This window comes from Meriones unguiculatus, chromosome 17, assembly GCF_030254825.1.
Source record: "Meriones unguiculatus strain TT.TT164.6M chromosome 17, Bangor_MerUng_6.1, whole genome shotgun sequence".
Lineage (NCBI taxonomy): Eukaryota > Metazoa > Chordata > Mammalia > Rodentia > Muridae > Meriones > Meriones unguiculatus.
In genome coordinates, this window is record NC_083364.1 from 4463951 (window position 1) to 4533544 (window position 69594).

The 69594-nt window shown below is 45.0% G+C and overlaps 4 protein-coding genes across 8 annotated transcripts; 3 read left to right on the forward strand and 1 right to left on the reverse strand.

Moving 5' to 3' along the window:
* The first annotated feature begins 17917 nt into the window (after positions 1–17917).
* On the forward strand, positions 17918–29884 carry Kank3 (KN motif and ankyrin repeat domains 3). Its single transcript, XM_021652879.2, has 11 exons — positions 17918–17976; positions 23509–23582; positions 24369–25619; positions 25707–25806; positions 25994–26188; positions 26280–26364; positions 26821–27037; positions 28728–28870; positions 28957–29157; positions 29237–29335; positions 29631–29884. The coding sequence occupies exons 2-11, from the start codon at positions 23549–23551 to the stop codon at positions 29682–29684; spliced, it is 2379 nt and encodes a 792-aa protein (XP_021508554.1). The 5' UTR covers positions 17918–17976; positions 23509–23548; the 3' UTR covers positions 29685–29884.
* Positions 29885–30247: 363 nt separating this feature from the next.
* Positions 30248–31848, reverse strand: Rps28 (ribosomal protein S28). Of its 2 annotated transcripts, none has more exons than XM_060370938.1 (4): positions 31703–31848; positions 31572–31619; positions 30398–30528; positions 30248–30326 (listed from the first exon to the last, which is right to left on the reverse strand). In XM_060370938.1, the coding sequence occupies exons 1-3, from the start codon at positions 31739–31741 to the stop codon at positions 30406–30408; spliced, it is 210 nt and encodes a 69-aa protein (XP_060226921.1). In that variant the 5' UTR covers positions 31742–31848; the 3' UTR covers positions 30248–30326; positions 30398–30405. The 2 variants fall into 2 exon arrangements, with proteins under 2 accessions (XP_060226921.1, XP_021508560.1); XM_021652885.2 differs by having other exon boundaries at positions 30248–30315; positions 31703–31845.
* Ndufa7 (NADH:ubiquinone oxidoreductase subunit A7) lies at positions 31837–42815 on the forward strand. 2 transcript variants are annotated; one of them, XM_021652886.2, is made up of 5 exons: positions 31837–31949; positions 32741–32790; positions 35707–35856; positions 36546–36729; positions 42603–42815. In XM_021652886.2, exons 1-5 carry the CDS (start codon positions 31899–31901, stop codon positions 42621–42623), a joined length of 456 nt encoding a protein of 151 aa, XP_021508561.1. In that variant the 5' UTR covers positions 31837–31898; the 3' UTR covers positions 42624–42815. The 2 variants fall into 2 exon arrangements, with proteins under 2 accessions (XP_021508561.1, XP_021508562.1); XM_021652887.2 differs by lacking the exon at positions 36546–36729 and having other exon boundaries at positions 31841–31949.
* Positions 42816–46036: 3221 nt separating this feature from the next.
* On the forward strand, positions 46037–51905 carry Cd320 (CD320 molecule). Of its 3 annotated transcripts, none has more exons than XM_060370939.1 (5): positions 46037–46249; positions 49238–49363; positions 50565–50798; positions 51122–51304; positions 51438–51905. In XM_060370939.1, exons 1-5 carry the CDS (start codon positions 46117–46119, stop codon positions 51578–51580), a joined length of 819 nt encoding a protein of 272 aa, XP_060226922.1. In that variant the 5' UTR covers positions 46037–46116; the 3' UTR covers positions 51581–51905. The 3 variants fall into 3 exon arrangements, with proteins under 3 accessions (XP_060226922.1, XP_021508555.1, XP_060226923.1); XM_021652880.2 differs by having other exon boundaries at positions 46041–46249; positions 51143–51304; XM_060370940.1 differs by lacking the exon at positions 46037–46249 and adding an exon at positions 46317–46602.
* The last annotated feature ends 17689 nt before the right edge of the window (positions 51906–69594 follow it).

Consider the following 69594-nt stretch of genomic DNA (forward strand, 5'->3'; position numbering starts at 1 on the left):
AATTTTTATTTTTTTATATTAATTACAGTTTATTCACTTTGTATCCCAGCTGTAGCCCCCTCCCTCATTCCCTCCCAATCCCACCCTCTTTCCCTCATCTCCTCCCATTCCCCTCTCCAAGGAGAGGTCCTCCTCCCCTTCTATCTGACCCTAGCTTCTCAGGTCTCATCAGGACTGGCTGCATTGTCCTCCTCGGTGGCCTGGCAAGGCTGCTCCTCCCTTGGGGGTGGTGTCAAAGAAGGGCCATACCTTTTAAATTTACTACAACATCTGGGTCAGCAATTCAGAGTACTAGCTTCTCTTCCAGAGGACCCAGGTTTGGTTGGCAGCTCCCGTATGGCAGCTCACACTCATCTGTAACTCCAGTTCCGGGAGATCCAATGCAGTCTTCTGGCATCTGTGGATACCAGGCATGCATATGGTATACAGACAGACATGCAGACAAAACAGTCACACACACAAAATAGATTAAAATGTAAAAGATTTATTCATGATCACTTTAAAGATACTGTTTTATTTATTTCATGTGTATGGACAGTTTGGTTTTTAATTTTTGAGATAAGGGTCTCACTGTGCAGGTCTAGCTGACCTGCAACTTGCTATGTAGCCCAGGCTGGCCTTGAATACACGGAAATCTCCCTGACTAGTGCTGGGAATAAAGGCATGCGTCACCATGCCGGACTTGTATGAGTGTTCCGCCTGGATGTATGTTTAGGCCTCATGTGTGCCCAATGACCTCATGTGTGTGCCCAATGACCTCATGTGTGTGCCCAATGACCTCATGTGTGCCCAATGACCTCATGTGTGCGCAATGACCACTAACTCCAAGGGAAGGTGTTACACTGGAAATATCGATGTCTATGGGCTGTCATACGTAGGCGATGGGATTTGAACCTAGATCCTCTGAAAGAGTAGCCAATTCTTAACCACCAAGCCATCTCTCTTGACCCTGCTTTAAAGGATTTTTATGTATAAGCATTTTCATTTTACAGATAGGGAGAAAACTTTCTGGACAGCTTTATTGAAGCATAATGTACATGTCATAACTCATTGGTATTTCTAGCTTAGAGCTTAATAACTGTTGACACATGAATTCCTTGTGAAATTGTTATCATAATTAAGATAACAGATATATCAACCACACCCAAAAGTTTCCTCTTGTTGCTTGGGAATCTCTGCCACTAGCTCCTCCCTCTCTGTACTTCAGATGATTGTATGTTTTCTATCTCTGTACATTAGTTTGCATTTTCTAGAATGTTCTAAAAATGAAATCACATATATTTAAGATACATTCTGGTTTTGACTGGTTTCTTTCACTCATCATGATTATTCTGTATTTTTTGTTTTTGATTTTTGGAGAAAGGGTGTCTTTGTGTAGCTCTGGCTGTCCTGGAACTCACTCTGTAGACCAGGCTGACCTCAAACTCAAGAGATTTGCTTGCTTCTGCCTCTTGAGTGTTGGGATTAAAGGCATGTGCCACCACTGGCCAGAAAAAAACAATTTCTTAATCTATTTCGATGTTGAAGAACATATAGGTTACCAGTTGTCTTTGACTTTTACAAATAAAATGGAATTGGATATATATTAATATACATATATAATATATAACATAACATGTAATATTAATATATATTACATTATTCTTTGACAAATTCTTTATATATCCTCTCTTATTTCCTCTCTGTCCCTTTGTTTCTTCTCTCCAAACCTGTCTCCTGTTTTTCTGTCTTTTTTTGGTGGTCTACCCTGTTTGATTAGGGTTGCTTACATGAGCATCATCGAGGTGAGTGAAGGGGTTATTTACAGGAGTGTGAGCAACTGACCACTGGGGAAAATGACTCCCTTTCCTCCAGCATCTATTAACTGACAGTAGCTTCTTAGCTAGTGGTAGAGCCCCATGAACCCTTCCCTCTCCCCTGCTTAACCTGTGCAAGTCTTTGGATAACTTCTTATACTAGGTTAGCCTCAGACTCACCGTGAATCTTCTGCCTTATTCTCCTGAGTGAGAGCTGGGATTGCAGTGTGTGCACAGCTTCTTTAATGCAGGGGCAGTATTTAAAATTAAACTAAGTTAAAAGTGACTTAAATGCTGGGCGGTAGTAGTGCATGCCTCTACTCCTAGCGCTCAGGAGGCAGAGGCAGGTGAATGAAGCTCTGTGAGTCTGAGGCCAGGGTGTTCTATAGAGTGAGTTCCAGGACAGCCAGGGCTACACAGAGAAACCCTGTCTCAACAAGCCAAATAAATAAATAAATGTAAACACACCTATGTATTTATTTGTTTGTTTATATGTACACAGGGCTTGTCTGGCAGTCAGAGGACAGCTTGAAGGAGTCAGTTCTCCTTCTCCACCATGTGGGCTCCGGGGATGGAGCGCAGGTTGTCAGGCTTGACACAGGCTCCTTCACCTGCTGTGCCACCTTACTGCTAGTTTTTCACTGGGTGTTTTTGTTGTTGTGTTTTATTTTTTAATGATTTATTTTTATTTTATGTGCATTGGTGTTTTGCCTGCATGTATGTGTGAGTGTCAAATTCCCTAGAGCTAGAGTTACAGGGAGTCTTGAGCTGTCACACTGGTGCTGGGAATTGAACCTGAGTCCTCTAGAACAGCAGTGTTCTTATTGCTGATGCATCTCTCCCGACCCTGTTGTTTTATTTCAATAATTATAATTATTATTGTCTGTCATTGTGTTTTTGGAAACAAAGTCTATGTTGCCTTTTTCAAGACAGGGTTTCTCTGTGTAGCCTTGGCTGTCCTGGGCTTGCTTTGCAAATCAGACTGAGATCCATCTGTTTCTGCCTCCCCAAGTGCTGGGATTACAGGTGTATGCTACCTCTCCAGGCTCTTTGAAAGCTTTATTTATTTATTTATTTATTTATTTTGAGACAGGGTCTCACTGTATAGTTCAGGCTGGCCTGGAACTCCCTGTGTAGGCCACACTGTCCTCTACAGCACAGAAATAATTCTGGCCCTGCCTACCAAATTTGGGAATAAATGCTTGGCATTCCACACCCTGATCTAATTAATATTTAAGGTGTCCTTTTTTATTTTAAATTTTATTAAAATGAAAAATATGCTGAGTGCTTCTAGAGGCCAGAGGCACTCTGTCCCCATGGAACTGGAGTTAGAGGTGGTTGTGAGCCCCCTGCTGTGGATGCAGGGAATTGCAGTCATAGACTCTGGACGCGCAATAAGCACTCTTAATCACTGGGCTATCTTCCCAGCCGGTTTCTAAAGCACTGTGAGACAAGATCTCATCAAGTGCAGTGGCCTTGCAGCCCTGATCTTAGGCTCCAGTCTGGCAGTGCTAGAACTTAGAGCTGCAGATGCGGCAACCCATCCGCAGTCGCTTGCCCCTTCTCCCTCTCTCCACTCCTCCGTCTCTGAGATACAATCTGCTATACAGCATTGTTGGCCTGGTACTCAGTATGCAGGCCAGAAATGGTTTTGACTCTGGCATTTTCACACATGTGTCTGACCATACTCACCCTGGTGCTCTATCCTGCCTCCTCCCAGCCTCACTGATCCTCTTCCTCTTTCCAGGTAGTCTCTTCTACTTTTAGGCCTTTTTCTTTCTTTCTTTTTTTTTTTTTTTTTGACCAAGTATAATGGTGCACATCTTTAATCTCAGGATTTGAGCACAGAGGAAAGAGTATTTCTATGAGTTCCAGGCCATCTTGGTCTATATAGTGAGTTCAAGGACAGCCAAGGCTACATATAGAGACCCTGTCTCAATTTTTATTAATTATTTAGGGGTGGGGACATACCACAGCAATTATGTCAAGGTCAGAGACAACTTTTGGGAGTCAGTTCTCTCTCCTTTTACCATGTGAGTCCTGGGGAATAAAATTAAGTCATAGCTGTCGTGGTGGCACGTGTCTTTAGTCTCAACACTGGGGAGGCAGAGGCAAGCAGATCTCTGTGAGTTCGAGGCCAGCCTGGTCTACAAAGAGAGTTCCAAAACAGCCCGTGCTATTACACAGAGAAACCCTTTCTCGAAAAACTATAAAATAGACAAACAAATAAATAAAATCAGGTCATCAGGCTGGGTGGCAAGCCGTATCCTCCCACTGATTCATATCACTGGCCCAAATGTTTGTGGTTTTGTTTTGCAGTACTGGAGTTTAGATCAACGGCCTCCAGAAGGCAAACACTCTTCTCTAATCTAATATCCTTTACTCATGTCTTTCCCCTCCCTCACTGAGTTTAACTAGGTGTGCTTACAGGATCATGGGTGAAGAGCTATTTATTGGAGCATGGGCAATTTGCAGTATCTGAACCAATGAAGAAAATGCCTCTCCTTCCTGCAGCAACCATTAATATCCTTAGAGAGGTGGAGCCTCTTGAGCCCTTTTTTATTTGTTTCTTTGTTTTGAGACAGGGTCTCATGTGGCCCAGACTAACCTGGAACTTAGTAAGTAGTTAGCTAAGGATGACCTCAAACTTCTGGTATTTCTGTTTTTGTCTCTTGAGTGTTGGGATTACAAGAATGTATCCTTGCCTATCTTGATCCTTTCTTCCTTTATTTTTCTTCTGAGACAGGCTCCCAAGATTTGGCCCAGAATGCTTTGGACCTCACTATGTAGTCCAGGAGGCCTCAGACTCCCAAATGTTGTTAGCTGGCCCGCTTAAAAAAAAATTTTTTTTTTATACAGACTCTACATATTCTAGGTTAACCTCAAATTCCAGATCTTCCTGCCTCTGACTTCTGAAGGCTGGAATTTCAAGCAAAGAATGAATAGTCTTTCAGGTCATTAACTTGTGGACATATAATTATATCTGTTCTACCTGTACGGTAAATTCTTCAAACTAGAAGAATATTGGGTCAAAGGGGGCATATATTTATGACTCAGGAAGAAGTTACCAAGTCACTCTCCGTGGGAACTAGGCTATCACATGCCAACATTCTATAGCTGTTCACTTATTTCCCTCTGTTATTGTCCACAAATTATTTCATTAACTTTTTGGTCATTTGTCAATCTGATAGGTAGGAAATGACATCTCATACAATTTTCATTTTCATCTGAATGCAAATTATCTTTCAAAATATTTAATAGCCACTTGTATTTCCTTCATACAGTTTTTTCCCTCCTGACTGACAAGATGGTTCAGTGGATGAAGGCTTTTGCTACCGAGCTGAATTTGAGACTGTGAACCACATGGTAGAAGAAGAGGACTCACTCCTACAGGATCTCCTCTGGCCTCCACAAGTACACCCCAGTGCATGCGCTCTCTCTCTCAAGATCACATATATTTGCATACACACATGTACATACAAAATAAATATAATTTTTAAAAAATATTACTGGCTGTATGAAATGATGGATAGCACATTGGGCTTTTAAACAACAAAAATGAGTTAATAGGACTAAGTTGGAAAATATAAATAATACAAGAACTCAAATAATTGTCTATTCTTTCTTTAAAAAGTGTTTATTTTATGTGTATGTTTGTACATATGTATGTATGTATATATCTCTGAGTGAACATACACGTATACGGGAGCCCACAGATATTAGAAGAAGGCGTCAGATCACTGGGTACTGGGAACTAAAGTCAGGTCTTCTGCACAGTGGCAAATGCTCTGAATTGCTGAGCTGGTTCCCTACCCTCAAATAATATAATAATTAAAAATCTTTATTACATCTTATCTATTTATCGCATGTACATGTGTGTATGTGTGTGTGGGCATGCATTTGCAATGGCTTGTGTGTGGAGGTCAGAAGACAGCTTGCAGACATTCTTCTCTCCTTCTACTATGTGGGTCCCTGGGCTTGAAGTCAAAGTGTTCTAGCTTGGTAGAAATCGTGTTTACCTGTTTAGCCATCTCATGGTCCTCTATTTTAAAACCAACCAACCAACCAACCAACCAACCAACCAACCAACCAACCAACAATGGGGTCTCATGTAGTCCAGACTGGTCATCAGCCAAGGATGGGGATACAGGTCTGAATCACTTCACCCAGGTGCTCTAATCCACTTGATCATAATTAAGTTTCTGAATCCCCTGGGTTCATTATTTCAGAAGCCCAGAAATAGTTTTTATAGGAGTAAGATAAAGCTGCTGTGAGACATTTTTGTTGTTTTCCTTAGATGAAAACTTCCTGAAGGTGTTTGGTGTGTTGAATTTTTCAAGGTTGTAACCCAGGTTCTAGTGCCCTCTTTTGGCTTACTTGTGAGCAACCCTTGCTAATACCAGGAAGAAGGCTGCTAAACTCTCCTAGCATAGATGTCCAAGGTAGCCTTGGGCAAATGCAGGATTATTAATGTGTCCAGAAGATCTGTCAAATAATCAGGGGGTTATGTAACTTTCCCCTCTCTTTTCTTGTTTTCCTTTCAGACTATTTCATTGACAAATTAACAGACTGTATGTGCACATATGTGGGTGTGTGTGCTGCTTACTGCATGTGTAGTTAGAGGACAACTTGTGGGAGTCAGTTCTCACTTTCTATCATGGGTCCTTTGGACTGAACTCTGGTCCTCAGTCTTGATGGTAAGTGCCTTTACTCACTGAGCCATCTCACCAGCTCCCATCTCACTTAACTATTAATTATCAAATATTTGTGGGACATATGCTCTGTAATATAGCAACCATCATAATTAGTGTTCAGGAACGACATGATCAGTGAGACATGTTAGAAAGGGAGAAAGTATATAGATCTGCGGAGGAAAAATAAGCAAAGATAATAAAAAAAAACAGACTAGGAGAGGGATGTTAACAACTTTAAATAGGGTGGTCAGAAATGGACTCAGTGTGAAGTGCAGGGAAGTTAGGAAGTGAAAGAGCAAGCCAAATGGATAATCCGGTGTAATGACTTTCTAGAAAGAGGAAATTGCCAATGCGAAGGCCCTGAGGCAGACATGTATGCATATGATTACTGAGTAGACAGGAAGGAGGCCCCTGTGCGTAGAGCAGAGGAGTGAGCAGAGAAGGATGGCTCAGTGAGAAGGCACTCACCAGCAATCCTGTGGACCTGGGTTCAGTTGTCGGGACCTGCATGATGGAGGGAGAGAACAGACTTTTGTTGATTCTCTGTCCTCCATTTATGTGTCATAGCACTTGAATCCACACATATGCACATACACACACACACACACACACACACATCTTTAAATAAATAACACATATAAATAAGTAAAATGTATTTTTTGAAAGAGGGGGGAAAAGTCAAAACAGGAAGACAAGGGCAGATCCTTAAAGGTCACTGGGAAAGGACTTGATTTTTTGTTTGTTTGTTTTTTCAAATCAGGGCTTCTTGTGTAGTGTTGGCTCTTCTGGAACTTTGTAGAACAGGCTGTCTGGAACTCCCTGCCTCTGACTCCCTAGTGCTGGGATTAAAGGTGTTTACCACCACACCCAGGTCTGGGACTTGATCTTTTGTTAATATGTAAGTCATGTATGGGATTCTAAGCAAAGAGCAGGCAAGACTTAGATGCTCCCTCCAGCACTCTTTGTGGGCTCACACATAGAGAAATGAAATGATGAGAGGAGAGGATGACTTAGCCCAGGCTGGAAGAGGATAGAAACCGACATGGCTGGATACTGGATAGATCTTGTAAAATGAAGTCTATGTGATTTGCTGAGCATTGGAATATGTGGTTCAGAGATGGTTAGTGTAGAGGAATTTTAATTCAGAACATGGCTGCTCTGGCAAGAGATCACATCTAAAGACCTTCTAGGCCTGTGTAATCTGGCTGGCATAGAAACATAGCTTTAATCCAGGAGACAGAAGCAAGCAGATCTGACTTTAAGGCAAGCCTGGTATAGAGCAAGTGACAGGTAAAGGGAAGCTTAGGGCCAAGTGTGGTGGGTATATGCCTTTAATCCCAAAGTATGAAGGTAAACTCAGTTTTAGAAAGAAGCACCCATATTTGAGAGTGATGTTTAATTGAATGGCAGAAAAAGTGACGAATCAGAGAAGGATTTGACCGAGGAGGATATGCCCAACACCCAGGAGAACAGGGAAGAAAGGGAAGCTACATAAAAGAGCATCACAGTGAGAGAGGAGGCAGTTTTACTGGGAGAGTTTTTCAGATGGAGGTTGCATGAGAGAACAAACTAGACCTAGGGAAGACAAAATGAACCAGAGAATATGAAGGAGCCAGAAGATTAGAGCAGATTACAGGAGTTAGTTTGAGGTCAAGCAGAACAATTCAGGGACTGAAAGAAAAGCCAGACTGACTAAGTAAGCTGGAAGAGGAGTTTGAATCAGAACATCTGAGTTGAACCAGCCAGCCCAGAGCTCAGTAAGAACAAGAAAAGATGAGCTTATTAAGCAGTAAGTCTCAGAGGCTGAAAGCATTCTAGGCCTATGGTAGATTGTACGGAGGCTAGAAGCTTCCAGGACTAGGCCTAGGTTAGCAGACAGAGGCAGTGAGCCTCTGACACAACAACTGAAACAGGCAAATGAAAGTTACTTTCACAAGTTAGGGCTCAACTCAGTTGATAGAGTGCTTGCTTAGCATGCATTGAGCCCAGGTTCCATCTCCAGCACCAGATATATAAACACAAACACACACACATCAAGATGCAGGCATGCTGGCTTGGGATACATAAAACCTCCAAAAACCAAACACCATTCAAACAGTGAGAAGAAAGAAAGAGAGGACTCTAAATGATCTTGATGTTGATGGCATGAATATCAAAGAGGACAGGGTAGCCATTAGTTGAGAATTGCCCATTTTAATCATTTTGAGACAGGATCTCTATATATAGCCCTGGCAATCCTGAACTCTGCTGTCATTGAATACAGAGAGCTCTGCCTGCCACTTCCTCCTAAGTGCTGGGACTAAAGGCAAGCACCAGTACACCTGGCTGCCATTTTAACATTTTAAATTAAATTGCAAAGCAACAGAACCCCTGTCACTTTGAGCATTAAAAAAAAAATTAGCTGTGTGTAGTGGCACACCCTTTTAACCATTAACCATTTGCCTCCCACTTGGGAGGCAAAGCAGGCAAATCTTTCTGAGTCTACATAGTATGTTCTAAGACTGCTAGAGCTACATTTTGAGACTCTGGTCCATTCTAAAGACATTTATGACATTTGTATGTCATATTTCTCAGCCTACCTTTATTTCAGAACATTCCTTCTTCCTTTATTTTCTCTCCCTCCTCTTCTATCAAGGATGGAACCTGGAATCTGACACACACTCAGTGAGCACTGAACCACTGACCTGCACCTCCTGCCTTCTTTCTTTATCTTTTATCACACAGACCTGTTTTTTTAATTATATTGATTGATTTTTTGTGTGTGCATGTACTTGAGTGTGGGCACTTGCACACAGTGACAAGCATGTGGAAGTCAGATGACACCCTTCCACCATGTGAGTCCTGGTCTTTAGCCTTGTGCAGCAAGCCTTTACACACTTACTTTTCCTTTGAGAAAGGGTCTCCTATAGCCCAGGCTGACCTCAAAGTTTACTATGTAACTGAGGCTAGTATTGAAATGATCCTTTTTAAAAAAATTACATTTTACTATTGCTGGAGAAATGGCTCAGCAGTTAGGAGCACTGGCTATTATTTCAGAAGGTATGTGTTTGATTCCCAACACTCTCATGGTGGGTCACAACTATCTGTAACTCTCCAGTTCCAAGGGATCCAGCATCTCTTTCTGGTCAGCGTAGGCACTGTAAACATGTATGATATATGTATATGTACAGGAAAAATCCTTTTTTTTTTTTTGTTTTTGAGAAAGGGTTTCTCTGTGTAGCCTTGGCTATCCTGGGCTCACTTTGTAGACTAGGCTGGCCTCCAGCTTACAGAGATCTACCTGCCTCTGCCTTCCCAAGTACTGGGATTGCAGGTATGTGCCACCATGCCCATTTTTGTTGTTGTTGTTGTTTTGTTTTTAATGTTAACAATGGGGCTGCTCAGTGGTTAAGAGCACTGTCTGCTCTTCCAGAGGTCCTGAGTTCAATTCCCAGCAACCATATGGCAGCTCACACCATCTATACTGGGGTCTGATGCCCTCTTCTGGCATGTAGGTGTACATGCAGTCAGAGCACTCATAAATAAATAAATCTAAAAGGGGGGTGGTGCTAATAATGGATGCAAAGAGGTAATAAGGCCAATAAGAGAAAGATCAGCTGTCAAAGTCCAGCTTTGAGAACAGGGTTTGACTAAGATTGGACACAGTGTAGGTTGGTCAGGGCCAGCCACTGTTTATGGCTGGTGCCTCTCTCTGTCTTAAGCTGCAACTCTTAAGCTCTGGCTATTTGGGGCCACCAATTGTGGTAGGACACTCAAAGGGAAAGGAAGCAGAATTCCAGAGACTTGAACCTTGAATCTTCAGACTGAAAGTCTGATGCCTTAACAATTGAGCTATCCAGGCTCTTTTCCTCAAAAAACTATTTTAAAATTACATGTTTATTGATTTTGAGTCCATGTGCACGTGTGCACATGTGTTTGAATATGGGCCCGTGCATGCCACAGTACACGTGTGGAGGTCAGAGAAAAGTTACTCCAAAACCCCTCAATGGTGTGGAGCTCACCATGTAGCCCAGCTTGCTTCAAACTCCCAGTGATCGTCCTGCCTCAGCCTGCTGAGTACTGGAATTACAGACATAAACCATCCTGTTTGGCTGTTTGATTGCCTTTAATAGTCTGCTCATTTCTTGATTTTGCGTGTATGCATGTGTTTGCACAGGTGTGTTGTGCATGTGTATGTGTGAACATTGGAGGAAAACCTTGGACATTGTTCCTCAGGTGTCATTCCTTTCGTGTTTTTTGACTCAAAGTCTCCCACTAGCCTGAAACTAGCCAAGTTGACCAGGCTGACTAGCCAGAGAGCCCCAGAGATCTCCCTGTGTCTGCTGTCACAGTGGTGGGATTACAACTATTTGACACTATATCTATTAAAAACAAAACAAAATGAGTTCTGATGAATGGAACTCAGGCTTTGAATCAGGTTCTCTTCTTCCACTATCTGGGTTTCAGGGATTGAACTCAGGTCCCCAGGCTTGGGAGCAAATATTCTTACCTAGTGAGTCATCTTGCCCTCTTAGTTCTTTCTCTTAAGTACTTACTTTTAAGCCTATAATAAAACTCCTGCTTGAACCTATCCTATTGTATGTGAATGAGACAAGAACATGGCTGCCACTAACTCAGTGGAAATTTTGTGTGACCATGAAAGTCCATCACCCTAACTCCTGATTTAAAGCCCACCTTGGTCTAGGAAGCTTCCGTCAAACCCAAGGACACCCTACTTTTCCAAATAATTAAATTTTGAGAAACCCTTCTGTGCAATAACCTAACTTGCTCAAAGCTAGGAAAGGGAGCAGGGGGCAGGGGAGATGATATACTCTCATCTCAAGGGGAGATGCCAGGAATGATGTACTTCTTCGTCTTGTAGGAGAGGGATGAGTTCCAGAGCTCTCCTGGGGAGGGAGACAACTGGATGTCGGCCACCTGCCTATGCTCAGGGCATAGGAATGCCCGGTGAACCTGGAGGCTGAACTGGTGGCTGTGTCCTTTGAAAGCCCCATCTGTGTCCTCAGCCCAGATGCTGGGGTGTGAGTGTTGAGAATCAGCCACAGCTATTCTGAGGCTATCGCATTCCAGACAGGGGTGGAGGGTACTCTGGCACATATCTGTGAAGTCCTTGAAATGTCGAAGGAGCCCAAAGTGGCTTCCAAGGCTTCATATACACTGGAGTGGCTGAAGTTGGCTTTTCCCTCCCACTTCTCTCCTGAGACTGGGAGAAAAAAAGGGTCCCATTTTCTATCATGAACATGAAGGGTGTTAGCAATGGGGTGTATGTGAGGGGTCATTAATAAGCTCAAGATTACTGCAGCTTTCTTACAAGGCTTCTTCAATTTTTCAGTTAGGCTTACTCATTTTATTTTATGTGTTTTTTCTGCATGTGTGTATGGGCACCACATACATGCTTGGTACCTGAAGAAGTCAGAAGAGGGTACGGGATCCCCTGGAACTGGAGTTATAGATGGTAATGAATTACCACATGGGTTCTGGGGATGGGAACACAATCCTCTACAAGAGCAGCAAATTCTTTTAACTGTGGCATCATCTGCCTAGATCCTTCTTTATCTTCTTCTTCTTTTTTTTCTTCTTCTTCCCCCTCTCCCTTTCTTCCTCCTCTCTCTGTTCCTTCTCCCCCTACCCCTACCTCCTCCTCTCCTCTTTTTTCTCCTCCTCCTCCTCCTTCACTTTGTTTTTTTGAGACAGGGTTTCTCTGTGTAGCCTTGGCTGTCCTGGACTCACTTTGTAGACCAGGCTGGCCTTGAACTCACAGAGATCCTCCTGCCTCTGCCTCCTTGAGTGCTGGGATTATAGGCATGCATCACTGCACCTGGCGCTTCTTCTTTTTAAAAGGGTTTTGTTGTTGTGTGACATCCCTGGTTGTTGTGGAACTCTCTCTGTAGACCAAACTGGCCTTGAATTCCCAGAGATCTGCTTGCCTCAGCCTTCCAAGTGCTGGGACTAAAGCTGTGTACCACCATTGCCTAGCTTTTTCAAAAATTTAAATCACATTTATTCCTCCCCCCCATATGTGTGTGTGTGTGTATGTATGCACATACCTCAGTATAAGTATAGAAGTCAGAGAACAACTTGCTATAGTCATCTCTCTCCTTCCTCTGTATGGGTTCTGGGGACCAAACGTAGGTCTTCAGATCTGGTAGTAAGTTCCCTACACCCTAATCAAGCTTGTAGGGTCAGACTTTCTATCTTCCTGTCTCTGTCTTTCTGTCTATCTGTCTGTCTGTCTGTGTCTCCTCTCTTTGAATAGTCTCTATGCAGCTCTAGCTGTCCTGGAATTCACTTTGTAAACCAAGCTGGCCTCAAACCTCTGCTTCCCATGTGCTGGGATCAAAGGCATGTACTACCAAACATGTCTTTATATTTTTAATCTTATTTATGTATTTACTTATTTATTCTTATCCTCTCTCTCAGACATGTATTCTAGACTGACCTTGAACTCACTATGTAACCAATGATGACCTAGAACTCCCAATTCTTCTGCCTGTACTCTCCAACTGCTTTGATGAAAAGCATGTGCCACCACACTAGATTTTGTGTGGTGCTGGGGATTAAATCCAGGGCTTTATGAATGTATAACTGCACTTTACCAATGAAGTACATCCTCAGCTCCCCACTTTACACAAAGTTCCTTCTCCATGTTCTGTTTCCCAACAATCTGCTAGGCTGTGAGCTTTTTAATGTTTACATAACTGGGCATTGAACCCAGGACATGCCGGGCAAGTGCCATTTTAACTAAACAGAAACACCTCCAAGTCACAATATTGGTCACCTGGGGAGTGAGGAGGCTGCTGAGTTTGGGATGCTATCATGAAAGATGTTCTGTGGAGGCTAGCAATTTGATGTTTATTAACCTGGATGTGGCTATAATGGTATTTTCTTTATAGCTAGGTTTTTTCCTTTCCTTTCTTCTCTCTCTCTCTCTCTCTCTCTCTCTCTCTCTCTTTGTCTTTTGATATAAACTTTCTCTGTGTAGTCTTGGCTGTCCTAGACTTACTTTATAGACCAAGCTAGCCTCAGACTTACAGCCATCTGCCTGCCTCTGCCTCTCAGAGTGCTGGGATTGCAGATGTGTGCCAATGCACCTGGCTGCAGCTAGGTTTCTTAGCCTGATATGGTGGCATGTGTCTTCAATAACAGCACGTGAATGGGAGAGGCAGGCAGATCTCTGTGAGATTGAGGACAGCCTTGTCTATATAGCCAGGTCTAGGACAGCCAGGGCTCTCTAAAACCCCGTCTCAAACAAAGTAAAAACAAACAAACCCCAAACCTCTCCCCAAATGTATGCCTATATTTCTTTCATTAAAACAAACAAACAAACAAACAAACAAACAAAAAACAAAACTGTGGTGGGAGGGCAGAGAGAGAAGAGAAACCAAGTGTCTTCCTAATTGCTGTCTACTTTTATTTTTTTCAGACAGGACTTCTCATTGAACCTGCTGATTCGGCTAAGCTTGTTGGCCAGGACTCCTCTTGTCTCTGGTCCCCAGTGTTTGGATTACAAATGTGTTTCACCCCACATAGAGTGTGGGGATCTAAATGCAGGGCTTTGTGCTCGCACAGCAAGCACTTTTTCAATAGGGCCATCTCCGAAGCCCCCAAAGCTGGGTTTCTTATAATCAGCATGGTTCCAGTTCTGGCTAGTTTATTCTTGTTTGTGGGAGAGCTGCCCTGTACCATTCAGAATGTCAGTGCTTCTCTGGGTTCTACTCACTAAATGGTTCTACTCACAAAATACACTGTGGTGGTTTGAATGAGCCTCATAGGCTCATATGTCTGTGAGCTTAGTCCTCAGTCTGTGAAGCTTCCTTACTTTGTTGGAAGAGGTGTGTCACTGGCAGAGGCAGTGAGCTTTGAAAAGCCCTGACCAGGCCCAGTCTCTCTCTCTCTGTCTCTCTTTGCTTGCTGCCTGTGGATAAGACTCTATATCTCTCAGCTACTGTTCCAGTGCCATGTCTGCCTGCTTCCCACCATGATGATCATAAACTAATCTTTTAAAACTGTAGGCAAGCCCCAATTAAATGCTTTTTAAAAATAAGAGTTGCCTTGGTCACGATGTCTCTTTATAGCAACAAAATAGTGACTAAGACATACACTTTTCCCCAAATCACCACAATCAAAGATGCTTCGAGGAAAGCCAGGAATAGGGGTGCAAGATGTAATCACCAAGCCTTTGCAGAAAAATCACACATTTCAAGTCATCCTGTACTACAAATGAGACTGTGTCTCTAAAACAAACAAAAGGCTGCTTCTTGGACTGGGGATTGGCTCAGTGATCTACCGTTTGTGTAGTACAAGTAAAGTCTTGGGTTTCCTTCCCACCACTGAGGGAAATAAAAAGTTCTGCCGGGCATTGGTGTTATACACCTTTAATTAACCCCAGCACTAGGGAAACAGAGGCAGTAGGATCTCCCTGAGTTCAAGTCCAGCCTGGTCTACAGATTGAATTCTAGGGTAGCCAGGGCTACAGAGAAACCCTGTCTTGAAAAAACAAACAAGCAAACAAACAAACAAACAAACAAGAAAACAAAAAAAGAAAGAAAGAAAAGGAAAACAACAACAACAAAAAGTCTTTAGATATTTCAAAGTGTTCCTATGGAGCCAAAATTCTTGAGACCTCCTCCTTAGTTACACATTTGTTTTACTGATCTGGGTCTCTTTCTGTGTGTATGCCACATTTCATTTTTCAGCTAAACATTTTTGGTTTTGATCTTGGAGATTAACTCAGGCTTTGTGCATGTTAGACACACACTGTACTTGTTGTGTAATAAAATATCTCCACGCCAGGCGCTCATTTATTCCCATCACTTGGGAGGCGGGCAGGTGGGGCTGTGTGAGTCTCAGACTCTCCTGGTCTACAGAGTGAGTTCCAGGACAGCCAGGGCTACACAGAGAAACCCTGTCTTGAAAAACCAAACTAAGCAATACATATTTACAACTCCAAATTTTTCATGCCCAATCTGGGCATATTTCTTCAGCTGATCAACCAATGAAAAATAGATCAAGCTTTCTTTAAACAAAGAGAATCAAGGGTTGGGAAAGGAATATATAGCCAGGCATGGTGGCACATGGCTGTAAACCCAGACTTGGATAAGAAATAGGGTGATAGAGACAAGCAGATTCCTGAAGATCGTTAGCCAGTCAGGTTAGCCATACTGGTGAGCTTCAGTGAGAGGCCCTGGGTCAAAAACATAAAACTGGAGAGCCTTCAAGGTAAAAGACCTGACATGATCCCTAGCTTCCACATGGACTAGCACCTCCGTGTACATAGTCACACTACACACATACAAAACACCACACACACACACACACACACACACACACATGTTGTATAAATACATTAGTGTAATATTTGACTGTAATACTGTTAAAGCTGCTGTAATTAAGACAATGAGATTGGGAAAGACTGAAGAATCATGCAGCTCAGGCTGTCTTTGAATTCCTGATCCTCCTCCCTCCAATCTCCTCCCAAATGCCGGGATTACAGGCTTGCACCATCACAGATTCAGCTGGCACTGCTGGTTTTAATCTGTCCAACTGTAGTGAGACCTTGTTTTAAGAAGCCAAATATACATTACTTGCGGGGTGGAGGCTGAAGGAGCAGAAGTTCAGGGTCTTCTTGACCACAATAAAGTCAAAGCACAAAACAAAACAAAAACCAAGAAAAGCATAACAAAAATAAAAAACTAAAACCACCACCACCACCACCAACAACAAAAAATCCAGCCCCTTACTCCAAACCTGGAGCAAACCATGTTATCCCAACAACTCACTTCTTGCTGACATATCCTGTTCAAGTTCCCTATGGGGGAGCTTTCTATTTCTTATCCTGGCCTGGAGTATCCTCCTGTAAGGGTCACCTTAAAAGCCGCCTTCCAGAACCTTTTCCCTAAATCCTAAATTCTCCATTTACTACAGATGAAGGTTTTACATTTCTTTTTCTTTTTTTCAGAGTATCATCACTGTTTCACATGAACCTTGGCTTGAAAGACACAGGCAGCAGAGATCCTGCCCCTTAAGAGACTCACTAGTGTGGCATACAATTAGTAAACACTATGTTAACAGGAAAACAAACACACAGAGTATAATAGTTTTTTGTTTTTGTTTTTTTCAAGGCAGGGTTTCTTTGTGTAGACTTGGTTGTCCTGGACTAACTTTGTAGACCAGGCTGACCTCTAACTCACAGCGATCCACCTGCTTCTGCCTCCCTGAGTGCCAAGATTAAAGGTGTGTGCCACCACACCCCACTTGTAGGTTTTGATCATAACATACTTTGAATGGGTTAGAGTTAAATGTACTTTAAAAATTATATTAATTTAATGTATATTTAGATGTATATAAGTATGTGTGTGTATGTGAAAGGATTCATGGCACAAAATGAAAGTCTGAAGACAACTTGTGGGAGTTGCTTTTTTCTTTCCATTACTTGGTCTGGGGGCTCAAACTCAGTAGAGGCAGGCTTGTTAACAAGTGCTTTTACATGCTAAGCCATCTCACTGACCTTAAATATAGTTTTAAGTCATTTATGTGACATTTTTTATCTATCATCTATGTATGTATGTATTGTATGTATATACACACATGTCTATCGATTATCTGTCTACTGTCTATATCTATCTATCCACCTACCTATCTTCTATCTATCTATCTATCTATCTATCTATCTATCTATCTATCTATCTATCTATCTATCTATCTATCTACCTAACTACTGTGGTACTGAGTATTTCACCCAATATTTATGCTAGACAAGTTCTGTACCATTGAGTTATATATCCCTAGCAGAACAGACATTAAATGCCTAGCGTATGCCTGAAGCAGTGGAGAAAGCGCTCCGCAATCCTAAAATGTTTAGTGGGGTTGTTGGTGGTAACCTTGCCTTTCTCCTAAATGCAAGTTGCTATTTAGTTAATAATCCATAGTTATGGCAATGATAATGACTAGGGAATGGCTATGTTAAGGCTTTTCGGGGCAGCGGGAGGCAGGGACACATAGATTGAACACCTGGAAATAGGGAAAAGTATCACATACAGAGAATATTTCTGCAAAGTGGCACAACATATGCAAAGGTCCTGTGGTGGGCAAGATCCAGGGTCTTAGGATTCAACCAATTACACTTGACACATACATCCCATTGAAATAGTTTGCTTAGATTCCTGCTGCAGACCTCTCTTGTCCTGTGAGTGAAACCCCACCTTTTCACTCCTGGACCAGCACGACTCAGCTGTGGCTAGGCAACACCCTACTCCACTGCTCCGCTCTTCCCAGTTCGCTACTGTAGGCCCCGCCCTCAGGCTCTTCCCATCCCCGACCCCGCCCAGGTGACCCATTCTGCCTTACAATTGGAGAGTTCGGTCAGCTTCGAGTTTTGGTTGGCTGAAATAGCCATCAGTTAGGGATGAAAGCATTGATAACCCGTTCCAAGCTTCGAGGGGGCGGGCTCGAGTGCTGTGCGGGCGCGGCAGGGGCTTCGGATTCAGGTAAAGCTCAAGCTTGCCGGGATACCCAGGGGGTTCCTAGAGGGAAAACTGAGGACATAAAGTGTTCGGGAGGGGCGCAGTGCTTTCAGCCCCCTTCTTTGGGCTTTGTGCTCTGCGACGGGTTGGGCACTATGTCCTGTAAAGGTGACCATTGAGACACTGGGAGCCCTAGGTGGGTGAGATCCGATGGGGAGGGGAACACTAGATTGAACAGATGGCCGCCACATGGCCATCCAGGACCCAACTGCGGGAGCTTGAGCGCACCGTAGTCTCTCAGATGCCTATGGGACCCTTCCCCAGAGTAGGCTTGGGGACTTGGGATTAGCCTTTTCGGGATGGGCTTCTTGCAGGGTGGCGGAGGGGGCTGGTGATACGGAAACAGTGTTGGAGGGAGGGACGGATGGCCCCCCGGACCTACAGACAATAGTAGCGGATGGAACCGCCCAGCAGCTTTTCCTGTAGGAAACTGCGCTGTCTTTTCGAAGCTGACCTGGTTGTGTATGTTTGGAGAGGTGGGGTGTATGTGATGAAGTGAGGACCTCTTGTCCTACCATCATCTATCCCCCACTGTCTATCATGAGTCCGTCCCAACGTCAAGGAGGTGCTACCACCTAGAGCCTTAGGTCAATAAGACATATCCTCTTCTGGACGCTGGGTGCACACTGCGTTCCCTGTCTCCCATCCTTCAGGTTTCCTGAGAACAGCTCTGTGTCCTGAAATAGTCCCCGGGGCGGGTCTGGGGGCGTGTGGCTTCAGCTCTGACGGCCTAATGAGGGGGTCTCAGGCAATGGATCCGGATTTAGCTTTGGCAGCCAGGCAGTGTGGGAGAGATGAGGGCAGCTACACGCCCCACTCCAGGAGGCGTTGGTTTGTGAAGCAGTCTAGGTGTGGGCTCGCTTCACCACACTCTTTGTGCCCCCTTGAGGCAGGGACTGACAGCTGCTGGCTGGGAGGGTGAGCGATAAATGACCCAGGTTCCCTACCATTTTTGGGAAGGGAAAGGGAATCTTTCCAAAGTGCCTAGTTACCTGAGAGGTCAAAGGTAGGAGGACTGAAAGTCGAAGGTCTGCCTGGGAGCTACATAGTGAGTTCAAGGCTTGCCTTCAGCTACAGAGTGAGTTCAAAGCCTGCTTAGTAAAACGGTTTAAGGGTCAGTAAGATGGATTGGACAGGAAAAGTCTTTGATGCCATCTTGAGTTGGATCCCTGGGATCTATGTGGTGGAAGGAGAGAATTGATTCCACAGGGGTGCCCTCTCACCTCCACTCTCACCCCTGACATGCTTGCACCTACCCACCACCGATATAAAATACATAAAATGTCATTTTTTAAAAAGTGCTAGTTATTAGCTCAGTGGTAGAGAACTCACCTAGCATGTGAAACTCTAGGCTTCACCCTCAGCATGGAAGGAGAGATAAGGGGCCAGGAGGGAATGAAAAAAAAAAAAAAAGGCATTCTTTGGGTGTGGTGGTACATGTCTGAAACCCAGCATGTGGGAGGCTGAGGCAGGAAAATTTGGAATTGAAATAAATAAATATAGGCTTCCACATGTGGTGGTGGTGCATGTCTGAAATCCCAGCACTCCAGAAGCAGAGGCAGTTGAATCTCTGTTAGTTTGAAACCATCCTGATTTATATAGCGAATTTCAGGCTAGCTAGTGATACATAGTGAGACCCTATCTTAAATAAATACATAAAGTAAAATAATGACAAAGTAAACAGGGCAGAACCCAGGAGGGACAGACAGGACAAACTCTGAGTTCAAGGCCAGCCTTGCCTAGCTACAAAGGAAGACTTTGTTTCAAATGCAAATAAAACAGAACAAAAAAGTTCCCAAAGCCCTAGCAAACAAAACAAAACAAAACAACAACAACAAAAACAAAAACCAACCAACCAAACAAACAAAAACAAAAACACCAATTCCCCAAACAAACAAAGATAGACATAAACAAAATGGGTTGGCACAGGCTGGTGTCTAGGATCTGAGTTCAGTCCTCAGGACCCACATGGTAGAGAGCACTGACTCAACCTTCACATGAGTGCTGAGGCATGCACATGCCCACATATATACATGAAAAATAAGTGTAAAAGCAAAGAAACAAAGAACACAAAAATGCAGCCAAGCATACTGGCCAATACAGGAATCTGAGCAAAGCTGCACGGATTCAAAGCTGGCTTTTGCCAATGCATGTCTTTTGGCATATAGCTTAACTGCTCTCTATGTACTGTTTCTCCATCAGCACAGCGGGGAGGGGTGAGTGATCATATGAGGACCAACTGTAGAAAGTCTCAGGCTGGTAGCACAAACTACTTAGAGGTTGACCCATAGGTAAAGGGTAAAAAAAGAAATGAGGCTGTGGCTATGGCTGCATTATTAAGAGTGTTTGCTTAGCATTCATGAAACCTTGTGTTCCATCCCCACTATTGCATAAACCAGCTGTGGTAAAGCACTCCTGTCATGCCAGCACTCAGGAGGTGCAGGTAGTAGGGTCAAGTTCAGGGTCACCCTTAACTACATAGGGAGTTGGAGGCCAGCCTAGGCTTCCAAAGCAAAACAAAACTAGTGGGTTGAAGAGATGGCTCAGTGGTTAAGATTGAGTACTACTCTTGTAGTTTGATTCCTAGCAGCTATCTTGGTCAGCTCACACCTGTGACTCCAGCTCCAGGGCATCTACCGTCTTTGGCCTACATGGGCAATTATCCACACATAGACCAGATACAAAATTTAAAATGCCTTAAAAGAAAAAAAAAAAAAAAACCCAATTAAAAGCAAACAGCAACCTTATTGTTATTTACCACCCTAATAATCACTGCCCTATGTCTCAGTTTGGCCTTTGGGCCTGGCTGTTCCAGCTGGTCTGGGTCTTAGAAATGATCTGTAGCTGCTTTCTCTGTCACATAGTTTTGGATTTGGATATGACCAGGTCACTAGAGAGAGCAGACTGCACAGAATCATACTCCAGCTGTGCGAAAGGCAGTTCCAAACCCCTGAGCCCTGGTCCAGGTTTTTTCCAAAGCCCAGTTCTTCCCTGGTAATTTCCTGAAAACAAGCCGTGAGAGGGACTGGCTGTCCTCCACGGTGACCTGTTGCTCTGCTGGCTTGCCCCTTCCAGTCGGTGTGGGGACAGGAAACAGCTGCTTGTGGTGGGGAGGGAGATGTCAGCTTGGACAGGGGAAGAATGGGAAGAGTGGGGCTCAGAGAGCAGAAGGGAATCCTTCTAGCAGTGGAGAGGGTGATGTGATAGGTATGCTCATGAGTGCTGAATACCTAGTAATGTCTGACACTCAGATGGCCATCCAGAATGCAAGAAGCTAGAAACAGTGGCTTAGTTTTTAGTTGGTTAGAACAGAGGTTTGGTGAGCCAGAAGATGGGTTGTGTCTGCCAGGTGGAAATCTACATAGGCAAAGGCTTGACGAGGCACTACAAACAAGGGGTCCCTAGAAGGTGTACAGAGCCTAATCTGAAAGGTTTTCCACATAGGCAATGGACTTAATTGCTCTGTAAAATGTGAACAGTAATCTTTGTTGTAGAATCCTGTGGGGGCTAATTAGGGAGAGTATACAGTAGACAGTCAATTTGAACCACTTTCTGTTCCCTGAAGATTTTTCATGTGGGTTCCAAAGTCCCAACATTCTTCTTGTCCATTTTTGTATGCATATGGGTATGCATATATGGGTATGCTGGACATTGAAGATTGAGCCCAGGACCTTATGCATGCTAGGCCAGTGCAGTGCCTTGAAGCTACACCCCTGTCCCCATCCTATACTGCTTTTGGTTTTTGAGATATCTCTCTAAGTACCTCTGGTTCTCCTAGAACTCAGATATCCTCCTGCTTCTGCTTCTTTCCTGCTGGGATTAAAGTTCTGGATTTAATTTTAGCTATTCCATTAAATATTTGATCTCTTCTCATTCTATCTGCTCTTCCTCTTTCTGGAATAGTTTTCTAGTATACAGCTTAGGCTGACCTCAGCCTTACTTATGGCCCAGACTGATCTCATTGACTGTCTTCCTATTTTAGTCTTGTGAGTGGAAGGGTTATAGTGTGTACCATTATGCCTGGCTTGCCTTGTCTTTCCTTCTTTTATTCCTCTCTTCCTTAAAAAAATTATTCATGCATATCTGTTTGTCTGAATTTATGTATGTACTTCCCGTGTGTGCTCGGTGCTTGAGGAGGCGAGAAGAGTGCACTGGATCCACTGGAACTGGAGACACCATTGGAACCAAACTTGAATCCCCTGGAAGAGTGTAACGAACACTCAACTTTCCAGCACTTTCCTTCCTTTAAACCCTTTTTATTATATGTGTATGTATCTAGGTGAATGTATTGAATCATGAGTGTACAACTGTTCTTGGTGGCCAGAAGACTGTTGGAACTGGAATTACAGGAGGTTGTGAGTTGTCCAGTGTAGGTGCTGGGAACTGAACCTGGTCCTTTGCAAGAAGAGCAAGTGCTCTGAACTTCTGAGCCACTCTTCTGAGATCGGGTCTTATGTATCCCAGGCTGACTCAAACTGTGTGAAGCTGAGAATGATCTTGAACCCCTGATCCTCCTGCTTCTACTTCCTGAGTGATAAGCATATACCAGAGCTTCATGCATGCTGGACAAGTACTCTACCAAGTGAACTATATTTCCAGCCCAGGATTCTTTTTTTTTTTTTTTTTTTTTTTTTTTTTTTTTTTTTTTTGGTGCTGCTACAGATCAAATTCATGTCCTTGCGTATGCTAGGCAAGTGCTTTACCAATGAGCCAAATCCCCAGTTCCAGACCCTCACTATCTTAGCTTCCATTATGCCACCTGAAGAGTAATACTCCTTGAACTCTTCATGTATAGTTACAGCTTTGCCTTCTTAGGTGCTTGTGTTTCCATTTTAAAGTTTTACAAGCCAAGAACAGAGCTCTGTAGCTCAGTACTAGAGACGTTCCAGAGAGTCAGGTATTCATCAGTTGCAGCATTGAGCTATTTAGACTTATTCTTTCCATCAATCATTCCTTGAAGGGGCAAGAAACCTTGGTTAAAATTCCAATATGAAATTAAATCTTCTTACCATTTTTCTATGATAAATGCAAAAGAAATTGTTCCTGGGAGTTGAACCTAGTACCATTAAGCCACTGAACTATATCCTTAGCTCTGTTTTCACTTTTTGAGACAGGAGCCTAGGCAACTTTCCTACAAACCTCCTTTCCAGTTTTGTAACCTGCATGTTCATACTTTGTTCACTTCAGATTTCAGCCACATAGCGGTACACATTTGTTACCCCAGAGCTTGGGAGGTTGCGGCAGGATTATGATTTTGAGGCCAGTCTTAACCACATAGCAAGGCCTTGTCTCAAAGCAAAAGTGGTAGAGTACTTAAGCAGGATTTACAAAGCCTTGGGCTCCATCTGTGGCAAAGCAGTTCCAAGGCTCCTGAGGGAGGAGGAGAGCCTGATGGTGGGTGAGGTGGGTCTGTTTGCTCAAAGTTTCAATGGTGGCATAACTGATATCAGATTCAAAGCAAGGGGCAGGACTGGATTTGCACTCTTACTTTTCCAGGGAACATTTTTCAGGCTGTCTGGTGGCTACTCCAGGAAACATGGCTAAATTTGTCCTGAATCAGAACCTTCCTGGTGAGTGTACAAAATGAGGTAGATGTGCTTACACAAATCCACATTGGGTGCTTGTGTGCATATATGGACATAGCTCAGCAATTCCCTTTTATTAACTCGGTGGCCACATGGCCTCTTCCAAAAGCCTATTAGCCAGTGTCATGACTCTGTTTAAAACCCACTCATGACAGTCCCCATAAATAATGTCCCAACTTCCCATGGTTGCCTAGGAGACCTCTCCCCATGGTATGCCCTCTGCCCATCCTTTAGCTCTTCTCTCTCTCCCTTCTTTCACCATTCTGAAGACACCTGACTTCCATCTGTCGGTCACTATTCAGACTTTCCAGTGTCATCCGTGGGCTATTTTTCTCCTTGGAACCTTCTGCCCTTGCAGCTGCTTCCACCTTATTATGAATGGCTCAATTTGTTAAGTTCCTGAAACAGGAAATCTTTCCTGACATGAGAGCCAAAGTTGGCTCCTGCAATGGTTCTGTAATTCACCGTGTATTACTGCCTTAAAAGTCATTTGAAATGATTGTGTCTATGGCTCACAAGCAGGCCTGGATATTGCCTTCCTTAATATAGTGTCCCAAGTTTATGTGTTTGTCACATAGTGGGTGCTTAATAAACATGATAGCATTGCCTATCTTGCAGATACACCTACAAGCCTTAGGTGTGGTCATGAGCCCTGGCAGCGCTACAAGTGTATCACAGGGACAAAGGGGGCGGGGGACACATTTGTACCCTGTCTCTGGGAACTTCTTGGTTTGACCCCTCTTCCCTCTCCATGCCCCTGTTATACCACAGACCTGGGCGGCCCTCACCTGTACCCAGGCCTCACCGGGAGTGCCCGCAGCCCTAGTTCTCCCTACTCAGTAGAGACGCCCTATGGCTTCCACCTGGACCTGGACTTCCTCAAGTATGTGGAAGAACTGGAGCGTGGCCCTGTCTCCCGCCGAGCGCCAGTACCCCCGCCCACGCGCCGCCCACGCTTGTCCAGAACAGGCCTTGCTGGTGCGCGAAGCCCAGGCGCCTGGACCTCCAGCGAATCCCTGGCCAGTGACGACGGTGGAGCCTCGGGTGCACGCTCTCCTGGGGCGCCCCCGGAGCTCTTGCTACCTCCACTGTCTCCGCGCTCCTTCTGGCACAACCCGCGCGTCGAGCACACGCTCCTGGAGACCAGCCGACGACTGGAGGAGGCACAGGCCCGGGAACGCGCGCTCAGCCCTGCCCATGCAGTCACGCAGAGCTTGCTCGGGTCCGGCCGCAGCAGCCCCGCCCTCAACCCTGCCCTTGCTTCACCAGGCCCTGCCCAGCTGCAGCTAGTGAGGGAGCAGATGGCTGCGGCGCTGCGGCGCCTGCGCGAGCTCGAGAACCAGGCGCGCGCTCTGCCGGAGCTGCAGGAGCAGGTGCGCACGCTACGTGCGGAGAAGGCACGGCTACTGGCCGGGCGCGTGCAGCCGGAGCAAGAAGTAGAAATCGAGGTGCGCCCAGACAAGCTCGCCCAGCTTCGGCGACTCACCGAGCGTCTGGCCACCTCGGATCGAGGAGTCCGCTCTAGGGCGAGCCCCCGGGCTGACGATCCCGACGGGTTGGCTGCCAGGCGCAGCGAAAGAGCGCTGCAGGTCCTCGACCCAGCGTCTAGGACGCCCGATGGGGAACCCCAGACTCGGGAGGTGGGCACTGAAGTCGTGCCCGATACCCGAGAGGCAGATGCCCAGGCAGTACCCGAGACAGGGGAGGCTGGAGTGGAGGTGGTCCCTGAGACCGTTGAGGTGGACACGTGGGTGACCGAGGCGCTGCTGGGGCTGCCCGAAGCTGCAGAGCGGGAGCTGGAGCTGCTCCGCTCCAGCTTGGAGCATCAGCGAGGGGTGAGCGAACTCTTGCTGGGCCGATTGAGGGAGCTGGAGGAGGCCTTCGAGGCTACAGTGACTAGGCCTCAGTCTCGAGAGGTGGCCATCCAGACCACATTGGGTTGCACTGAGAAGATCACGCAGACCGACCTCCCAATGGAGAACCAGCCCAGACCCATGGTTGGAGATGAGGTGGCCCCTGCTGGTGAGTCTCCTCCACTTCTGGTTGAAAGAAACTTGGTTTTCAGATTCCTGAAGTCAAACTTAGTACCCTCATGTGATTCCCTGCCAGGCATCCTCAAATCCATCATGAAGAAGAAAGATGGTATTCCGGGTGCTCAATCCAGTCAGGGACCCAAGAGCCTGCAGTTCGTTGGGGTCCTTAACGGAGAGTGAGCGCTTTCTCCCCTTCCCCAAGATAGCCATGGGGGAGGAGGGACAGCAGACTATTAATCCCAGCTCTGACCCTCTGCTCTTAGGCCTCAATCTCCTCATCTTGAAAATGCCATTCACACCTCACAGTCCTCTTGAATGGGCCCACAGGGGAGGCTTAACAGGTGCTTCCCATCTTTTTCCCAGATATGAGAGCTCCTCCAGCGAGGATGACAGTGACAACGAAGATGGCAGTGCTCAACTCCCCAGGAGTAGCTCTTCCGGGTCAGATGATAGCAGTGGGGGATCTGATGCTGGAACTCCTGGCCCCACCAACAGCAAAGACGCCAAGGACTCCAACCTTGAGGCACACCCAGAGCTGAAGGCAGGAACAGAAGGGAGGTGAGTGTTCTCCAAGGTCTGGAGTGTATTGGATACCCTCTCCTGGTCATCATTGCCCAGGATCCTGAATCTAGACTGGCTTCTCTGGCAGGTGTGATCTGAACCCACGTTTAAGGGAGGCGTGCATTGCTCTGAATAGGCAGCTGATTCGGCCCCGTGGACTCAGCAGAGATGGCGTGAGTGTGTGGGATGCCTCTCCTCACTGACATTCTCTTAGGGAAGAACGCAGGGCTTCCTAGAGCAGGAGTACCAAGTTGGTCCTTTCTCACTAGAGACAGTCCTTGATCCTTACTTCTCCAAGAAGACTCCCTAGGACAGCTCTGACCTTTTCTTGACTGCCTACCTACTGCCCCAACTAAGGATCAGAGCCCCAGACCCACTCTGACGCTTCAAGAGCAAGTGGTGCTCACTGCAACACTCACTCCTATTTCACCATAATGTCTTATTTTCATGACCATGTGAATCTCACTGTACTCCATTTTTGAAGAGTCTCCACCTGGGTTCTTGACTCCCTACTTAGAAAGTGTTGGCCGGCTTTCCTTTTCAGGATAAACAGAGGGGTCTAACACGCACACCCCATCCCATCCCATCTTTTATCAACACTGATGCCTTGTTTGCTCCTGTCCTGCCAGAGTGCAGCACGCCTTGTGGCCCAGGAGTGGTTTCGAGTGTCCAGCCAAAAGCGTTCTGAGGCTGAGCCTGTAGCTGGGGTGCTTCGAGGGGTGAAGAGCCTGGGGCCTGAGCTGCTCGTTCATGTGGTAAACCTGTCTGATGGCAATGGAAACACAGCCCTGCATTACAGCGTGTCTCATGGCAATCTGGCCATTTCCAGCCTGCTACTGGATACAGGTTAGGGTATTGGGTTGTGGAGAAGAGCACCAGGATGGGTGAAGGCTGGGTTGTTGAGGGTCATAAAAATGCTGAGTGGCAGATGATTCCATTGGGCCTCTCTCAAGTATTGGTAGGTGGATCATTGGTCGTTTGGCCAGAAGTCAACATTAGGTGTTTTCCTTTATGACTCTCTCCTTTGTCTTCTGTAATAGAACTTCCCATTGAACCTGGAGCTGTTTGGCCAGCAAGTCCCACCTGTTTTCATCTCCTCAGTCTTGGGGTTGCAGACATGGTGCTCAGCTTTTATGTGGGCTCTGTGATTCAGGTCTGGTCCTCAGGCTGGCAGTTGGTGCGCTAACCCTCTGAGCACCGACTTTATAAGGCTTTGCTATGTAACCCATGCCTTGTCTCAAATTTGTGACCTTGCTACCTCTGCCTTCCAAATACTGAAATTACAGGGGTGCAAAGGCCTTCTGACCTAACTGTATCTTCAGTTGTCCGTTAGCTCCTCCACCATTCACAGTAACACCCAGTTTTGAGATCAGAGACCTCAATGTAACACCTCCCTTCCTGGGTATACTACATTCTTCAATATGTAGGCCTCACTTTTTTTGTTTTTTTAAAAGATGAGCCACCATGTGGGAATTGAATTCAGGACCTTTGGAAGAAGAGCCAATGTGCTTAACCTCTAAGTTATCTCTCCAGCCACCCACCCCCCTGCTTTGTTTTCTTCCCTTCTTTTCTCCTTGTCCTAGACTCTTTGTACACCAGGCTGCTTCTGCCTCTCTGAGTGCTGAGATTAAAGGCATGTGCCACTACACCCAGCAAACCTTCCCCCACGACCTAAGGTCTAAGTACCTCTAGCTGGCCTGGAGCTCTAGTGGTTTTAAAGGCATGTGTCTATGCCCGACTGCTTCCTGAGTTCTTGGACTCCACAGTCCCTAGGCAGGTTACTCACTGGTTAGGCTTCTAACTACTATCAAGCTGGAGTACTGCTTGTTCACCTTCCTCCTCTTATCCCCCCACTGAAGCAAATTCACTACCAGGATATTTGTATCTTTATGAAATATAGTTGGTATCAGCACAGTCCTAGCATGCTAACTCATAATTGTTTTGCCTTTGCAACAATGTAGAGAGGGGATAGTGAGCCACAGACTAACCACTAACTTCAATTCTTTGTTGTGCCCTTCAATTCTCTAGTTGCTCAGTTGCTAGTCTTCACATCATCATGGCACACAGTAGTTTTAATTTTTTTTGGAGACAGGATCTCACTGTGTAGCTCTGGCTGTTCTGGAGCATGCTGGCCTTGAACTCTGATCTACCTGCCTTTGCCTCCTAAGTGCTGGGATTAAAGGTGTGCACCACCTGGCCAAGTAAAAATAAGGAAAAACTGAAAAAGGCTGTGTAGGTCTGGATCTGTGTATTGCTATGTACTGCATCTCTGCAGGGCCTTACTGGCTGCCAGCACTCAGGTCTCCCTGACCTCTATTACTTACAAACCTCATACTCACGCACACAGACTCACCTGGCTGAGGGAGTGGGAGTGTAGTTACCTGGTGTTCTCAGTGCTGGGGAGGTGGAAGCAGCACTACAAGTCCATGCCCTGCCCTTCTCTGGTCAGCATGGGATGCGAGACCCAACACTGTCCTCTTGAACCAACCAGCATTTGAGGTTTGCATGAAGTTACTGACCTCTTTCTTTTTCCCAGGGGTCTGTGATGTCAATCACCAGAATAGAGCCGGCTATTCTGCACTCATGTTGGCTGCACTCACTTCTGTGGGGCAGGAGGAAGACATGGCCGTGGTCCAGAGACTTTTCAGCATGGGTGATGTCAATGCCAAGGCTAGCCAGGTGCAGAGACAATTCCAGTTCCAATGGGTGGTTAAGGTGGTATCACTTTCTACTTTGAAAACTTCAGGCCTCTTTTCCTTTTCCAGACTGGACAGACAGCTCTCATGCTGGCCATCAGCCATGGCCACCAGGATATGGTGGCTGCCTTGCTGGAATGTGGGGCTGATGTCAATGTACAGGATGCCGATGGGGCCACAGCATTGATGTGTGCCAGCGAGTATGGACACCTTGACACAGTTCAGTTGTTGCTGGCTCAGCCAGGCTGTGATCTAACCATCTTAGACAATGTAAGACACTAGGAGGGCCTGGAATAATGGTAGTGTGTGCCTCTGTAGCTCTGGGACCTAATGTCCTATTATCCCTCAGGAGGGTACCAGTGCCCTGGCCATTGCACTGGAGGCTGAACAAGAAGAGGTGGCTGCACTGCTCCATGCCCACCTGACATCCAACCACCATGCCTCCCAGGTAAGTGTGGTCCCCAAGAAACAATGAAAGGACCTATTTGATGCTTAACTAGCAAAACCGTTAGGCTAGGACCAGATACATCAAAGGCATACCCTAGCTACCTGGTCTGGGAAAATATTCCTTTGCTTTAGGGAAAAAGAGCTCAAAGCCTCAACTGATAATTGAAGGGTTGCCCCAGCCTGGGAGGACACACCCAGTGGGTAGACATTATAACTCATTTAACACTTGTCTTCAAGCCCCCACCTGGCTGAAACTTTGCAGCCTTCTGCCTACAGGATCCCTTTCTTTCTTCTAGGGCCAGCCACCTCCAGGGTCTTCTACAGCCACACCCAGTGAAGGGATGCAGTGAGGAATGAGGGGACGCAACCTCTGTGAGCTGCTCCGTACACACATCAGGATTGTTCCATTTCCTGTCTAATCACAGGACACCTTACACAGCGGTTCCTTCTAGCTTCAGTTAGGATGTTCAGGGAAGGGCCTGAGAAATGTTACTGCTTTCAACCTACTCACTTTGTAAAACATCATTCCTAATAAACCTATTCTATTACAGCTGTTCTTTGTGTGGGTGTCACTGACACAACTCCCACGTGTAACTCCATGCCTATCGAGGGCTGGAGAGATGGGTCAGAGGTTCCGAACACTGTCCTTCCAAAGGTCTTAAGTTCAATTCCCAGCAACCACATGGTGGCTCACAACCATCTATAGTGAGATCTGGTGCCCTCTTCTGGTGTGCTGTATAAATCTAAAAATAAAAGATGCCCATTGAAGGGCTTTCAGAGAGCACCAAGAGTGAATGATCACTACAAGCTTTTTATGAAGCAGACACTGCTCAGAGAAACCCAATCTAGGACTCCATGTTCAAGCCAGCATAGTCTAAAAAAGCAAAACCTAACCAGACAACCTAGACAAGAGTTAAAACAATATGCTTTATTTAACAGTTGCAGGTGATCCCATGAGTCAAGTGGTGGATATCCAGGACCCTGTAAATAGACTGGAGCATTAGATAGAGAACCTTCCTTTCCCTACCTCCCAGATCCCTCCCAATGGTTGCCGTGTACACACCAGCAAGATCAGCGCAACCTCCGAGCTTCTCTTTCTGACTCCAATAGGGTGAGCACATCGCCCTCTCTAACTGGGCCTTTGACGTTTCGGATGATAGAGCGGCTGGTGTCATCCATAAATTCCACACGCACCTACAGACCAATAGAAAAGTTAGGTAGTGCTACTTAGTAGTGTGGCAGAAGAGTGGTGAGATGGCTTGGCATAACCTGGACACATTTCCCAGCACCCACGCTGCTGGCTAACCACCTGTAATTCCAGTTCCAGGGGATCTGACCACTTCTGATTTCTGTACACTGTATGCAGTGGTGCAGGCATATAAAGCACACCCCCACCAAGCACTTGTAACAATGAAAGGGTTTACACCAGAGCCTAAGAAAACAGGCTGCACATCCACATTGCTGGAAGGCCCTGTTGAGGTCTGAGAGAAACCCAGCAAAGGAACAGGTGTCTTTTTTTCTTAAAGAAAGGTCTCATATCCCAGATTGGCCTCTGTGCTGAGATAGAAGGCATTAAGCCAGTCAGTAGCCAGAGCTGACCCTGAATTCCTGTGTTCCTTCTGAAATTACAAGGATGCTCCATTCCACCCCTGCTCTTTACCGATTTTATCTGTGCCTCCAACTACAGACTATTCCACACTGCCCCCGAACTGGGAATCCTTAGTCCCTTCTGTAATGGAAGATATGGGTATAAAACCAAGGTAGTCAAGGCATCTCTAGCCCAGGCTGTCCTTCCTCTCCTAGAGTACTGAGATGTAAGGCACACCCCACCATTCTTGGTTTATGTGGTGCAGGGAACCTAAGCCCTGAATGCTAGGCAAGCACTCCACCCACCGTGCCCCAGCTTCTGTCGGGACTGGAGCTCACATTCTGTACCCTAAGCATGCCTGGAACTCCCAGTGATCTTTCTTTGACGCTTGAAATTATTAGCATGGGTCACCACTGGAGTTTTAGCGTGAATGCAGTATTCAGTCTTTAGGTTTTTCATACCGTTGGCAAGTCTATTGACATAGCTCCAGCCAAATCCACCTTTTAAAAAAGGTATCCATGTTTGTTAAAGTCATTACCCTCCACTGAGGATAGAAGTCAGGATTAAAGGTCACCACATGCAGCTGTAAACTTAGTATATGGAAGGGTTCCGACCCCAGGAAGTCGTCGGAATATCGCTATCCGCTCACCTGCGTGCACTGTCCCTGCGAACCGGTTCTGCCCAGCACTTTGGTTACCTGCAGGGAAAAGGGGACAGTTAGACACGATAGGCCCAGCGTTCTTCTTTATCCAGGCTTCTAAACACTCGCAGTCTCCTCACCCTGGCCAGCTTGATAGGCTGCACGCGACTCGTGTCCATGATGGCGGCGATCTGGCGGAGAGGAGTCACGTGAGCAGGAAAAGAGTTTTATAGTATACTCTGACCACGCCCCACTCCCACTCTCGCGAGACTGCACGCACTACCCAGCAATCCTCGGGGCAGAGTCGTCACCAGCGTTCTTCGGAGGGGAGGAAACATGGCGTCTGCTACTCGCATTATCCAGAAGCTGCGGAATTGGGCGTCTGGGGTGCGTGTGCCGTTCCGTCCCGAGCCGGAAAGGATTTGGTTTTCCCGCTAATCTCCCGCTTCACAAGTCCTTAGTTCAGTGGGGAGTCTAGGATCCTTGAATTTATGACTCCTATTAGTCAGGGACTCAAGGTCCTAAATGTTTTGGCCGGCTTTCTGGGATTCCCTTGTCTCCATACCTTGGCTTTAGATTGCCTGGCTTTAGTTTCCACTTGCCCCACCCGCTCTCTTACCCCTTTCTCCCCGCATTACTGTTTCCACGTCCCACACAGTCCTGGAGTTTCCTCGTTCCCGTATCTCTGAATCTCGTGGCCCTAGCTTTCTCCTATTTTTGGAAGGTCGAGGATCAGTTTTTAGCTTTTGGAAGAAAACTAAAAGGGGAGCTGTAGATTTCGTCAGCCCCTGGGAGGTTGGAAATGTACAAGAGGAAAAGAGATAGCTCTCTATGCCTTTTAATTTAGAGTCCAAGAAAGGCGGTATGGTATAATCAGCACCGGAGCTCAGCAAACAACTGTTTGGGTGGGTGGATCTTCAGAGAAAGTGAGAATTTCCATAATGTAAAGGCAAGCATGTTCACTATCTTGACCAATATCCAAAGACGATAAAGAGAAAAGATAAAAGGGAGGCTCTTAAAGTTAGGTCTTGGAAGACCTAAGGCTCTCAAACTTAGCAGTAAAGTTCTGCAAGTCATATCCCCACCTTTCTTCTTCATGTATATTCATATCCTGGCTGGCTACCCCTGTTCACTAACCTGGGGTTCCCTACGGTCTGACTTCTTTTCTCCTCCCACAGCGAGACCTGCAGGCGAAGCTGCAGCTGCGCTACCAGGAGATTGCCAAGCGGTGAGCGGGCCCTGCTTGCTGCCAACCTCAGCCCCCTCATCCTGTCCTTTTTCCACCAAACCTAAATCCAAGGCTGGTCATGGTGATACAAGCTTTAATCTCAGCACTCAGAAAACAGGCAGGCTGATTTCTGTGAGTTCAAGGCCTATTTGATCAGCATGGTGAGTTCAGGCAAGTCAGGACTACATACCTGAAAAACAAAACATGAAAGAAAAAAAACCCTCCAAATTTGTTGTTCTCTTGAACTTTTGGAGCATTGAGCAGAGATCTTTCTTATCAGGCTATGGAAGCAGAAATTTACTTTTAACTTCATTGGACTGTATTGGAATAGATAGATTGCATTATTTGTTGGTGTTTTGGGTAGATTTGCAGTTTTCACTCTAACCCTACACTCTAAGTGTTATATTCTCAAGCTCCTGGTGGGGCCTGGGGGTGGGGAATGAGACCCACTGGTTAAGTCATTGCTCAAAGTCACTTAGGGGCCAGTCTTGATTTTTTTTTAATTAACATTTATATATTGATAAGTCTTTTTCATGTCCTCAGACTTTTGGATGCCAGTACAAAAAAGAAAGTTCTTGGTTTATGGGGCTGGTGGCTTTAGCACCCACAAGCCCTTACCTCACTTTGCTGGGTTCAGAATGAGCTCTTTGTGAAAACCCAGCAGAAGCCAAGGGGAGCATCTGAAACAGTACCCAATCTCCCCTCAAATTTGTCATTTATTGGCCTTACACGCATGTTTCTGCTTCTCCCTCTCAAGTGCTGGGAATCCAGGAGTGTACCTCCATCCCGGGTTTATGTGGCACTGGGACAGCTGAACTACATTTGAGGCAGGTCTTTATATGTTAGTTTGAGCTGGTCTCTAACTCTGATCTCCTGCCTCCTGCATGTTGAGTTGACTAGACACTATGATTGTTCAGAGGCAAGGTCTTCCATTGTAGTCCTGGTTGGCTTTGAACTCAATGATATCCTTTAGGGGAGATGGTTGAGTGGGGATGTACTGGGATTACAGGCAACAGCCAGCAGCTTCTTCAGGATAAAGGCGCCCTCTAGTGATTCATTTGGGTCTTGGCATTAGACAAATGGTTCTTTTCATTTTCCTCTGTACATATGATAAAAGCTATGGCTTAGCATATATGTTCTTGTGCAGACATAAAATTTCACATTGTCATTTTAGAATCTTAAAATTGTTTTTTTTTTCTTTTTAAAATTATAGCATCTATTTCGTGTGGTTTGTAGATTAAAGGAAAGCTTGTGGGAATAGTTCTATTTCCCCCACCATTCAGGTCCTAGAGATTGAATTTAGGTTGTCAGGCTTGATCGCAAGCACCTTTACTCACTGAGCCATCTGGCTGGCCATTTCTGTTTCTTTAAAAAAAAAAACAAAAAAACTTACTACTTTGTGTGTGGGTGTTGTGTGTGCTTTTGTAGCTGTGTATTACATGCATACAATCTCTTGGAGGCCAGAAGGTGTTAGATATTTTGGAACTGGAATTATAGATGGTTGTGAATCACCATATAGATGCTGGGAAATGAACCTGGGTCTTCTGCAAGGAGTGCTAACCATTGTGCTGTCTTTCCAGACCACCGTTGTTTTCTTTAAAAAACAGGGTATCGCTATGTAGCTCAGGCTGTCCTGAAACTGAACTCTGGACCTTTCCTGCTTTCTTGCTTCAGTCTTTTGAGTACTGGAACTACATGCACCCAAGAATCCAGCCATATTTCTCTCATTTTATTATATTTTTATTTTTATTTATTTATTTTTGATTTTTGAGACAGGGTTTCTGTGTGTAGACTCGGCTGTCATGGACTCACTTTATAGACCTGGCTGGCCTCGAACTCAGATAGATCTGCCTGTCTCTGCCTCCCTGAGTGCTGGGGCATATTTCTTAATTAAAAAAAAAAAAAATAGCTTTCAAAAATTTAAGGAGAACTTCAAATTGCCAGGTAAATATGCTATTTGACAATGTGGCCAAACAAACTAATCAAAACCAACTTTTTATTACTCACTCCCACCCAACTTGTCTCTGGGGAGTTCCTCTTTTGTTTGAAGTTCAGTGTTTCAAGGCTTTAGGCTTTAGGTTTTTTTTTTTTTTTTTTTTAAGATTTATTTATTATTTATACAGCATTCTGCCTGCACACCAGATCTCACTATAGATGGTTATGAGCCACCATATGGTTGCTGGGATTTGAACTCAGAACCTCTGGAAGAACAGCCAGTGCTCTTGACGTCTGAGCCATCTCTCCAGCCCAGGCTTTAGGTTTTTTGGTAAGCCCAGGATTTAACCCAAGGGCAGACTGAGCTTTGTTCCACATAACCCCTCCACTTCCCTCTACAGGGAATGTTGGCACACATGGCAGGAAGTTCAGAGATTTGGATAGGTTCCCAGGGCAAGGTGTTCTTTGAGCAGTAAGCCTTTATCCCAGCAGGGTTCTTCAAAGGGTTCCTGAGATAACAGGGAACTCACAAGTTCCATAACCTGGTCTTTGGGAATGGGGGTTGGGAGAAAGTCACTTCAGTCGGGTAATGTGGGGCGGTAGCTCAGTGCTATAATTGCTGGATAAGGGGTGGGCACAGCTTGGCACTCTGACCTGATTTCTTAAACCCCTTTAGGTAGAAGGAAGGCCACTGCTAAGCTTAGCTTTGTGTTGGGGATAGGAGCATGTCTAAGCCTCTCCTTTTCTTGGGCACTCCATACCTAACCATATTTGAGACTTAGGGCGATTGGGGCGGAACATGTTTCCTTAGCCTGTCTTGAAGACGATACACATAGATTGCTGTCTGATGCTTGCTTTCCCTTCTAGACCCAGGTATATAATGGGATAATGTATCAAGACATGTCGTTGGCCTGCAGCCTTCTTTGTAGCCCCAATCCCAGTCTTGTCAGTTTGTTTCAATGATAATGTTTTTATCCTCAGGACCCAGCCACCTCCTAATCTCCCTGTGGGCCCCAGTCATAAGCTGTCCAACAATTACTACTGTACTCGTGATGGTCGCCGGGAAGTTGTGCCTCCCTCAATCATCATGTCTTCACAAAAGGCCTTGGTGTCAGGCAAGACAGCTGAGAGGTGAGGACCTTCAATGTTCCTTGCCCAGAACTCTGCAGCATTCCCTTCTTATACTGGCTTTTCCTTTCTAGCAGATGAAAAGGTGCTTTCCACAATCCTGTTTTTATCAGTTGGATGTGGTGGGGCAGGCCTGTGATCCCAATACTCAGGAGGCTGGGGCAAGAGAATTAAGAGTTCACACCAGGGCTGAGAATATAGCTTCTTGCCTAGTAAGCAGTGCAACCTGAGTTTGATCCCCAGAACCCTGGCTTTAAAAAGAAAGAAAGTAAGAAAAAAATCCAGGCCTGGTAGTGGACTTGTAACCTCAGTGTTTGGGAGATGAAGATAGGCTGAGGCAGGAAGTTTGACGTTCTAGGCCAGCTTGGGTGATATAGTTAGGGGCATGTGTAAAATAAGTGGGGGCAGGTAACATGGCTTAGTGAGTAAGGCACTTGCTGACCTGAGATTGATCCATGTGGTGGAAGCAGTGCCTGCAGGTTGTGTTTTGACTTCTACACAAGTGCCATGGCATGCCCCCTGGCCCAATAAATTAATAAAAAAAAATGTTGATAATAAAAGAACCTCAAGGGAACCCAAGAGAAAAAACCTACTTGGTCCCTGTCCTCGGTGCCTTTTCTTAATTGGGGAATGACAGTAGTATTTCATGAGGTTCATAGGAAGCCATAATCTGAAATGAGTTTCTAAACTAGGTCCAGCAGACCAAGACAGAATAGGCATTTATGTGGAAGTCTGGAAGTCCGAGCCATGAGTGAAGCTTACTTGTTTGTTCAGTCTTCTGAGAAACCAGGTGAAAGATCATTGCCAGTTCCCTGGCAGACCAGTTTTTGCTGGCATGATAAAGAAGTCCCCTCTGGCATAGCCTTTATAAGGAAGGTAACATTGAACTGACAAGTCTTTTTGTGAGAATTCTTCTTCCTTCAGCTCTTTCCTGTCTATAAAGCCAACCTCCTCTGCTCTATTAGTCAGCTCTCATTCTGATTCATAGAATGAGGTGCAAGGTCTAGAGATACTATGGCATTTTAGAGAACTTGTTGATCTTTCCGAGGACATGGGTAGGGTTGCCAGTACCTCCATGGTGCCTTATAACTTTATTAACTGCAGTTCCAGGGGATCTGATGCCCTGTTCTGCATTCAAGTGGCACATGCATATATATGTAGGCAAATTACCTATACACATAGACATACCGGTACACATAGAAAAAAATTAAAATGAGTTGCTGAGGCCAGATGCAGTGGCATACACCTTGCATCCTAGCACTCAAAAGGCAGAGCTGGGGGATGGCTATAAGTTGGAGGCCAGCCTGGTCTACATAATGAGTTCCAGACCAGCCAGAGGTACCTGCCTCAAACAAATAAAAAACAAACAAACCAACTAAAAAGACTAGAGAGATGACTCAGTAGTTAAGATTGTGTAATGTTCTTGCAGAGGAACAGAGTTCTGTTCTCAGCACCTATGTTCATTGGCTTACAACCTGTAACTCCAGCTCCAGTGGATCCAGTGCCCTCTTCTGTATCTCATAAATACATGTACTCACACATGCACCACTGCCTCATCCTCCTCATGTTATCTGTCTACCTTGCCTGCCTACTCACCTACCCAGCCAGCCAGCCACCCACCTGTCCGTCCATCCATCCATTCATCCAAGACAGGACTTCTCTGTATTACAGCCTTGGCTGTCTTTTCAACTTGCTCTGCATGCAGGCTGGCCTCAAACTCACATAGATCCACCTATCTCTACCTCAAGAGTGTTGGGATTAAAGGTGAGTGCTACCATGCCTGGCTTTTACTATTTAAAAAAAAATGCTGAGGTGATGGCTTAGTTAGTGAAGTTCTTGCAGAACCTGATTTTTAACCCCAGAGACTATTGGGGGAAAAAGCTGAGCCTGCTAGTACACACTTGAAATTTCAGCCTTGTGGTGGTAGAGATAAGTGGATTCCTGGACCTGCTGACCAGCCTAGGAATGCTCCTGACTCAAGGAAAAGGTAGATGCTGCTTGAGGAATGACACTTGAGGTTTTCCTCTGACTTTCACATGATGTGCACAGACACACAGACATGCACAGACACAGACATGTGCACATGCGCACAGGAACAGATACAGACAGACATTGACATGGACACAGACACAGTTGTATACCTGCACACAGAAGCATGACCAATTCTGGAATCACAAAGCCAATTAAAGTTCAAGTAAGTATATTGTACTTAACCATAAATCTTCCTTAATGAGCTGATAAATAGAGTTCATGCCATACTTGATGCCTAATAACTCTTGCAAAACTACAGAGAATCGATGCCTGGAGAGGCCAACAGCCTAGGCCATACAGGCAATTCACAGTGAGGTCCTAGTATACTTTAGCCTCTTCTTTTTATTCAATTTTTTTTTCTTGTTACTGTTTGTGGTGGCTCACTCCTTTAATCTCAGTACTTGGGAGGGAGAGGCAGGCAGATCTCTTGAGTCCCAGAACAGCCAGGCCTATACAGAAGAACTCTGTCTCAAAAAACAAACAAAAATGAAATTATATTTAAAAACTATATATTTACTTTTATTTTATGCATATGGATATTTTCCCTGCATATAGGTCTTTGCACGTCATGCATGCCCGTCACCATCAGAGGCCAAAAGAGGGCATCTGGTCCCCTGAAATGAATGGAATTATAGATGTGAGCTGCTATGTGAGTGCTGCAACCTGAAGCTGGGTCTTCTGGAAGAGCAGCCCATGCTGAGCCTTCTCTCCAGTCCCAACAGTTATTTTTATTATTTTTTAGTAAATGTCTGTATGTAGGTCTGTGCATGTCAGTACATGTGCCCTCAGAGACCAGAGGCATTAGATCTCCCTGCAGAGTTGCAGGTTCTTTCGAGCCACTTGATGTGTGTGTTGAGAACTGAACTCAGGTGTTTTGTAAGGATGTAAGCTCAAGTATTGCTGAGCCATCTCTCCAGCCCTCAACCTTTTTTATATTAAAAAGTAAGTGTATTTGTGTGTGTGTGTGTGTGTGTGTGTGTGGAGAGAGAGGGGACAGTGACAGTGAATAGATGCACATGTAACAGTGTGTGTGGAGGTAGAGGAAAATTTTTGGTAATCGATTCTTTCCTTTCACCTTTTTGAGGTTTTGTTTGTTCCTCTTGCTGTGCGGTGTACTGAAGATAGTTGGCCTGTGAGCTGTCTCTGCCTCCCATCCATTCATAGGAATGTTGGGATCACAGATGCACACTACCATGTACAGCTTTTTATGTGGGTTCTGGGGTTCACATTTAGTTTGTCAGGCTTCCACAACAAGCACTTTACCCACTAAACCATCTCCCCAGCCAGCAGCCTATTCTTTATTTCATTTTTTGAGACAGAGTTGCATGTAGTCCAGGTTGGCTTCCTATTTACTATGTAGCTGAGAATTTGAACTCATAATCTCCCTGCCTGACAGGAATGTGCTACCACTCTTGGCTTATATGAAGCTGGGGGTGGAATCCAGGGCTTTGGCATGCTAGATAAACACTTTACTGAGTTTTATTTCTAGCCCTACCTTTTTATTTTAAATGTATTATTATTATTAGTTTTTTTTTTCTTTGGTAGCCCAGGCTAGCCTTGAATTTATTTTAATCCTCCTGCCTTTACTTCCCAAGTACTAGAATTACAGGTGTATGCCAGTGTGCCATAGCTTTTGTTTCGGTTTTGAGACAGGCTCACCATGTGGCTTTGCCTAGCCTTGGAACTTGTTAATGTAGACCAGGCTGGCCTTGAACTCTCAGAGAACCACTTGCCTCTCCTGAGTACTAGGATTAAAGGTATATGCCACGGTGCCTGGTTGCTCTAGCTTACTCAGCCTTCTTAAGCCTCTATTTCTCTATCTGTAAAACATTAGACTTGAATTGTGAAACCTGTGAGGCCTCTACGTGTTAGAAGTTAGGATAGAACGTGCTGATTGTCCCCGTCACCTTCTGCTTTTTTGGAATCTAGCACCAGAGTGAGTATGTCAAGCTACCTGACTCTTCCAGGGTCTTCACTGTGGCCCTGGGGATGTTTGCATTTTCTAGGGGGCAGCTTTGTTTTTGTTTTTGTTTTTTTTTTTTTTAAGGGATGGTAGGAGCCCTGTCCCTCTCCTGCCCCTGCCCCTCCACAGTGGTGTGTCCTTGCCTCCTTTCACTGTTTTTAAGCCTCTCGAGCACTATGCTGCAGTCAAGACAGTTTGGGGTCGGAAGGTACTTGCTTGAACTTGTTGGTTCAGTGTTCTTTGTGTTGTTTGTTTGTTTGAGGTTACACTGGCTTGGAACTTAATATGTAGACCAGGGTGGCCTTCTAATTTACAGAGCTCCACTACTTCTGCGATCAAAGGCATGCATATTAATCAGGAACAGAATTACAGAATGAATTTCTCCATAGAAAGGGGATTTATTAGAATGGCCGGCTATGGTTCAGCTAATCCAGCAGTGGCTTCCTATGAATGGATAGTCTAAGGATCCAGTAGTTTTCTCAGTCCATGAGGCTGGATGTCTCAGCTAGTCTTCAGTATAGGCCAGAATCTTGAAGACATAGGCTCCAATGCAGGATAGGAATGAACTTGCTAATGAGAGCAGAAGAGACCACTTCCTTCCATGTCTCTTATATAGGCTGCCCGTAGAAGGTGTGGTTCAGATTAAAGGTGGAGTATCCCATGTCAAAAGATCCGGATTAAAGGCTCATCTTCCCACCTCAAAGATTCAGATCAGAAGAAGTAGACCTTCCCACTTGAGATGATTTAATTAAGAAAAAGCCCTCACAGGTGTGCCCAGTCATTTGTGTTTTTGTTAATTCCAGATGTAGTCAAGTTGACAACCAAGAAATGCCATCAAAGGATGTGTCACTATGCCCAGTCTTGTCCTCATCTTTTTACCGTTATGTAGTAATGACACATATTACTATATTGCCTTGGCTGTCCTGGAACTCTTGGGATCAGGGAGGGGATCTTGTTGCTTTCTTTAGACTCTTTAGACACCTGGAACTATAGGTACATGCCACTGAGCACATTCCGCCCCTGATTTTTTACATAAGGTTTCTTTGTATAGCCCAGTCTGACCTTAAACTTAAAATTCTGCATTAGCCTTTCAAGTGCTAAGATTGTTTATTTACATTTTATACTCTGCTCTACCAGCTTAAGGGCTGGCCTTAAGTACTGTGCCTTTGTGTACCTTACATGGAGTGTTTGGTAATCACTATCTGAGGAAGAACAGTGGACACCCATCACCTGGTGAATGAACATGAGGACATGACTGCTCCTAGGTATGGTTGAGGAAAAGGTCTTTATTGTAGGTAGGAGGGAGACTTTTAGCCAGAGGCATCTGGAAAGGTCCAGACAGAACATAGTTAGAATAGACTGGAGCATGAGATGAGAGAGAGGAGGGACCAGGAGAAGGAGAAGAACCAAAAGAACTAAGAGAGTGGAGCCAAAAGAGAGCGTGGTCAAGATGGCTGGGTTATATAGAAAAGAAGCTGGGAAGGGAAGGGGAGGAGAGGGGAGGGGGAGGGGGAAAGAGGGAAGGGAAGGGAAGGGAAGGGAAGGGAAGGGAAGGGAAGGGAAACGAAGGCACCTCAGCCATTTGCCCCAGGTTTTTTGGGTCCTTAGCACCCTGCATCCTACTCTGGAGTATGTCCACACTGGACTGTGAGTCCATAGAAAGGGAGGACTCCAGGTGTTCAAGGCTAGGTTGTAGGCCTGGGAGTCAGGGCAGGCTGACTGAAGCTTTTCATGGGCTCTGTCAGCTCCCAGTAGGTATCAGATGACCCTCTGAGGGAATTCATTTGGGAGGGATAGGGATTTCTGAGATACCTGTCTTATGTTCTCCATATCCAGAAAGCTTGGTGTTTGACCCATGGTGGGCACATCCACCTTTACAAACTAGGGGAATTTGGGTTAGAAAGGCAGCAGTTAAGGTACTTCCCCACTACTAATATGGAGTCAGTATGTGGGTAGTGAGAGACCTTGGAATGTTCGGTCCTATATTGGATGTTTTCATCAAACCCATACCCTTAGGGCTCATGGCATTATGCAGGAAAGGCTGAGATGGGCATGGAGGACAGCAGAGAAACCGTGTGTTACAGACAAAGCAGGACTCATATATGTGACCTCACAGAGACTGTGGCAACATGCACAGGGCCTGCATGTTCAAGCCAGATGGGATCCCAGCACTCGGGGGGAACTGGACAGGAGGCCCCATTTTAACTCCGAACTTGTCTGTGATTGAAAACTAATTGCAAAGGAAAAATCAGTTTTCTTCAGTGGAGACTTACTGTTTATACATACAATCTACACTTAAGGGCAGTGCCCATGCACGACAATACATGACCAACACAAAACAAACTTAGTGATATATTTGGAGATGTTTTGTCTCATAGTGCTTTCTTGTGATTTTTTTGCTTGCAGGTCTTTTGCTTATATATGTTATGGTTTCCAAGTTTGTGTTTTTATGGGTTTTGTGTGTGCTTGTGTGTGTGTGTGTGTGTTTGTGTCTACATGTGTTTTTCTTTGTTTCTTTTTGATGTGGTAGTTTATTTGTCAGTTTGTTTTATAAATGAAAGAAGGTATGAAGTTGGATGGGTTGGGGAAGTGGGGAGGATCTGGGAGGAAATGAGAAGGGAGACTGATCAGAATATATTATATGGAAAATTTATTTTCAGTAACAATTAAAAACAAACAACATATAAGCAAAAAGATCCTTCTCCACTGTTCTTTGCAGACCTGGCTCTAACCGGACTTTGTCTTTTTCTTGCAGCTCTGCTGTGGCAGTCACTGAGAAGATGGCAGTGACACCTGCTCCTCCCATAAAGAGGTGGGAGCTGTCTAAGGACCAGCCATACCTGTGACCCTGCCCTAGGCTACCTTGCCATGTCCCCATGGCCATGTGACTGCTTTTCCTCCTTGGATTTCTGCTGGGGCGAGCATAACCTAATTTATAAAAAATACATCAAATGCCACATTACTTCCATTCTGTCTCGTCTTAGTATTTATTGATTTTATTTGCTCTGTTGTTAGAGTATGTGTGGGGCATGTGAATACATGCTGCAAGCATATGTGGAGGTAAGAGGACAACTTTGGGGATTGGTTTTCTCCTTCCACCTTATTGAGGAAGAGTCTTTTGTTTTTTGACATCCTGTGTATTCCAGGCTAGCTGACCCAAGAGTTTCTGGGTGATGCTGCCATCTGTGTCACCCAGTCTGCTGTAGGAGTGCTGGGATTACAGATTTGAGCCACTGCATGTCCTTTTTTTCGTTCTGAGGATGGAACTCAGGACTCAGCCTTCCACTACTTGTGAGCCATCTTGCCAGGCCGTTCCCCAACCTCCTACTGGGTTTCTCTGTGTAACAGAACCCTGTCTATCGTGGACTTGCTTTGTAGACCAGGCTGTTCTCAAACTCACGGAGATCTGTCTGCCTCTGCCTCCTCTGAGTGCTGGGATTTAAAGGCATGTGCTACCATGCTCAACTCCCTTTTTTTTTTTTTTTAGATTTATTTATTATGTATACAATGTTCTGTATGCCCAGAAGAGGGCACCAGATCTCACTATAGATGGTTGTGAGCTACCATGTGGTTGCTGGGAATTGAACTTGGGACCTTTGGAAGAACAGTCGGTGCTCTTAACCTCTGAGCCATCTTTCCAGCCTGTTGGTTTGTTTTTTTAAAAATAGGGTCTTGGTGAGTATGCCTGTAATCTCTTCATTTAATAAGCTAGTTGGTGAACATCATTGTTGTCTCACGGAATGATCCTATAGCTCTTGAGTAGGTGTGTGGATTCTGAAGGGAGAACTGTGGAAAACATGAATAAAGTACTAAATTGAGTGTGGTGGTACATGACTAAACCCAGTACTTAGAAGGCTGAGGCAGGAGGCTTGCCAGGTTGAGGCCTGCTTGGGTTATAGATTAAGAACCTATCCCAGACTAACAAATAGAAAGCTGCTACCACAAGAAAGGTGTAATAAAGAGTGTTAAGACTGGAGCCCTCTGTAAGCTGAGAGCAAGGGAAGAAAGGTCACAGCCTTGACCAGAAGGTGTCCATGTCCTAGTAAGTGTTACAGATGGCTTTACTAAGGAGTTTGGGTTCTTGTTGGGGCAAAAGGACAAGCTAGATTCAGAGAGAAGGTCAGAAGGGAGAGGAACGGTGGTCAGGGTGTACAGAGGCCAGAGTACGAGGGGCTTCAGGCAACATGTGGCACTGAAAGTTTCTGTGTAGCTTTATGACTGCTAAAACTGTTAGAAAGTTTTATGGGAAAGAGGTCTGGGCCTGCCTTTGTTCGTTCGTTCGTTCGTTCGTTCGTTCGTTCGTTCGTTCCTTCCTTCCTTCCTTCCTTCCTTCCTTCCTTCCTTCCTTCCTTCCCTTTTTTATTTTTTTTTGTTTCGAGACAAGGTGACAAGGTTTCTCTTGTGTATCCGTGACTAGATCAGGTTGGCTCCAAACTTAGAGATCCACCTACCTTTGTGGGGGCAGGGTCTCCTGTAGCCCAAGCTAGTCTTAAGTTCTTTATATTTGAGGATGACCGTGGAACACAGGGCTTGGTGCATGCCAGGCAAGCACTGTAGCAACTGAGCTCTCTCCAGTCCTTTTTGAGGTAGGTCCCCACTCTAGCTTAGGCTAACATGGAACTTATTAAATAGGCCAGGCTAACCCTGAGGTTACCGAAGTCCTGCCCCAACCCTCCAAAGTCTGAGATTATAGGTGTTAAATTCCATGTATGGCCTCAGCTCTTTATCTGTTTTGGCTGTTCCTTCAGCAATTCTGGGAGGTTATGTTGGAGAGACCATGCACTCTCTTAGGCTCATTGAGAACTGGCTGCAAACTCTAGGGAGCTGGTAAGTGAGTTTCATTGCTCTGTGCAAATCCAGGGTCTGCCTCTGCTCCAGATCCTCCACCAGTGTGGAGGATTCAAAACCAGTGTGCGCCCCTCCCTTTCCTGGGTAATCCTGTTTCCCTCTGTCTGCATCCCTCTCTGTATCTGAACACCGTTATCTTCTCCAGAAATTGGTGAGGCTTATATACTATATTCCAAAAGCAGTTGTAACCTCTAACATTTTACAGTGGTCAGACAGCCCATGCATCTGCAAATAGAAAACATTTGTGTGAAAATCCAGGCTTAAATGTAGCATTTTGGGCATCAGAAATCTGCCCACCGAGGGACAGTGAGGAGTCTCCAGCTGTGCTGGGAGATAACTGTCACAGATTCTGAAGGTACAACTATGAAAAACATAATGTGAAGAAGAAAACACTAAACTGGCTGTGGTGGTACATGATTGTGTCCACAATACGTAAGTGGCCAAAGCCCTGGGATCACCAGTTCCAGGCCAGCTTGGGTTGTGTGTTGAGAACATAACTCAGACCAACAGAACACTATCACCACAAAATGACCAGGCATATTGGAGATCATTTTTAATGCACCCACCCACTGAGTGGAAGTGGGATGAGAAAACCTAAATGCTGCCAATCCTCTATCCATCTCCTACCCCCGAGGATGAGAATGTCAGAATAGTCTCAAATTTGTGAGAACTAGAGGTTACGAGGTTAGGATGGTATCTAAATAGATGGGACAGCCAAGGTTGAAAGCCGGTAACTGTTCATTTCTTCGTTACCTCATTCACTGCATGTGCCAGGCATTCAAGACACAGCAGTCAGCAAGCCAACATCCTGACCCACCTGCAGCTGGCACTCTAGTCGGTAATCAGACAATAAAGCTAAAATAAATAAAATCTCGTAGGTGGCACCAAAGCATGAGAGACCTGCTGAGGAGTGTTCACGGGGTGTGGCTGCCATATTTATTGGGACCATTGGGTAGTGATATTTGCAGTAGTATATGTGTGAAAGCCCTGAAAGTTTATTATTTCAGATTGATGTGGTTATTTTCTTGGCGCTAGGTATTAAACCTAGAGCCTCAGGAATCCAGGCAAGCGCTCGACCATTGAACCACAGGAAACCCTGGCTTCCTGACCTGTTTTGGTGATTTTTATTCTGAAACAGGATCTCCTTTAATAGCTTAGGTTGGCTTTGATATTGTGGTCCTCTTTCTCAGCCTGTAGAGTACCTGGGAGTATATTTGGAGGCCTAGGTTCCCAAACCTATCAGGCTTTGCTGCTGGGAAAATGCCAGGAGGAGCCGTAGATTCCGGGATCCTTGTATTCTGGTACTTACGGTTTTAGGTTCACAGGTGCCACTCCCCCTGCCTTTATTTGCGCATGCGTGAGAGTCAGAGCGCATCCTTCTGAGTGTTTTCGGTGGCTGGAGCGATACGGCTAGCGGTTGGATGGCACGGGGCGGAGCTGGGCGGGCAGCGGCCCTGGGGCTGGCACTGTGGCTGCTCCTTGGTCTCGGACTAGGCCTAGAGGCCTCCCCGACCCCAGCCCCGGCTCCGACCCAGACCCAGGTCCGGATTTCGGGTGAGTGAGCCCGTCGTCTCTTCACTGCTTTCTTCCCGCCCTCATAAGCTGGCATAGCCTCACTATTGGCTGCGCAACCCATCTGTCTCAGACACTCCCCCAGCACGCGGGTTTGGAGTTAGCGTGGGGACAAGCCAGCCCATCTGTGCCTGAAGAGGGGACTCCACGTGGCTCTCTCCTCCTGTCTTCTGCTGCCTGGTGCCCAGTTTCTCCCTTCTCGTTCTGCCCTGGTTCGTGTCACCTCCAAGTCGTCCTTCAGCCCAACGTGGGCTGGAAGGCTTATGTTTCTGACTTCTGAATTTGTTTGACCTCTCACCAGGCAGGGCTGGTCACCTGGCACATATCTGCAGCAGGTATGCCTTCCGGAAACCCTCGGTCTTGAGCCTGAAGTTTTGTGGCTGCTCTTGGAGCATTCAGTGGAGCATTCAGAGCTTCTGTTTCTCCTTGGATTCCTTCCTCAGAGAATGGAAGGAAGAATGGAATGGCGGTCCCTGGCATATATTTCACTTGTGAACCATGGTCAGGCAGCTGTCCGAGGCAGAAACAGGAGGTCCACATTGTGACCGTGGGCCACCACTGACCGTTCACTCTACAGGAGAATAGGTCTTACTGTTTGGAGTTTGGCTTTTAGGTTATTATTATGTTTTGAGTTGCTAGAACTTGCTATGTAGACCAGGCTGGGCGGATTAAAGAAAGGCACTGGCTCACATTTTTTTTTTTTTTAATGTGCTTTGGTGTTTTGCCTGCATGTGTATCCGTTTAAGGGTATCAGATCCCTGGAATTGGAGTTACAGACAGTTATGAGCTGCCATGTGGGTACTGGGAATTGAACCCAGGTCCTCTGGCAGGCAGAGCAGCCAGTGCTCTTAACTGCTGAGCCATCTCTCCAGCCACTACTGGCTCACATTTTTTGGGACAGGGTCTCACTGGGTAACAGGCTGAACTGGACCTTGTGACTCTTGCCTTAGTTTCCCCCCACATGGATTATAGGTGTGGGCCACTTATCTGGCAGAGTTTTATGGGTCACCTCCTACTTTTGGATGGTCTGTAGCTCCAAGCAGTCCTCTCGTCTCAGCTTCCCAAAAGCTGAAGGGTTACAGTTGAGCATTTTTTTTTTTTTCTGGCCTTAGTAGTCCCCATTTACAGATGAGGAAACAAGCTGGAAGGAGAAATCATGGATCATCCTGACTACTGTCTGATTAACTGCCCCATGAGGCAAGGTCTGCATAGCTCTGGGCCTACTCCAAGAAAACCCAGAAAGTTAGGGACAAGATGTCTGAAATGGCAGACAGAGGAGGACTGTGAGTTGTTGTTAGGTCTGGATTGGAGGCTATGCCTGGAGGCAGTTGAAGGTAGCCAGGGCTTGTTCTCAGTTCTTCAGCTCTAGAGAGCTCCTGGACTGTGTGGTATGCAAGTGTAATTGTATTTGACTGTAGGGAGAGGAAGGGAGGGTTCTTGGTGGCTCTGGCTGTGTGTGTGAGGTAGGCCATTCCAAGGGCCCCCTCCTGTCTCTTCTTCCTTCCTGTTCAAGCACCAGGTCACTTCACTGCCTGCCCCTCAAGAGCAGCAAACAGCCCTAGCCTCCCAGTTCAGAGTCCAGGAAAGGCTTATATTTCATCTGAACTCAATGTGGACCCTCCCATGACCTATTGTCCACACACTGTCAGGCACTGACCTGGACAGGGTCATGAGGCCAAGTCCCTGACCTTCACTGAGGGTATCCAGTCAGTAGGAAGATGGATGTTATTAGTTAGGGGCTCTTGTTAGTTGGGGAGGCAGAATTTCCTACGGGTGCATAAGACACTGAGACCTGAAGGCTGCAGAGGAATCACAGGTATAGAGTGGAAGGATAGGGTGGGCTGGAACTGGAGTATAGCTCAATGGTAGAATATTTGCCTGATATGCAGAAGGGTCTGAATACAGAGTGGAAGAAGGGCCTTTGGGCTTTGGAAGGCATAAATCTCTCTTAGATGAACTACAAGGAGGAGGCCAGGATAAAGGGAGATTGATAGAGAAGGAAGGGATTTAGATTTGGTTGTGAGAGGGTCTGGGTGCCAGGGGCTAGTGGGTGATAAGAGTTCGTAACTTGACAGAACTCTGATGCTCTGTCCTGGTGGAGATTAGACGCCAGAGGTCCAGTTCAGGGGTGACATGTTTAGGTTATGCATAATGTTTTTTTTTCTTTTTAAAATATTTTATTTATTTTGTGTCTATGAGTGCTCTGTCTGCATGTGCACCTGCATGCTAGAAGCGGGCAATAAAGGGTGTAGATGGTTGTGAGCTACCATGTAGTTCCTGGGAATTGAACTTAGGACCTCTAGAAGAGCAGATACTGCTCTTAACTGCTGAACCATACGTCCAGCCCTATGCAGAATGTTTTAACCTGGGAAATTTAGTAGATAAGGCAACAGGCTTGGTGACTAAGCATGTTTTCTTGTTTTGAGGTAGGGTCTTATGTAGCCCGAGCAGGCTTTGAACTCAGGATCTTTCTGCCTCCAACCTTCTGAGAGCTAAGATTACAGGCATGCACTACTATGCCTGCCTTTTGAGCAGGTTTATTACCCAGGTTCTCAATGTCCCCTTTCTAAGCAGGTTGGTTAGAATAGGTCCCACTGACTTTGATCATGAGCCTTTTGCAGAGCATATTGGGGAACAGCTCTTCCCCCAACCTGTTTAACCACGGAGCTTAGAGGTCTCTAGTGTAGACTATCTGGCCATCTGGAGCCTTAAGGGACAGTGAGATCAGAGTTTGAGTTCTGATTCTCTTACCAGCTCTGTGTGGTCATAGTGTTTTGGTAGATTGGAGAGTGTAGCTCTGTCTAGCTAGCAGCATCCATGAACTTCTAGGGCCCAAACAGCACATACAGTGCTCTGCAGAGGGTAGCTGCCAATGTTTCTACAGCCTGGCACATGGCTTGACTGCGTGCTTTGAGCCCCCAACCCCACTTCCCACCCTCAACCCAGGCCTCACTTATGTTCATCTCTCAGGCCCCAGAGCTGGCTCGTGCATGACAGACAACTTCCAGTGTCTTACCAGTGGCTACTGTGTGCCCTTCTCCTGGCGCTGCGATGGGGACCGGGACTGCTCTGATGGCAGTGACGAGGAGGAGTGTAGTAAGTGGCCATTCCTGGAGAGGGCCTCAGAATGGATATTTGGACTGGTGTTAGTTATAGAGATGGGGATTAGGAAAATGCTTTGGTTATAGGGCTGGGTGGATGGGGCTGGCAAAGCAGGGCAAGGTGGAGTCCATGGGGCTAGACTTTTGGGACTAATCCTAGCACTCTGGAGGCAGAGGCAGGTATGTTTCTGTAACTTTGAGGCCAGCAATACAACCAGAGTTCCAGGCCAACCAGAGATACATAGTGAGACCTTGTTTTAAATAAAAAAATAAAAACAAAACCAAAAGAGTTGGAGTTGAAGGCAGGCTTGTAGGGAGGTTGAACAAATAAGGTAGGAACCTGAAGGGAAGACTAGATATTGGAAGGTAGAATTGACAAGAGTAGTGGGTAGAGACGTTATGTGGGGTTAGCCTTTACACACAGGGTCAGCTGTTTTTATTTTGTTATTTAGTGGGTACATGTGTGTGTAGGTGTGTTTGCCAGCATGTGTGTATGTGGTGGTGGGGGGGCAGAGGTTGGCATTAGTGTTATTCTCTATTGCTCTCCATCTTACCTTTTGAGACCATCTTTTGATAAAATTGGGGCTTTCAGCTTCAGATAGACAGGCTGGCCCAGGAGCTCCAGGGTCCAGCCACCTGCACCCTCAGCATGGTGGTCGGGGGCGTGCATGCTGCGCCTGGTGTCTTCACGGGTACTGGGATCAAACCCAGTCCGTGTGCTTGTGTGGCAAGCACTTTACCCATTGAGTTATCTACTGAGCCCTGGGGAAGCTCTCTCTGTCTGTCATCTATCTAATCCTGGCCAGCCTGCAACTCTCTGTGTAGATCAGGCTAGCTTCAGTCTCACAGAAATCCACCCGCTCCTGCCTTCTAAGTGCTAGGATTAGAGTAGCTAAAGTAGTGAGATACCATTTCCAGCTCAGTCAGCTGCTTTTAGAAGCTAGGATTTAGAGGGAATTGGGCAACTAGAGTACTGGGCTTCTCCTGCCTCTCCCTTTTTTTGTTGTTGTTGACAAGGTTTCTCTACATAGCCCTGGCTGTTCTAGAATTCATTATGTAGACTAGGCTGGTCTCAAACTCAGAGATTTGTCTTCCTCTGCCTTCCAAATGCTGGGATTAAAAGTGTGCACCACCATGCCTGTCTTACTGCACTTTCTTGCGTGGTGATTTGGAATCTGATTGACCTTATGTTTCAGGGATCGAGCCATGTGCTCAGAATGGGCAGTGCCGTCCACTGGCTGCCCTTCCTTGCTCCTGTGATAACATCAGTGGTTGCCCTGCTGACTTTGACAAGAAACTTCTCAACTGTGGCCACCAGCCCTGTCAGGAGGGCGAGCTGCATTGCATGCTGGGTGATGTCTGTATACCACACACCTGGCGCTGTGATGGCCACTCAGACTGTCCCGACTCCAGTGATGAGCTCAGTTGTGGTGCGTGCCCTGGGATCTTGGTATACCTGTGTGGGTGGGAAGGGCTGGCAGATAAGAGTTCGTAACTTGACAGAACTATGATGCTCTGTCCTGGTGGAGATTAGGTACCAGAGGTCCAGTTCAGGGGTGACGTGTTTAGGTTATGCATAATGTGTGACTAGATTGAGGATGTGAACACGTGCATCCTCCTAGGCCCTTCTCTTTGTGGTGGTGGACAAGATATCATCAGGAGTAGTTATTTCACCAACTCTACTCAGTCTTAGATCAGGACACCCGGAGAACTTATGTACCCCACTGCTAAGCCTTAGGTGTCTCTCAACTAGTGATGCCTGGGCTTATTGCAGACACTGACATAGACACAGACAAGATCTTCCAGGAGGAGAATGCCACAACAACAAGGACTTCTATTACCCCGGAGAATGAGACTTCTTTCAGAAATGCCACAGTTGCCTCTGCTGGGGACCCATCCCGAAACCCAAATGCCTACGGGGTTATTGCAGCTGCTGGTAAGATAGGCCTTCCCATGTGAGAAGCTTGGGGTGATTGGAGGAAACACCCAGAAGACCACATACATATTAGGATGTGGTAGCTTCTGCCCTTCTTGCCTCACTCCTCTGACCATTTGTCTATCCCCTACAGGGGTGTTAAGTGCTATCCTGGTTTCTGCCACACTCCTCATATTGTTACGACTCCGAAGTCAGGGTTACCTGCCCCCGCCGGGACTGTTGGTGGCAGTGAAGGAGTCCCTGCTGCTGTCAGAAAGGAAAACATCACTTATATGAGGACTCATGGTCACCGCCTGGCCCTGAGTACAGTCAGACTGGACAAAGCCACAGTGGGACACGCAGGTAGCTGCTGGCTTCTCAGCTTCGAGACCTGGACTCTTTTGGTCACAGAAAACTTTGATTTTAAGCTTCTACAGATGTGGTCCTAGAGACTGGGGCTCCTCAGATACTCCCTTTGTATGTGGACCGCTTGGATGGAGAATTGCCATAGTCAGGATTGAGGGGCCAGCCCCAGGATGATCCTAAGAAATGGAGCTACCCTGTTTTAGACACTCCTGCTGCTCACATTGATGGGTGGCCATTAAAGTTCCTTCATCTCCTCTGCCTGCCTCTAGCCTCTGTTTCTCTTGGCCTGGACAGCTGCGGGTCTCTACTGGATTCCCTTCTACTCTCAAAGAGGGAGACTTCAGCCAAGAGAACATGGGACTGTGTCCTGGACATGTCCTCTGCTACTCCGCCTCCTTCAGAAAGTGGGGCTGAGTGTTGAGGCCACCTGCGTTAACAGTGGGTTTAACAGAAGAAGAGGAGAGCTGAGGTGGTGTCTCCTCACTGAGGATTCCTCTGTCATGGCTTTTACTTCTGTGACGTGAAAGCTGGGCGATCCTGATTTGAACTTAGCTATTCCCTGTTGTTTCAGGGCCATAATTCTAGCAGTTGGGAAGGGGAGGTAGGGGAATTAGAAGTAATAGGTTTGATTGTACATACCGGTAATTCTAGCACTGGGGAGGTTGAAGCCTGAAGATCTGGAGTTCAAGGAATGTCTGGGCTATACAGGGAGACCTTGTTTCCTCTCTTCCCTAGATGCGGTTGGTTGCTTTTATGAGATAGGCTGGCAGGTTGTTTACTGTCTAGCAATGAGTTAGCCCTGGAGGGAGGGCCTGTCCCCAGGTGGTAACTGAGGTCTCAGATGCCTGAGCATGAACAATACAGAAAACAAGAAAATACAGTTACCATACAACTTGATTTCTGAGTAACAAGGTAAAACTCTTCTCAGACTCCTAGCCCTTAAATTCCCAAGTAAAATGGAGTGCCCCACTGGCATCTTTGGTGGCTCCTATTAACGTGGGGTCCCATTGTGAGTTTTGGAATTCTGAGGCTGTGCATGTAAGAGGACCTGAGTTCAGATCCTTAGTACCCATGTAGAAAGCTGGATTTGCCTGTAACCTTATTCCTGCGGGTGGGTATGAGGAAGGGGGATTCCAGAGACTTGCTGGCCAGATAGTCTAGATTGAGAGCTTGAGATTCGTTGAGAAACATTACCTCAAAAATAAAGAGAAGGGGCTGGGGATATGCCTCAGTGATTAAAGTACTCATTGCACAAGTATGGAAACATAGTTGGGATCCCCAAAACCCATGTAAATGCTAGGTGGGTGTGGAGGCCTGCCTGCCTGCCTGCTTGCCTGCCTGTAATTCCAGCCTCAGGAAGCTGAGGCAGGTTACTCAGAGCAAGCTGATTGGTAAGATCCTACCTCATTGAATATGGTGGAAGAACAAACCAGGATGATTCCTGTCATCAACCTCAGGTATCCACATGCGCGCACACACACACACACACACACACACACACAAGCTCCCACACAAGCACACACACATACACACACAAATCCCAACAAAAAGAATTCCTGGAGCTCTGATGCCTGGTAGGCAATGACTTGGTTACTGATAATGTGATGCTGCTTAGAGAGAGAAAGAGAGAGAGAGAGAGGGAGAGAGAGAGAGAGAGAGAGAGAGAGAGAGAGAGAAAGAAAGAGAGGAGAGAGAGAGTAGAGAACACCAGGAGGGCTTCCTGAAATGAGGGTGGGAACTGCATTGGTTCTAGGACTCTACTCCCTCCCAGTCTGTTTCAAGGAAAGGTGGGTGAATCAGAGCCTGGATTAGAGCACTGTGTTGGGCCTGGGTTTTTAAAATAGTAGTTGATGCGTCAGCCAGGATGGGGGTGATTGACGGATGGTAGAGCCTCTGGGAGCTGGGTTGTGAACAAGGCTTTTCTTGGCCCTGTGGACAATCACTTTTTGGGTCCTCAGCTTGACCAACACACACACACACACACACACACACACACACACACACACACAGAGAGAGAGAGACAGAGACAGAGACAGAGACAGAGACAGAAGACATGAAAGGAGAGGGGAGGGGAGGGAGAAAGGAGGGTAGAAGGAGGAGCCATAGCAGGCCATTTTTAGTTGGGAGAAAAGCATTTCTGTAATCTCAGCTTTAAGAGAGGAAGATTTTGAACTGCCAGTCAGCTTGGAGCACATAGTGAGACCCCATTCAACCATCCATCTATCCATCCATCTATCCAAAAACTGGAAGATAAATTTTGTTTTTAGGCTAGTTAGGGGAGAAAGGTTTTCCTTTTACCTTTACCTATGTCTTATGCTAGTGAGCCACAAGCCACAGTTGGCCAGGATTATGTGTGTCAGGAGTCCATGCTGGACAATAAATTCACCTGTTACTTGTGCAGACATCTGGAATCTGGAGTTATCTGGAGTGTTTGGATTCTCTCTGGGGCAAACCACCCCTTACTTGGTTCTAAACAATGTGCTTTTATTTCTTTTGAAAGGTGTCATTATGTAGTACAGGCTAGCCTCAAACTCTTGATCCTTCTGGCTCAGTTTCCCCATTGTTGGGGTTACTGTTGTGTTCCACCACACCTGGTCTGCCATAGTGTTCTGTCTCACTGTGGTTCTGCAATGTGTGGTTCCAGGTGGTTAGCTGCCGTCCTCTGGGGTTAGGGCTGCTTTTATGTCAACATGTGGGAATATCTTTTATCAGTTTGGTGAAAGTTGGGCTCTTTCATGTGCCTACTGGACTTAACTGATTGTGGGTTTTTCTCAAGACATTGGGAGTCCCACGGTGCAAAGCAGTGGTTGCCCAGGTAGGATCTCTTACTTGGAAACAGGGTCTCATCTAACCCATGGTGGTCTTGAATTTATATAGCCAAGGATGGCTTTGTACTATTGTTTCTGCTTGCCTTCCCCTCCCCAGTGCTAGGATTATAGGCATGTACCACCATGCGTGATTTTATGGGGTGCTGGGGATAGAACCCAAGGCTTTGTATATGCCAGGTGTGGTTGCTCATTCTTGTAATCCCAGGTATTAGAACTAATGGGATTAAAGGAGTGAGTTGAGGGGGGAGAATTACCTCATTTCCCATACAGATTATACTTTGTGTATGCAGACACTCTACCAACTGAGCTATGTCCCTAGCCGCCTTCTTTTTCTCCTTTACTCTTGTTATTTATACTTAGGGGAAAGGGTAGCCCTACTCTGGCAAACTAGGCAGCTGGCGTGCCATTCTCACCCCAGTCATGGACTTTGACATTCAGGGGTGTTGTGCAGCGCATGTGGAGGCTCCGTGGTCTGTGTGGGCTCAGGTTCAGGCGTGTGGTGAGGGAAGGGTCAGTAAATTCTAAGTGGTGTGAAGGTTGCTGGGAAGGGGTGTGCCAGGGCTTTATGGGGAGGCAAGGAGGGATCCTGGGTATCCTTGTGCTATTCTGACCATTTTTTCCTTTTTTTTTTTTCAAAGAAGAAAATTCACATAACTTAAAATTACCCATTAACCATCTCAAAGCTCACAGTCCAGTGGCCTTTAGCATATTTACAGTGTTGTGTGGTCACCATCTCAGTCTAGTTTTGAGAGGCTTTCATCACTCCAAAGAAACCCTAATCCCATGGGACTTGGTGCTGTAATCCCAGCACTTGGGAAGCTGAGAGTGGAGAATCACAAGTTTGAGCGTAGCCTGCACTGTAGATACCTGTTTCCCTGATAGAAGAGCAATCACCACTACCAAAAAGAAGCCCTGTTCCTAGAAACAGTTACTCTCCACCCATCTCTTCTCCCCAGCCCTTCACCCAAAGCAGCTAATCACTTTCTGTGGCTCTCTGATCGGGAGTTTTCACACAAATAGTCTCTCTTTTTTGTTCTTTTCTCTCCCCTTTCTCTCTCTCTCTCTCTCTCTCTCTCTCTCTCTCTCTCTCTCTCACACACACACACACACGTTTCTCTGCCTGTGTGGTTTCTACATTTATTTATTCTGTTTTATGTGTGTGAATCTGTGTACTTGCATGCCATGGTGGCTGTGTGTAGGTCAAAGATCAACTTGCAGGAGTTCCTTTTTCAATATTTGGATCCTAAGAGTCAAATTCAGGTTGCCAGGCTTGGAAGCAAGCACCTTTAACTGATGAAACATATCTTGTTGTAAATTAAAGAAAAAAAAAAGAATGAGTATTGGGCTATATATTATTTATTATTAGCCCTAAGATTATCACACAGTATTATCTAACCCACTTTCACAAATAATGAGACATAGGCACCTGTTAGATTTTATAATTGCCTTATTTACCTTGGGCTGGGCAGATATTCCTACCTATGCTGTCTGAATAACCTCAGTATCCATCTGCCAGCCCCCATCCAATGCCATCCACTTTAATCCTTTCTGTCTGGACTACCTTCTATCCATAATCCCATGGTACTTGTTTGTATTCTTCATATGGGCCTTTTTACACCACTATTGGAGTCCTTCCTCCCAGCCCACATGGTTTCTTCTCCATGCTAACCCACTGTGGCATTCTCTTTCCTCCTCTCTTCCCATCTGTCTGTTTCCCATGATTCTCTTGAACTCCAAAGCCCCAGAACCATAGCCATGCCTACCCCATTCTGCCCTGCCCATGTATAGGCCTTTAATGAACCAATCAGGTAAAATGTCTTAGGCAGGTTTACAAAACAAGGATGGGTATAACTAGATCTTGAGGGCCAGCAATTAGCATCAAAATAAAGCATCAGAACAACCCCCAACAATATCTCTGGCCCTATTTTTTGTTTTTGTTTTTTTATTTTGGCAGGATTTCATATCACAGGGTGGTTTTGAATCACTGGATAGCTGAGGGTTGCTTGAACTCCTGATCCATCTTGCATCCATCTCCTGAGTGCTGGGATTAAAGTCACACAGAACTACACCTGAAGTGATTTTTTTTCTTCTTTTATTTAGATACAGTCACACATATCTCCAAGTGGTTTTGATTCACTGTAATCTGTGCTTGGAACCTGGGGTAATCCTTCTGCCTCAGCTTCCCAAGAGCTGATATCACAAAAGTGAGGGATACACATGGCTGTATATGTGATATTTATGGTCAGCCTTTCCATGAACACAGTGTTTTCCTAAGTCATTGAGCTGGAGCATGTGCCTGCATTTTCTTCTGTTTTGCAGCTCAGCAATATCCCATCATGTACGCTAACCACCTCTTGTTTGTTCATTTTTCAGTTGCTGGATAGGACTACTTCCACTGCCTGTGGTCATTTTTTTACAGGTGGCAGAAATTAAATTACATGGACCACATAGTATCAGAGTTGAGGTTTAAATACCTATATGTATATCTCTCTTTTTAGCACTGTGTAGCCTGTGCTGGCCTTGAACTCTCAGCAGTCCTTTCCTTCTCAAGTTAAGGGCTTATGTGCATGTTACGAGTTTTCAGTAGGTTGCATGTGTGATGGATGTGTATGCATATATGTATGGAGGTCAGAGGACAACTTTGGGTGGGTTGTCATTCCTCAGGTGCGTTCTACCTTGTTTGGGATGTGTCTCTCACCGGCCTGAACTCAAGTTGCTGGGATTACAAGTGTGCTGTCATGCCTGGCTTTTTCACATGAGTTCTGGGGATGGAACTCAAGTCTGCAGGCTTATAAGGTAAACACTTCAAGTGAGGCCTCTTCCAGCCTTCAGAGAAACATTTATTTTATGTATATGTATGCTTTGTCTGCATGTATATCTGTGTACCACATGTGTGCTTGCTGCTCATGCAGTCCAGAAGATGACATCATATTTCCTGGGACTGGAATTACAAATGGTGTGTGCTGCCACTTGGGTACTGGGAATCAAACTTGCAGCTACTGCTCTTAACTTCTGAACCATCTCCACAGTTCCACTCCTGCTTTTTTCTTGACTCTTTCACTATAACCTACACTGACCTGGAACTTGTGATTCTCCTGCCTCAGCCTCACAAGTGATAGGATTACTGGCATTTGCTATTGTCCCCAGCTCTAAATTTGTATTTAAATCTAATGGTCCACTCATGGCAATCTGGAAAACTGTTCTCCTGTAAGGCTGGGTAGGGCCCTGAATACCCAAGGTATACTTGGCTGGCCTTACAGCCCTTGTGACTCAGGTAGTGGTCAGGTTGAGACAGAGTGTCCTCCTGGCCTTGTTGAGACAAGGTTGTATAACAGAGTATAGCTTTGAACTCTTGATACTCCTGTTTCCATTTCTCCAGTGCTGAGATTGAAGGGTGTGCCATCACACTTGGCTTATTGGTGCGGGGGGATGGAGCTCGGGACTTTGTGTATTGCTGGGCAAATGCTTTACTAACAGAGCTATACTCTAGCTTTTACATTTATTTATTTATTATTTTGGTTTAACAATTTTAATCAGCATAATTTAAATTACCATAGTTTCATTATGACATTTCAAACAAAATTTGCTTTATTGATTCTGTTCATATCTCTTCTCTCATTGCCCTAAGCCCTGAATGTGCCTTCTTACCCTCACAACTGTCTTTCTGATTTCATGTCACAGCTGGCCATTCCTCAGTGCCTCTTTCTGGTTGGATAGCCTCTGCAGACACTAAGCCTCACAAATATACACAAAGTGTATGTTTGGTTCTGTACATGAGACAGATGATTTTTTGCCTGAGTTTGAGTTACTTTGCTTGATTTTGTTGAGAACAATAGAGTTCTCCTGCACATTTCATGATTTCCTTCTTTTTTACAGATGGGTAAAATCCATTGTGTTTTACACCCCTGATTTTTGTTTTGTTTTGTTTTATTTGTTTGTTTGATTGATGCTGGGTTTCACCATATAGCCCTGGCTGTCCTGGAACTTGCTATGTAGACCAGAGTGGCCTTGAACTCACAGAGACCTCCCTGCTTCAGCCTCCTGAGTGTTAGAATTAAAGGCTTTTGCCACCATGCTCCACCTAATTTTTATTGTCCATTTCCTTGCAGTCATGAATCAAGTCACTTTGTTAAGTTTTAAGCATGGCTTATGTTACATTTAGAGTGAATTTCACATTTGAAATTCAAATATGAGGGCTACAGGTTGCATCATCCATTTGTGTGCTAGTTGCAACCGTCTAGAAGAAAGAATTGTTTTTGCTTGCCTAGGCAAGATGGTGGAAATTGGAGGAGAAGGCATAGTTTTGCTTGAAGGACACTCTTGAAATTGTGAATATTGCGTTGTTTTAAATGGAACTTTAAGCCCAACATAGTGTAGATATTCAAGAAGATGTGTATAGACAATCAAGAAGGGTGTCCATATACAGTGGGATTTTATTCTGTGAAGAACAATGAAAGGATGAGAATGTCTGCAACTGCCACTAAAAGCCTAACTAGCACCACACACAACTGAAAAGTAATTGGCTCCCGCAGGAGCAGGAGGATGGTCGCCGTGGCCCATGCAAGTTGGACTGTTGGTGGCGGTTACAAAAGTTGTCTTGTCTGATGTCTGTTTGCTTGGCAATGCTGCCTGTCCTGCTACAGCCATGGGTAGGCAAAGAGGGATGCTGTCAGTATTATCAGGAAAGAGGAGTGACAGTTGCTTCCCTACCCCTGGCCCTTAGAACACAGCGGAGTGCAGCAAGGCAGAGCTAAACGGCTTTCTTTCCCTGTCTAACTCTGTTAGGCTGTTAGTTGCCTTTGAGTTCAGTTTGTCCATTTGTCCTCTGTGGCCGTATTTCCCAGCTTTATGCATTTGTTGATTTAACCCTTTCCCACCTTTTTCTGACAAGATTTTTCAGCTTTGTGCTTTTTGTTTTTAATTGTAGAATAGACATAGATATAAGTATTATGCTGTCATATACCAAATAAGGACATTACTTTCAATGGGTGACTGTGGATGTGTGGGGTCATGTAAGTGTCTTGGGGCTCAGGAAATGGCTCAATTGATAGAGTGCTTGCTTAGCATGCTGAAAGTCCCAGGTTCAGTTTTCGGCACTACATAAAACCATGAACATTGGCACACATTTGTGATCCCAGCATTGGGGAGATGGAGGCAGGAGGATCAGGAGCTCAGGGTCATTCTGAGGGTATACAGCAAGTTTGAGGTCAGTGTGGGATATTGGTGATCCTGTTTCCAAAACAAAACCCAACTACCACCAAAAACAACAAAAAGCAAGCAAACAAACAAAAAGGATATGTTAGAAGACATATCGGTCAGTCAGTGTTCTCTAAATGCACAGGACTAACAGAATGTATGTAGAGGGATTTTTTAGACTGTTTTACAGGTTGTGGTCTGGGTAGTTCAATAAGCCAGTAGTTGCTCAGTCCACGAGGCTAAAATGTCTAAGCAGTCTCATGAAAGCCACTCAGTCTGCACTGGAGGATTCAAGGAAAGCTGAAGACTTTAGTCTACTTTTGAATCTAAAGAAGTTTGTTCTAATATTGAAGTAATGCCCCAGCAACAGGGTAGATGGACTTGCCAGTACAACTAAGGGCAAGCAGGCAAAAAGCAGTTTTTCTTCTATGCCCTTTTGTCTGGGCTGGCATCCAGGTTTAGGGTAGATATTTCTGCTTCAAATAATTTAATCAAGAAAATCCCTCACAGGAGCACTTAGCAGCATCAATTCCAGCTTAATCACAGTCAAGTTCACTACCAAGATTAGCACTCCCAAGGGCTACCTGGTGACTCAATCATAGGCCACTTAACAGGGGCAGGCAGGAGGGTCTGCGTGCTCTCACAGGAAAAGTATAGCCGGGTCATATGGTAGCCTTCTTTTAAAATTTCTTGAGAAACGCCATACTGATTTTCATAGTACAAAATAAGTTTGTTTCTTCCTCCTTGCCAAAAGTTATTGTCACTTGCTTTCTTCTTTCCTCTATTGAGTTTTTTTTTTTTTTTTTTTTTGAGAAAGGGTATCACTGTGTAGCTCTGATTGGCGTGGAACTCACTATGTAGACCAGGCTGGGTTTAACCTCACAAAAATTCACCTGCCTCTGCCTTCTAAGAACTGAGATTAAAGGTATACACTACTGTGCCTGGCCCCTTACTGCTTTTATCTTTGCTTTATTAATTTACTGTTTTCATTAATTATTCTTTGACAATTTTATATATGTATTTAACAAATTTTGGTCATCTTCACCCCCTATTACCACCTCTCATCCTCTCATGGTTCCATTAAATCCATTCTTCCTTTATTCTTGGTAACAAGTTCTCTTCCTTATTTTCACCTATTTTTTTAAAATTACATTTTACTTTATTTATTTTGTGAAGTGTGTATATGTGTGGACATGAGTGCACAGCACTCGTAAAGTCAAAGGACAACTTGCTGGCATCAGTTCTTTTCTGAATATGGATGACAGGGGTCAAACTCAGATTGTTAGGAATGGCAGTGAGTGCCTTTATCACTGAACAATTTCAACAGTGTCTCTTTTGTGTGTGTGACCTACTTTTTCTTCTAAAGACAGGGTCTCTACATAGCCTTGGCTGCTAGAGACCAGGTCCAGCATACAGGATGAATCAAGGTGGGTCGCAGTGTTGGCGATGACCAGCTGATGGCTGGTGTTTCTCTCTATACATTAACTCTTAATCTTTTAGGCTGGTAGCCTTGCTGTTCTCTAGATTCACTTTTTCTTAAACTTCCAGGCTGGTAGCCTTGATTTTGGAGGCTCTCTGTATATATAGTTTAATTCTATATGCACAATTTAACAGTTTAACCCCCAGGGACTGCTGGTCACGAGAGCCTCTAAAGGAAAAGACAGCAGAGGGTCTTAATCAGTCAAGCCAGGTGACTCCTTTAACTCAGAGTACAAATAGCTGAAGCCCTGACAGTTTCTTGCTGTAAATACAAAGGGTTGTGAAAAGAAAAATCTTAGTTCTTTTAACTTAATGGCTCACCAGTGAACAGTGGCTTGCTGGAAGGTTGAGTCCCTATTAAGAATACAAATAAAACTCTCTGGACTGATTATCACTTACTAAACTTAATAAACTTAGAAACTTTTAAAAAACTTATACATTTGGCAGATAAAGCAGGCAGATATTTACAAACCTCATATATACATGCACACATACAATCAATAGACAAAACAAAGGAGCTCCCAAAGACATCATTCATCCACATATATGTAAACATATAGTTATAAATATACATATATACAATATTTACAGACAGACACACATTTGTGGATGAAGCAGATGTCCTCAACAACTCTTCAGTTCTGTCTTGGGTTTTTATACTCTCTAATACAAAGGTTCACTATGTATGGAAAAATTACATCATTCAAAAATAGATTTAATAGTTATATAAAAGGGGAGTTACAGTAGGAGCCTAATGTCTAACTAGATAAGTTTAAAGCAGTGGTTTTAGCTATATATGCTCATTATGAGCTCAAAGCAGAATTTTTATTGTTTTCTTATTTCAAATGTATATTATTTGTTCAAAGCAAGTTTTTTTTTTTTTGTCCAAGAAACAGGTGTCTGTCTTGTATAGCTAACCATTTATTCTTTTGTTTCTATATTCATATGGTTTTCTTATCGTGGTGTACATGTGGGCCTTATCCTTGGAGTACACCCAGAATCAAGTGCTTGCCATACAGAGGTTCATAGAGCTCATAGCGGTTTTAGTGACAGTGAAGGAAGCTTTTAAAATTACTTGAATCAAGTCAGAAATCATCATTAGGGGTTATAAACTCATCAATTCATTTAAACAGCACTATGAAGGTACGACTTCAAAATCATCTGCAGGAAATCTGTCCAACCGAGTGAAGCAATAAGCAGTGAGAGGCTCTGTCATGCCAGATATATGAGACACACATGGAAAGGCAGTATAGCAACAATAAGAAGTACTGAGGCAAAATCCTTGGGGCCTTGCCTATACCAGGGATGCACCCATTCATCAGCCATGCAAAAATGAGTGTGCTGCCTCCAAGAAGCTCACTTTGCTTCCTTTTGACTGTCCAGCATGGAAATGCTTCCAGCACCTGGCTGTTCTGGAACTCATTATGTAGACCAGGCTGGCCTCAAAATCTAGAGATCACCTCTCCTACTTCCCGAGTGCTGAGATTAAACATGTGTACCTTTACCACCAGCTATAATGACCCGCTGAGTTTATTTAGGGTTGTTTGCATGAGTATGAGTGGGGATTTGTTTATTCAAGTGGGGGCAACTTAACAGTGCTACACCAAGGAAGAAAATGACTTTTCCCTCCCAGAAGTCTTTTTCTGGTAGAGGGAGGGCCTTGTAAACCCATTCCCTTACCTGTGTGGAATGTTTACGGGCTCCATCTTGTTCAGGTCTTGTTCCTACAACTGCAGCTGCTGTGAGTTTATAATATATTGACCATGTCATAACCAGAGGACATCATTAAAAAAATAGATCAATTTTATGTGTATGAGTGTTTGCCTGCATGTATGTGTATGTACTGTGTGCATTAAGTGCCCCCAGAGGCCAGAAGAGGGCTTTTGATTCCCTGCAATTGGAGTCAGAGATGGTTGTAAGCTGCCATGTGGGTAACGGGAATTGAACCTTAGATCCTCAGCAAAAGCAGCCAGTGTAGGCTTAGATTTTTCACCAAACCTACTTTATTTAGGGTTCTTCAACGCTTCTATTTCCCTTCCACCCACTGACCCAGAGGCATGGGAGAAAAGAAGGTTATTAGGAAAAAGGAGTTGTAGACCGTTTTAGAAGTAGTTCCTTGGGGTGTGTCCACTCTTTGTTGTCTGGATAGCAGTAGTTCAGTCCCAATAGCAACACAAAACAGTAACATGGATCAGCACAATTCAGCAGATTGGGACAAGTCAGTAAAAGCTGCAAGACTCAGTTGGATTGCCCTGAATGTTTCTCTCGTTGAAGTCAAGTGTTGAAGCACAAAAACCAGGACAGCAATGTTGATCCAAAAAGTATTGTCTCACTGTTTGTGGGCTTCTGTATATCTCCTCTCCGCAGAGTCCACTGGCAGATGATTTCAGCTGGCCAAAGTCATGTCCCTTGCATGAGACAGTTTGCAGCAAAACATCATGTACCCTCTCACAAGACACCTATATCTAAGTTTCCAAGACTCCAGAACCATTATAGAAGAGAGGGTGGGAAGAATGGGGTCGCCAGATGTGGAGGGTGCTACACCTGAAGTGGAAGTTTCTGGTTATTTTGAAGACTCAGATGTGCCATGGGATGTTTTGCTAGATACAGATGCTCCATTTAGGTTGAGCATTTAACAGTCAATTATTTTCATCACACTGAGCCTTCATGAGCCTCTGCATTAACTGTTTCCACTTCTAAAAGAAGCTTTTCCGACCAAGGTTGAGAGCAGCATGAATCTGGCATAAACATAAATATTTACAAGGCATTTGGACCCCATTTTCATCAGGCATCTCACAACAGCTGTAACTTCAGCTTCAAGGCCTACATAATCTGCACTCACAAGTACTGATATGCACAAACCCATATACAAATACATATGCATACACAAAATTAAACGTAAGCTGGGCATGGTGGTGAATGTCATTAATCTCAACACTTGGAAGGCAGAGCTAGGAAGATCTCTGAGTTCAAGGCCAGCCTGATCTACACAGTGAGTTCCAGAACAACCAAGGGCTACACAATGACATAGTAAGATCCTGTCTGCAAATAAAACAAAAACAAAAAAAAAAAAACAACTTTTTTAAAGGCCATGATTAGGAAGGTCACATTATTGTGGTGGGTTTTTGTTGTTTGCTAAATGAAAGCGATCTAGCTGGGAGGAAACTTCTAATTCAGTTCCAGGTTAATTTCTTTCTTTTTTTCTCTTATTGAAAATAATTTTTTTCCCATATAGAATATCCTTATTACAGTTCTCCTCACTCTGCTCATCCTTCCAACTTTTCTTCCCACTTGATCTACTACCTTTCTGTCTCATTAGAAAATAGGCTTCTTAAAGATACTAATAAAATATTGTAATAAAATATTACAATAAAATATTGTAATAAGAATAAAATAAGGTGAAATCTCAGGGTTGTTTTGATTTGCATTTCCCTGATGGCCGATGACGTTGAGCATTTCTTTCTCTTTTTTCACTTTCTTTTTTTTTTCTTTATTAATTACACTTTATTCACTCAACCCCCCCTGTGGTTCCCTCCTCCTCCCGTCCCAATCCCTCCCTTCCTCCACCCTCTGCCTGCATGCCCCTCCCCAAGTCCACTGATAGGGGAGGTCTTCTTTTCCTTCCTTCTGATCCTAGTCTATCAGGTCTCATCAGGAGTGGCTGTGTTGTCTTCTTCTGTGGCCTGGTAATGCTGTTTCCCCCTCAGGGGGAGGTAATTAAATAGCAGGCCAATCAGTTCATGTCAGAGACAGTCCCTGTTCATATTACAATGGAACCCACTTGGATACTGAACTGCCATGGGCTACATCTCTGCAGGGGTCTTAGGTTATCTCCATGCATAGTCCTTGGTTGGAATATCAGTCTCAGGAAAGACCCCTGTGCTCAGATTTTTTGGTTCTGTTGCTCTCCTTGTGGAGTTCCTGTCTTCTCCAGATCTTACTGTTTCCCACTTCTTTCCTAAGATTCCCTGCACTCTACCCAAAGGTTGCCCATAAGTCTCAGCATCTACATTGATAGTCTGCAGGGCAGAGCTTTTCAGCGGTCCTCTGTGTCAGCCTCCTGACTTGTTCCCTCTTTTCTCCTTCTTCTGATGTCCAGCCTCTTTGCCTTTCTGGATAGGAATTGAGCATTTGAGCAAGAGTCCTCCCTCTTGATTAGTATCTTTAGGTGTACAGATTTTAGTAGGTTTATCCTATATTATATAGACATATAATATAGGATAAACCTACTATATAGACATATAATATAGGATAAACCTACTATATAGTGAGTATATACCGTGTGCATCTTTCTGCTTCTGGGATAGCTCACTCAGGATGATCTTTTCCAGATCCCACCATTTACCTGCAAATTTCACGATTTCCTTGTTTTTTATTGCTGAGTAATATTCCATTGTGTAGATATACCACAATTTGTGCATCCATTCCTCCACTGAGGGGCATCTGGGCTGTTTCCAGCTTCTGGCTATTACAAATAAAGCTGCTACAAACATGTTTGAGCAAATGTCCTTATTGTGTACTTGAGAATCTTTTGGGTATATGCCTAGGAGTGGTATAGCTGGACCTTGAGGTAGCACTATTCCTAATTGTCTGAGAAAGCCCCAGATTGATTTCCAAAGTGGTTGTACAAGTTTACATTCCCACCAGCAGTGGAGGAGGGTTCCCCTTTCTCCACAACCTCTCCAACATGTGTTGTCTCTTGAGTTTTTGATCTTAGCCATTCTGAAGGGTGTAAGGTGAAATCTTAGGGTCGTTTTGATTTGCATTTCCCTGATGGCTAATGAGGCTGAGCATTTCTTTAAGTGTTTCTCTGCCATTCAATATTCCTCTATCGAGAATTCTCTGTTTAGCTCTGTTCCCCATTTTTTAATTGAATTACTTGGTTTGTTACTTTTCAATTTCTTTAGTTCTTTATATATACTGGATATTAGCCCTCTGTCAGATAAAGGGTTGGTGAAGATTCTTTCCTAGTCTGTAGGCATTTGTTTTGTTTTGATGACGGTGTCCTTTGCTTTACAGAAGCTTTTCAGTTTCATGAGGTCCCATTTAATGATTGTTGCTCTTAGAGCCTGTGCTGTTGGTCTTCTGTTCAGGAAGTTGTCTTCTGTACCAATGAGTTCTAGGGTCTTCCCCACTTTTTCTTCTAACCAATTTAATGTGTTTAATGTGTCTGGTTTTATGCTGAGGTGATTGGCCTGCTCTTTGATCACCTCTCCCTGAGGGGGTAGCAGCCTTACCAGGCCACAGAAGATGACAATGCAGCCACTCCTGATGAGATCTGATAGACTAGGATCAGAAGGAAGGAGAGGAAGACCTCCTTATCAGCAGACTTGGGGAGGGGCATGTGTGGAGAAGGGGGAGGGAAGGTGGGGTTAGGAGGGGAGGAGGGAGGGTTTATGGGGGATACAAAGTGCATAAAGTATAATTAATAAAAGTTAAAATAAAAAAAGAATAAATAAATAAATATTCAAAGACAAAAATAAAAATAAAAGAATTAGACAAAACAAAGAAAGGAGCCCAAAAGAAGGTATAAGAATCAGAGACCCACTCATTTGCACACTCAGGAATCCCATAAAAACACTACACTGGAACCTATAACATATATGTAGAGGACATGGTACAGACCTGTGCAGGCCCTGCACCTGCTGCCTCAGTGTGAGTTCATATGAGCTTTGCACATGTTGATTTTGGGCTGTGGTTTTTTGGTGTCCCACATACCTTCTGACTCTTACACTCTTTGTGGTTTTTCTTCCATGGGGTTCCCTGAGCCCTGAATGGAGGGGTTTAATAGAGATATCCCAATTAGGGCTAAGTGTTCCATGGTTTCCCACTCTGCAAGATGTTTTGCAGTGGGTCTCTCTTTATATATATTTTTTCCTATAGGAGGAAGCTTCTCTGTAGATGGCTGAGCAAGGCCATGATCATAAGTATGGCAGAATGTATTTAGAAGTCATTTTATTGTTTCTTTCTTTTTTTTTTTCAGACTAGTAGTATTTGGTTTTACCCTAGGTTCATGGGCTAATCTCAGGTTATTGGTAGTATCAGGTATGGGTGAACTTGTGAAGTGGGCCTTAAGTCAAATCAGACATTGGTTGGTTAGTATCACATTTTTTTGTCACCATTACACTAGCATATCTTGTGAGGAGGAAAGCATTTTAGATCAAAGGGTTTGTGGCTGGCTTGGTGTTTACCAGTCTCTTTTTGATAGAGTGCAGAGTACCTTTCTGTAACAAAGCTACTAGAAAGACAGGGAATAGGGCAGGAGCCTTCCACAGGGGGCCTCTGAAAGACTCTACCCATCAGGGTTTTAAAGCAGATGCTAAGACTCATAGCCAAACTTTGGGCAGAGTGCAGGGAATCTTAGAGAAGAAGGAGCTAGACAGATTTGGAAGAAACAGGAATTCCACAAGGAGACTAACAGAGCCAACACTCTGGGCTCAGAGGGTTCAGCAGAGACTGATGTATCAACCAAGGACCTTGCATGGAGAGGATCTAGACCCTCTGCTCAGATGTAGCCCATGGGCAGCTCCTAGTAAAAGGAGCAGGAGCTGTCTTTGACATGGACTCAGTGGCTGGCTCTTTGATCAACTTCCTCTGGTGAGGGGGCCTAACTAGGCCACAGAGAAAGAGAATACAGACAGTCCTGATGAGACCTGATTGGCTAGGGTTGGAAAGTAGGGGAGAAGGACCTCCTCCATATCAGTGGACTAGGGGAGGGACATAAGGGGGGACAAGGGAGGTTGGGTGGGTCCAGGAGAAGATGATGGAGAGGACTACAGCTGAGTGAATAAATTGTAATAAATAATAATAAAGAAAAAAATTAAAAAACAAACGTACTAGAATATAGGAGTGAAGGCTCTATGTAAACACTAGCTCTAGTTCTCAGTGTCCTATGAATTGTGTAAGTGTTGTCTCCAGCAATGAGGCCTTGCCATCATTTATGGATAGTAACATATAGTCTTGGCAACAGCCTGGGTTGTTTGGGGGATTTCCATTGGGACTTCTTTTGCCAATAACTCAGATGTAACTGAATTCTAGTGCTGAAATCTTCATTTGGTGACCAGAAATGGCCATGAGACTCCATCTTTCCATTACTTGGTGATTTCATTTAGACCACCTTCACATATGTATATATTTTAGGAAGCTTCCACTCTTATTATGTTTCCATCCTGTCTCTCAAATAGCTCTTAACTTCAGCTATCTCTCCCCACATTCTCTCTCTTCTCTCCCTCTCCCCTTTCCCCACTTGATCTTTGTAATCACCAGTACTTACTTACTGAGCCAAAGTTACCTGATATGGCTGATGAGAAATGAGTCTTAACCAGGCTACATTAGAGAGATTACAGCAAGACTGAGGCTGTGACAAGCATTACACACTATCATACTTTTTTATACTTTTATCAGAAACAGAAATCAATGGATGTTTCCAGGAACAGTACAATTGTAGTTTGAAGGATAAAATGACATTTGCAAGCTATACAGAGTATACAAGACTAGTGTCTAGAGAAGATCCTTGCTATGCTGGCAAGACACTGCTACTGCCCACTAATACTCCTTAGAACCTAACAGCATCCTCTCCCCCCTGCTCTTATATCCTGGCCCACAACTCCAGCAGAAAACTTCCGCTCAAATGGAGCCCAAGCTGCTATATAGAACCCCAGGTAAGATCCTGTCTGCAGACATTCAAAGCTCCTTCAGAGCTCTCCCCGCTCCCCCAACAGCACCCCCACCTCACCTCCATATTCTAACCCACAATTGCAGCAAAAGCTCATTGATCTACTGGAGGCCACACTGTACCCGTAACAACAGATTTTGCTTGCAGACATACAATACTTCTTCAGAGGCCCCCAGCAGCACCTTGTATCCTTATCCCACCCAGCCCATACCACTGATAGAAGCCCACTGCTCAATCAGAGGCCATACTGATATCCAGAACCCCAGAGGACACACCAGCTAACAGTGTGACCCCAGAGACAGAACCCCAGAGACAGTGTTGGCACCAAAAACTCCCAGAAGCCATGTAGGCCTCTAAAACACTAGCAGAGGCACCCTTTTGGACCTGAGGACTCAACAGTCATCACAAACACAGGACACTCAGGCCAGGAGATCAGAAAAATAAAACAAAATACCCACTACTAACAAAAACAAAAACAAAACAAAACAAACAAACAAAAAAAAACAAACAAACGAGAAATCAAGGGGAAAAAATCCATCCAACAAAGATAAGCTCAGAAATTGGTACAAAAAATTTATAATTAACCCAAACCTGGATGACTAGCAGCCAGCATGAGAACACAGTTGTTGGGAATATAAACATGTTTTTGTTTTAATCCCAGATGTGGGATGTGGGACTGATTCAGTTAGTCCCACAGCAGCCAACTATTTGCCTCGTGTGGGCTCTGACAGGAGCTCTTTGCCAGCTGCAGATAGTTTAAATCTGAG

Excerpts from the sequence above, each read along its gene's own strand:
- Ndufa7 (XM_021652886.2), top strand. The coding sequence starts at position 31,899 with ATGGCGTCTGCTACTCGCATTATCCAGAAGCTGCGGAATTGGGCGTCT. Across the intron at positions 35,857-36,545 it reads TCAGGCAAGACAGCTGAGAG|GTCCAGCAGACCAAGACAGA; the intron begins GTGAGGACCTTC and ends TTTCTAAACTAG. Across the intron at positions 36,730-42,602 it reads GCATAGCCTTTATAAGGAAG|CTCTGCTGTGGCAGTCACTG; the intron begins GTAACATTGAAC and ends TTTTTCTTGCAG.
- Kank3 (XM_021652879.2), top strand. The coding sequence starts at position 23,549 with ATGGCTAAATTTGTCCTGAATCAGAACCTTCCTG. Across the intron at positions 25,807-25,993 it reads GTTGGGGTCCTTAACGGAGA|ATATGAGAGCTCCTCCAGCG; the intron begins GTGAGCGCTTTC and ends TCTTTTTCCCAG. Across the intron at positions 28,871-28,956 it reads TCAATGCCAAGGCTAGCCAG|ACTGGACAGACAGCTCTCAT; the intron begins GTGCAGAGACAA and ends TTCCTTTTCCAG.
- Rps28 (XM_060370938.1), bottom strand. The coding sequence starts at position 31,741 with ATGGACACGAGTCGCGTGCAGCCTATCAAGCTGGCCAGG. Across the intron at positions 31,620-31,702 it reads AGCCTATCAAGCTGGCCAGG|GTAACCAAAGTGCTGGGCAG; the intron begins GTGAGGAGACTG and ends TTTTCCCTGCAG. Across the intron at positions 30,529-31,571 it reads CGCAGGGACAGTGCACGCAG|GTGCGTGTGGAATTTATGGA; the intron begins GTGAGCGGATAG and ends ATTGGTCTGTAG.
- Cd320 (XM_060370939.1), top strand. The coding sequence starts at position 46,117 with ATGGCACGGGGCGGAGCTGGGCGGGCAGCGGCCCTGGGGCTGGCACTG. Across the intron at positions 49,364-50,564 it reads CAGTGACGAGGAGGAGTGTA|GGATCGAGCCATGTGCTCAG; the intron begins GTAAGTGGCCAT and ends CTTATGTTTCAG. Across the intron at positions 51,305-51,437 it reads CGGGGTTATTGCAGCTGCTG|GGGTGTTAAGTGCTATCCTG; the intron begins GTAAGATAGGCC and ends TATCCCCTACAG.